Raw genomic sequence first — 72,089 nt, 5'->3', positions numbered from 1 at the left:
ACATCTGCCAATATTACCCTTATGCGCAACTGCTAGCATTATGGCATGCTCTTTCAGGTTCATCTATCAATACAATACTTAAGTGCATCTACTAGTATTAGGTCATTCTCTCTTTGGTGTATCTACCAATACTATGCTTAAGCGCATCTGCTAGCATTATGACATTCTTTAATTGGTGCATCTGCCAATATCATTCTTAATCATCCTTCATACCTCATCATTTTGTCACATACCAACTATCTCATCTACCCATGTTCTACCCAACATATTTGTAGATATAAATACTTATACAATTTAACCCATTTAAAAACTATATAAAACATCCATTCCACACTCATCTCAAATAAACAACAATATATATAAAACCATAGCACGTGTTTTATAACAAATACTTCATATTTATGCGTTAGAAGAAAGTAACTACACACTCACACATATAAACAACAATATACTTAATACACTTAAACCATACTTGTATTATTATCGTGTTTATGAAAGGTAGTATACACTCACTTGATCAGAAGATAATCGGACAGCACTACGGCTTGTAGGAGTAGTATTTCTCAGCGGATCTGGAAGATCTCTACAAAAAACCGGACTCCTCACGGGCAGAGCTTCGGCTCGGGAATCGCACTTCTCGGGATATTCGGGGCCTCAGGACTTGCTTCGGGGCTCGGGAATATTACCAGGGCTTGGGGGTGCTTCTGGCACGCAAATCGAGGTAAAACAGGAGAGAGAAGAGAGAAAAATAGCAATTGAGTCGGCTGCCCTCGCATCCTATTTATAGGAGGCTGGAGCCTCGGAGTACGCGGGGCGTACGCTTGTACGCGGGGTGTACATGTCCGAAATTGTCACTGCGTTCGTCATCTGAAGCCACTTGATGCGAGTGTCGACATCCTCGGTGTATGCGAGGCGTACACGAGTACGCGGGGCGTACTTCGGATGAGTCCGATGACTCGTCCTCGGATAATACCGGATTTTTCAATTAAATTTAAATACAAATTATTTAATAAACTTCAAAAATTCATATCTTCTTCATACAAACTCGGTTTTCGACGTTCTTTATATCCACGCGAAGGTGAGACTACGCTCTACAACTTTCGTTTAGACTTCGTTGGCTAATTTTGAATTTATTTTTATTATTTATTTTTAATAGGCCGGGACAGAAACTTTCGTTATAAATTCATAACTTCTTCGTTTGACGCCCGTTCTCGCCTAACTTTTTATCGTTTTACTACAATTAATGAGATGTTCGATTCTCATTTAGATTGTTTCGGCTAAATATCGTTCTAACGTAAATTCACTTTTTACATCGCGCTGTGTCGTGCGGGTTCTGTCGCGAAACTTTGATAGGTCATAACTTCTTCGTTATAACTCGGATTTCGGCGTTTTTTTATATGTACGGAATCCTTGTAACATATACTACAACTTAGTTAAGATTATTCATTCTAGATAATCTTTTATCAAAAAGTCATTTTTGATGCTTATCGTCTCTAAATTGATTAGCCCTGATCTACGGGCGTTACAGTGCATGCTTTGGTCGAATGGCAGTTTAGATGACATGAGTCTATGTTTTATTCATTAGTATACTTATAGGAGAAGGGGAAATAGTGTTTACTTGTCAGGAAGTCAAGTAAACAACGGAAACCCTTTTGGGCATGATTTTTGGGTTAGCAATTTGTTGAGTAGTAATGGTTGATATGTTTTGGGAACACATTCCTTAGTAAATAGCAGTGCTCCTAGTCGAAGAGACTGGGACATATACCTCAAAAAGTGAACATCATGCATAAATCATGACTTATAGGGTTTCAGACCGTTGGGCTTCCATTATTGTGAAGTTTATCGTTGGTTTTGATTTGTTGTTGTAGTAGTATTATAGTCCGAAGTGTGTTTTGTTCGGTGATTGATCAGATCGTATATGTTGAGAGTGGAAATCGTTACAATCGGAGTAAAAATAGATGAGCAAATTAGTTATAGACGTTGTCTAATTCCACAATAGTAGCACAATCCCTTTTATGGATACACTACTACAATGTGTGGTTTGGATAAGTCATAAAGTATTGCATATGCGATGTCTTTTTCAATTTGGCTGAGGAAGATTTCGAGGACGAACTCTGATTTAAGTGGGAGAGAATTGAAACATCCGATTCTGATGAATGCTTTTAGAGTACTAACATGGAGTTATTAAGTTTTGACAGTTTTTTCAGGTTAGCAACGTGGCAGATTTAGAGGTTATTGGGCGACGAAACCGTAGTGTGATCACTAATGAATCTCGCAACACAAAAGGCCTAATGGGCCAAACCCTATAATCCTTGTGATTTAGGCTTATTTAAGAACATTAACTCTAGGGTTTTGTTAATTTCAACATTAAACTTGGCCTCCCTTAAAGAGTGTGGAGCTCATCCTCTCTCCTAAATCTATTTTTGGTGTTCTTTTGTGTTTATGAGTAAAGGAAACAAAAAAGATTGATCATTGGAGCATAGCACTTGAAGTATTCATACTTTTTCTATTCAATCTGGACTATTGTAAGTTCAAACATTCAACCTTTAACTCTTTTCATCCTTAGATCTAGGATTTGTTGAGTTTTAGTCACTTTTGGTGGATTGTTCCATAGAGTTTGGAGAACTTTGGAAATTTGGTTCATGTTTGGTTGAAGATCTGATCTCATGATGGAATAAAGAGTTCATGTAAGAGCCCTCTTTCCTCCATGCATTAAGATAAATGCATCTTGGGCTCTTTTGGACTTAGGTTCCGATGGGTTTTTTCCATAAGAACATCCTATGTGCTCATGCAACCCTAATGCTTGGATCTAGGTTTCTCTATTGTACATGCTATTCATCCAAGACTTTAAACCCTAGATCTAGTATATGATAATTAATATAACATATAAATTAGGGTTTAGATCATACCTTTATTGTTATGTAGCAATAACAATCCAAAATCCTTCTTGTAATGAGTTTAGAAAGCTTAGAGTCACAAATGTCACTCCTCTAATGGTTCACAAACACCAAGAGCAAGAGGATGAATATGACAAGAGAAGGAGACACCCAAAAACCGTCCAAAACCCTAAGGAGTTACTTGCCCATGTATTTGGTGCTCTAGGGATCTTTAAATAGTGAAGCTATTAGGGTTATCAAATAAGGAAACCCTAATTTGGATGCTTAAGCCCTAAGCAACCCATGGACTCCTTCCTTAAAGGCCCTAGGACGATTTCTAATGGGTTTCCCCATATAATTCGTCCACCCCTTTAATATGGAGTCCATTAGCTCAATATTCAATTATCATACAATTGACAGTTCAAGTCCCTTAAGTTTAATTAATCTCTTTTAGCCATAAACTTAATTCTTATTAATTCTTGACTAATATTAATTAAAAAATATGATTTCTCCTTTAATATATTATTCTCAAATATATTAATAAATCATATTTAATCCTTTCTCTCCATAATTCATCCTATCAAGTTGCTTTGGTGAAGGCATCCCAAAAGGACCATGCACCATCAGGTCAGGTACATACCCATATAGTTATGGACTTAGACACTAATCCAACAGTCTCTCACTTGGATAAGTCTAATAACTATTCCGCGTATAACTTCAGATCCTGATCTGCAATCGTAGCTTTCTAAAGCCGCTGTCAACTCTGATCTTATCAGATACACGTGTCCTTTAGATAAGGGATCGTATATTCCTCCCTTCTAGATATCGTATAGACTGAGACATGGATCTAAATCATTCTCTCTGTCTATGTGCTGTTTCCCAAATTCGGATTTATGACGAATGACAACAGACTACAATTGAACACATCAATTTAGTCCCGGCTTGGCCAAGCGCTTAGGTGCCATCACTAAATCATCGAGGGGCCCACAGATATCGCTTTTATCCTACTTTGGAGAAAAGGAACAGATAAACTTTGACTCAATGCTCGCTTGCAATCACTCACCAAATCACACACAACAATATGTTTTATAACACCGAGTTACTGGTGCGTTTACATATTATCAATGTGCAACCGACTCACAAGATACAACTCACACATCTCGGTTTCAAGAATATAAGATGTTATCATCTCACCAGTCACTCGTGATAAAATCCATGAAGTGATCCAAGTGAACATGGGTTTAACCCAATGCTCAAATAATATTCATAAGCACTCATGAACATTGCAACAAACATTTGCTTATGTCTAATGCTCTTTAGACAATCCACACACCAATTCACGATAGTCTTCATTCATACCTACTTCCAACATATGAACGACTGTGGTCCGTTCAAATAATTTGACTGTTCTTAACCAATTAAATTATTCAGGAAGTCAAAACATGCAAGGTGAAACACAAGGATAATACTAATCCCATATGGCCTCAAACCTTTGAGTATAAATAAAACACCTTTTATTTATCACCATATCGATTACTCATTATTTGTCGTTTAGGGTAATCAACTTCTTACTTGAACTATAACTATACTTGTCCCATGCTCTTAGCATGCACACAATGTTTACCTATGGTCCTTACTTTGTGAAATATATCAAATGAACACATTTCCAATCATACTAATTTCACAACTCCCAATCCTTATCACAAGTGTAAGAATATCAAATTCTTGCCACTTATAGAATATGCTAGATTCTAACATTTTATGCAATGATCCTTTTGTAATGTCACTTCACTAAGGTCACAATGATTATTACCAATGAATTACAAAGCTCTCTATCGGAAATTGTTACAAGACAATTCCATAGATGTGATGTCTCTATTTCTTTGAACATCCTTTTGCATAAAAGTTTCTATTCTAGACATAGATTCTCAATATCCAACTCCAATATGGAAACCTTTCCATACTTACCATATGACAAATCATTCTCAATAGAATCTTATCTATTCATAATAATGTCGATATGGTCCATCCAATATCATGCTTCCAACTACTCACAAGCGACCAATCGTTGGTGAACTTTGGATTGTCCTTTGATAGTTGTTTAATTATCTTAGTCAAAACCGATTCTTGTCCTTTTCCCTCTTAATGCGCTAGACATTTGAAAAATTTTAGAATGGTCAAATATTATAGCATTTGCAATCGATCCTATACCTTTAGCGCATGGGACATGATGCATAATGTCTTACATGAAGATTTAATACTTACTACTTTGCAAAGTATGACTCTTGTTTTCTATAATTAATATTGCTAACTTGCAATACTTGCCTTAATAATCATACAATCATAACATTTATGCTCCCATTATCATGATGATTATTATAAACATAACACTTATGCTCCCACTAGCTTTGACATGTATTCAGAAACCAGCTTAAATTCCAGAAAACACTACTTATTGAATTTCTTAAGTTCATGTTTCTAATACCTAATGCTATGATAATCCTTTATCAAGGCTTCTTGAACTTATACACTTTTCTTTTAGATAGCTCATATGTGTGTCTAAATAATTAAGACTAATTGCCAAATCTCACAATTCAAATCATGGAAAGGGATACCGTAACCCTAATCGAATTCGAGAATACAATTTCACAATCACTATCTTCTTAAAATCTTTCTTAGTGAAAGCATTTCCTCACAGTCGTTTTCATGAAGGAGAGAATCTTATTACACTTAGATTTTAATGGTGTATGTGTTCCTATCCATGTGAATTTTTCAAAAAACAAAGTTTACGACAAATTCAAATTCATATGGACCGAACTTTCTCAATCTTGATTTCTTGCCTTATGGTAACACGGCTGCCCACCATGTCTTCCAAGTAGTTCAACAGCTCACCCTTTCCCATCAATGTACTTTTCATTGATTAAGGTCCTTTCCTTTTATGCATTCAAATAAGAACTCATAGGGCTCACATGCATAATTAACTCAATTGGAGTGGCACAGAAACAAGATAATGTCAACACGATAGGTTGTAAATCTCAAGTCGTGTGCTAGTGATGTTCGATAAGGTTTATTTTGATTTGTTCTTGAAACCTTTCAAGACCATTAGACTCCCACTGACTCCTTGACATATAAGATTCTCTTGTCAATAAAACATTTCTTGACAAACAAATATTCAAGAGTTAGTGTAGTTTTTATCAAGACAAAACACTTCACAAAATTGGTCCTAGTTGATATTTGTCTTATCCAAGACATCACAACTTTCCAATTTCAAATGTGCAAGAATAAGAAATCTTTTTCCGTATTCTACATTTGATGAGTGTTATAAACCTTCTTAGGACTTGTCACTCAATGTCACAATCTTAACTTTAAGACTTGTTTTGGAACGAAGTATGATTAACTTCTTGATTTAACCATTAATTCAATTCTCGATTCCTATTCTCAGTCATACAATTGTACTATGATTTACTTAGAGGATCAATTGATATATGGATCTTAATCATTAAGACTCATCATAAAAGGTACTCCCCCTTCTTCTTAGAATAGAGAACCTTTTATCTTTCTGCCTACTTGATTCTTCTTATTCGTTCTGCTATTGATTTAAATGTTTTCAATCAATTCAGAATTACACTTAATCTTATAAGTATAATCATATTTACTAAGCCTTTAGTAAATCATGATGAATATCTTTGTTACTCTTGCGGTGGACTTGATCAACACACAACTGTGTGTACTCGATCTCCTAGTCCTTTACTTGAGACTTTGTCAACGAATTAGTCTAATTTCCAAATATGAAAATTTTCATTCATCATGCAACCAAGTTGCATGATTCCAAGTTTCTGTCCAACTGAAACTTGGACGATGAGAAACTCTCCCTATTTGGTAAAGTCTCAACATTTCCACAATCATCATCATTAAGAATCACATCCATTCGTTGTAGAAATATGCAAACATCAATTTTTCATAACGATTTCATTGCAAGGAAATAAATAAATAAAAGAGCCAAACCAAAATTTATTTTATTCATAAAAGCAGCGGAAAACATTTGTCCTTACAATGCAAAATCAACTGAAAGACTATGTAATTGAATATTCCTAACAACTCTATCATAACTTTCTAAGATCAAAATCTAATCTTCGAATCCATGCGATCGAGATCCATTTCTTCGTGATTAGACTCATTTTGCTCTTTTATCAAACTTCCTCTCTTTTCACTGATCCTACAAAACATTCAAATGCAATCTTATCACATCATGTATTAAGAATCAACAAATAGGAACTTAACGGAGTTAGATAGTGGATTTTACCTGAAGCACAGCCATACTCTTTGACTCTCCCATCTTCTGGACTCTTCAGGCTCTTAGGGCAGAGTTGTATCCAACACCCTTTCTCTTGGCAGCAAACGCAGGTCGGTTCTCCTAGAACGTCCTCAGAAGCATGGTTGGTTGACTTTCCTAACAAATGTGCTCCATTGCTTTGCCAAACCATTTCTGATTCAGCAACAATGAGCATGTAAGTTAGGTCAATGAGATTTGCATCATGATCCATCAAATAATACTTTCTTTTGAACTCATTATATGATTCAGGGAGTAACTGTAGAACCCAACCTATAGCCAACTCATCAGGGAATGATGCACCCAACATTATCCACCTATCGATGTGTGATTTCATTCCTAGAACGTGGGCACACCCGGGTTTACCATCTTCATGTTTCATTGCTAATAGGGCTTTAGTGACATTGAACCTTTCAATTCTTCGATCTTGTGGGTTAAGGAGAACAACGGGAGGAGGAGGAGGAAGTGAAGCATGATTTCTTGTTCCTCGATCGAATCGTGGAATATCATCTTCATGTGGAATGCTTGTTCCACGGGATTTGGGAAGACCATAGTTGTCGTACTTTGACATCTACAAAATGGGAGAAAACAAATTCAAGTTAGTGGATTGATTGAGTCCTTAATAAATCACCCAAATGAGATATTAAGGCTGGACCCAACACAATATTCCACAACTCGGGAGAGGGATGCCGTAACCCTAATTGCAGAACATTTGAAGGTAAGTGAATGACGATTCACTAATTTTCCACCATGAAAAATGAAAAACTGATTAAGTCTTAAATGTATTGAAAACTCCTAGATCCTTTGAGATTCGTTGAACCTTTTCAATGGCATGTTTAAATCTCGATATGCCCCTCTAGTTTGTGACTGGCATGCCGAGGATCATAAAGCGGGTGTGATAACCATGCAAACTTACATGGTGCCCCCAATGTTACAGTCACCTATTCAATGTGCCGGTTAACCACTCACGCTCCACCGAACTATGACAAACATTGAGTCACCCTTTTCTACCTTTGCTTAGAACCATTTAGTGTGCCGGTTAACCACACACGCTCCACTAACGTCTTAGCAAGGTCACAAAGTGTAATTTCATGGAATTGCATCAATTCACTTTTGCCTAAAGTAACTAAGATTGGGAATTTTATGAAAGCATTTAGTTAATTTTATACTTCATTATATTTATAATAGAAGGTTTCTGTCCTATCCTACCCATTCGGCTAATGACCCTCCACTAGTCAAGAGTGATGGGCTTTGGCCATATGAACATTCCTATGTGCACATACAAACCCTAATGCTTGGATCTAGGTTTCTCTAATTGAACATGCATGAATCCAAGACTTCTAATGGTTATTCTATCATAATAACAAATAGAAATCAGAGTTATAAGTTTACCTTGAATCACTTGTTTGATCTTCTTGTCCTTGGAGCTTTAGAGTCACAATTTTCACTCCTCTAATGGCTTACAAACACCAACTAGCAAGAGGATGATTTGAGAGAGTGGGGAGGGACTTAGAAATCGTCCAGGGTTTCTCTAGAGATAAGAGGTGCCAATTTCCATGACCCCTAGGGTCTATTTATACTTATAAGGCTCCTAGGGTTTCACCTTTAAACCCTAATTGGATAACTTAAACCCTAAGCAATCCTAATCCCTTTCATGATAACCTTGGATGGATTTTAGGTCTATCCTAAGCCCCTAAAATCGTCCACCCCATTATCCATTAGGAATTATAGCCTAAAGTACAACTATCATACACTTGACAGTTTATGCCCTTCTATTTAATTAATCTCTTTAAGTCACCAAATTAATTCCTAATTAATTTATGACTTATATTAATCAAATAACAATATTATTATTCCTTATAATATTTCAACTCTCATTGTAAATCATCCTATCAAGTTGCTATTGTGAAGGCAACCTAAAAGGACCATGCTCAATCGGGTCAAATACTTGCTTAATATAGTTGCAACCTTAGACACTATTCCAACAGTCTCCTACTTGGATAAGTCTAGTAACTATATATACCGATTAGCAATCGTATAGTCCTCTGTATAGATATCATGCAGACAATGAAATGGAACTACTTGTCTAGCATTTGGTTTCTCGATTTCAGATTTATTTGACATAGAACATAATCGAACACATCAATTCAGTTCTGACCGGGCCCGTGTAACACCCCCCTCTGGCACGTATCATAATATTTTCTGCTTTGGGCCACTCGGCACGAGGACTTCCCAGGGGGTCACCCATCCCGGTACTTGCAGATTGGGGCATCCTTTGAAGGTAAAATCTTGTTCTTGAGCTGCTATTGTTTAGATTCTTCACTTTTGGGGATGATGAGATCACATCTTTTGGTGTTTTGTAGTCTAGAGGTTAGATCTGAGGTTGCTACCTCAGATCTGGAATGGAGAAGGGTTGGAATGCTTGAAAGTCCCTGTGATTGAGTATGTAGTGAAGTTATCTTGTCCCCAACTTTAGCCCTAATGAGTATAATGCCTAGATCTTCATGGATTCACGTAAAGTTTTCCACTTTACGTGATGGATGGGTTGTAGGAGGCTAGAACTATGTTTTGGATCAATTGCATGGCCTGGGATGTTTTTGTATGGATTCAGACCGGTGGTACTCGGCGAGTTACAAGGGTGGACTCGACGAGTTGCTTGAAGATGAGCTGGAACTCGACGAGTTGGATGAACAACTTGGCGAGTAGGTTGAAGATAGCCTTAGACTCGGCGAGTCTGTTCTTGGACTCGGCGAGTCTTATCAAAGAGTCCCAATAATTTTTGGTTGAGTCGAGAATCGGTGAGTCAAGGGATGACTCGGTGAGTTGGGTGCGAGTAGACTCAGAGTGGTTGGACTCAGCGAGTCTTAGGGTGATCGGCGAGTCAGGTCACGGATTGAGGGAAGTTCTGAACTTGGGGACTCGGCGAGTCATGGGGTTGACTCGGCGAGTAGAGTCAGTCAGGGGTTGACTTTGACCTTGTCCAAGGGTTGACCAGTTGTCTTCCAGGGGTATTTTGGTAAATAAGGGTATATATTGAATTGAGTGTTTTGGTATTCAGTGGAGGAGTTCGTGTCGGAGTTCGGAGCAGCGGGATCTTATCCTTACAGCCGGCAGCTTCGAGGTGAGTTATCCTCACTATATCAACAGGGTCTAAGGCACCAAGGCCAGCCCTTTATTGGATTGAGATTCGGACATGGTTATTATGTTATTGTTTGATACGTCTGCATCCTGGTAGCTAGGATGGTATATGTTGGAGACCTAGTTAAGGTCCGTTTCGCAATATGTAAAGTGATGCTATACTAGTGACCGGTTAGGTCGGTAACCTGGTTAGGGTGATGATATGTTATGTGATCTGCTTGCTCGGTTTGTTGACTATGACTGTTATATGATTGTATGTTATGTGCACAGGGTTGTTGGGACTGGAGATGGGTTGAGGCGGGTCCTGATTTGTGCTGTAGGCCAAGATACCCAGGGCGGACTGGTTATTCTGAAGGCCCAGCGAGCGGTCCGGATAGGCTGTAGGCCCCACGAGGGCGGATCAGACGTGCCGAGGCTCGGAGAGTGGACCAGACCGACTGAAGGCCCGATGCGGGCGGACCAGTCATGTTGTAGACTCAGAGAGTGGACCAGGTGGGTTGAAGGCCCGGTGCCGGCGGACCAACCACACTTTAGACTCGAAGGACATGATTAGACTCGGAGGATGGATCCAGTGGACTAAAGGCCGGATACGGCGGACTAGTCACACAGTAGTCCCGATATGCATGGCTGTTCTATGTTCTGTTATGTTATGTCTGTTTTATATGTTATGGGTCGGAAGGCAATATGTTTGGGACCGCAAGGTCGTAGCCTGAAAGGGCGTATATGTGGTTGGTATTTTGGGGGTATCTCACTAAGCTTTCGGGCTTACAGTTGTGGTTTAATGTTTTTCAGGTTCTTCAGGAGACTGTGGCAAGGCGAAGGCGTGATCGTACCGCTCCTCATGATTTTGTAGCAATGTGATTCTGGGAATACTCTAAATGATTTGTATTGAAAACCTTTTTGTAGACGATTTAATGAAATCGGGTTGTTTTTGAAAAATTTAAATTGATTGTATTTTTCGGTCGTTACAAGTTGGTATCAGAGCCTTGGTTTGAGCGAATTGGGGTAACACCTGTGTGAGTCCAGTCTCAAATCGAGGAGGGTTTTCAACATAGAATTTAAAATGGTTTTCAAAATAAGTAAAGGAGGATGCGTAGGTACGATCTGCCGGAGCCAGTAAGTAACCCCAAATTACCATTCATGACATTTGCTTATTCGAGCTTTAATAGAACAGCATGCTAGTGATAGGCTAGGGATCTTCAGGATTTCATGATAATGTTGCATGTTATGTGATGCCTGTTAGCCTAGGGTTCCTCTTTTGAGGGTTTCAGTGTTCCTCTAGGAGGGAGGATCGAGCGCTTGCTATGTATAAATGTTACTAAGGTGTTGTGGAACTACTTCATACAAATATGGGTAGGTGTGGAAGGTTGTATGGGCCCGTACTAATGAAAGCACAGGACCCATACGCGTATCAGGATAACCATGACCTCTAGGGATGGGTTGGGAGTTGGTTCCCGGGATAGTGGGAAGTGTCTGAGATTTTTGATGGTTTATTTTCAGTATGGAGACTTCAAGACATGCTGGGAGTGGATCCGGGTCAGGATCAGGAGCAGGAGAGGGAGTTCCGGGTGGGTCCGTACAACACGAGGTTGTTAGTCAGATGAGTACGCACGAGTTGGATGCGAGGATTCGTGAGATCCTGCATGATGAGGTTGCTGCATTGTTTTGGGCTGAGCTGCCGGAGTTGTTTGGGTCGATCAAGACCGCCATGGTGGAGTATTTTGATGAGCGCTATGAGGCTCTCACAGAGACGGCTGCCGCGGCGGCTACAACGACTGTAGCAGCGGCAGGGGGAGGAGCTGGTAGAGGTTTTCAGTATCGGGACTTCGATAATACGAAGCCTCCCACCTTTGATGGAATTCAGGATCCGATCGTTGCTATGAGGTGGTTATCAGACGTGGAGGGATGTTTCTTCACATGTTCATGCCCTACTGATCAGAGGGTGAGGTGCGCTCTGAACCTGTTAAGGCTCGGGGCAAAGGATTGGTGGAGGTTGGCCACGGGGTCATACTCGGATGCGCAGAGGGCTGCGATTTCATGGGATCAGTTCAGAGAGATGTTCAGTACTCGTTATGTTCTGCAGGTCGAGAGGGAGAGGTTGGCTCAGGAGTTCCTCGAGCTGAAGAGGGATTCGGAGTCGGTGACGGAAATCACCAGGATGTTTACTGAGAGGGAGATATTTTGCCCTGAGTTCGCTTTGGAGCAGGCTCAGATGTCCCGATATCTGAGCATGCTAAAGAGAGACTTCAGACAGTTTGTGTCCGTGCAGAGGTGCGGGACCTTGCTGGAGTTGCAGGAGGCCGCCAGGCGGCGTGAGTTAGAGATTGAGTTGCAGATGCGTGAGCTGAGGCAAGCTCCGGTTCTGTCGCAGCCGGCGACGAAACGGTCTAAGACTGTTGATTCCAGGATGGAAGATCAGGGTAGCCACGTCTGTGGAAAGTGTGGAAGGGGTCATGCCGGAGTTTGTCGGTCCGGTGGTACATGCCGCAAGTGCGGAAAGGAGGGACACTACGCGAGGGATTGTCGGCAGTCGGTGCCGGTTCGGGATTTGAGGATATGTTATCATTGTCATCAGGTTGGACACTTGAGGGTCAACTGTCCACAACTTGTTGCAGGACCGGTGCGGGCTCCAGCACCGGCCACGTTGAGGATCACAGGTGGAGGTAAGGGTGGAGCGGAGCCCCCAAGGGCTTAGGGTCATGCTTTTCGGCTTGCTGTTGCGGGTATGTTTCTTTCCTGTTGTCTTGATTATTTATGATTATTGTGGAATATCCTTTATCTGCTAGTCTCGATTGGATGGTTATAGAATTGCGTTTCGGGTTTACGTGTGGTATCCATTGTTCCGTGAGGGTTGGGCGAGTTGTGTTCGAGATTTCGTTTTGGTATCCTTTGTTCCCTGATGGATTGATATGGTTATGGATTAGTGCTTCGAGCTATCGTGGATTATCTCTGTGAGGATTAGTGGCGGATGCGGCGTTAGTTGAATGGCAGGTAGCCTCTACAGTATGAGAGATGGATATTTGAGGATTGGGTTCCTTTCGAGTGGGTTATTCAGCGTGGAAACATGGTTTTTATGAAAGTTGTTAGCGCTGGTGAGGAACATTTTGCGTGTAAGTGTTGATTTTCTGCAAGGTTGCTTTGAGAGATCGGTGATGGCGACCGGTGATTAATTGTTAGTGTCTTAAGTGGGGGAGAATTGGAAATTCTCCAGATGGTCGTTAGGCTTGAGAGGTTGCTTAGCTGCTTGGGGAATTCAGCGGTATTTCTATCGGCCGAGAGCAGGCTCGTATGGGTGAGTAACAGGCATGCGGGGCGGAATACAGACCTAGGGCATTTGATTTTGGAAGACCTGGGAGCAGGCCGGGATCGAGTATGTATGACGGAGATAGAGCTCGGAACCTCTAGAGGGCTAGAACAGTATGCATGGGAGGATTTCCCGAAGAGATTACTCGGAATGATGAAGGCTAGTGGAGCGGTCCGGATAGACTGAAAGCCGGTAGGCATACCAGTCAGGCCGAAGGCTCGGAGGACGGTCCAGCTAGAATGACTGAAGGTTCTGAGAGTGGTTCAGATTGGCTGAAGGCCTGGTGAGGCGGTCCAGTCATGCTGAAGACTCTGCGGGTATTATTGGATCAGTTCGAGGAAATGTATTGCGTATGTTGCAGTGTGATTACATTGGAAGGTCTGGCCCGGGTAGTGATCTTGAGCAGTGAAGGTAGTGCATGGGCTTGAGAGTCCCTGCGATGAGAGTCAGAGTAGTGGTGATGAATGGATCTCGGGTGCACTTTAAGGAGATGGTGTAGCGTGGGGTGAGCACCGTGGTATTTTTCATGGTGACAAGGCGGTCGAGTGGTTTCCTTGGCAAGGAAAGAGGGAGGAATGAAATCCCGAAAGGAAGTGCAAACTCACGGAAGTGAAAGCGGCAGAGTAGAGTTATGATCGGAGTGGTCCGACGGTGGTCATTGAGCAGCATGTGCGGCGGCGGTTTGGGATGACATCATGAGGGGATACCTGCCGGGGTTGCAGAAGGGATTTCCGAGGCTGTAAAGTAAAGAGACTCGAAAGGGATGCATATATTGAGTTTTGGGTTCCCAGTTTGATTTCGGGAAGGATTTGTGAATCAGTGGTTCATCCTGAGGGATGTTTTGAGGATCGTCGAGGTGATGGGTTTCCTAACCCGAGGGTGCTAGAGCTAGTTCAACATGTGCATGCGATTGCAAGAAGAGAACTCATGGGAGTTGCTCTGAAGAGTGTGTCCTTCTTTCAGCCTGGAATGGATAGAATTGGACTCGGATCGGGAATTGGGTGGTGCATGATTAACTTCTAGCTCATATGGGTCGAGTAATTGGTTGTGATTTGAAGCAGTAATGGATTATGGGTAATTCTCGGTTTTTGAGTGCGGTTATTGGAGGGTACAGCTGGTGCCCGGTTTGAGTAGGTGGTTAGGACACCGTATGAAAGGAGAAAGTGAGCTTCTGGTTTCTATGGTTGTGCCTTGAGGAACCTGGTCTGGTTAAGGTCAGGTGGCGCGTCGTGGGAAGTATCTTGAAGTTGAGATGCCGTAGGCTTCGAGGACGAAGCCTAATTTAAGTGGGGGAGAATTGTAACATCCCGGAATCGCAAGAGTAGATTTGAAGGGCTAAAAGTGTAAGTTTTGGAGGGCAACTCGGCGAGTCCATGGATGGACTCGGCGAGTCAGGTCGCGACTTTGGTCGCGTGTCAAGTGGCCTACTCGGTGAGTCCAAAGATGGACTCGGCGAGTAGGTGCTGAGTGGAGAAAAGCCTAATTCTCGGGGTTGAGCCCTATATAAAGAGCATTATGTTTCCTCCCCAGCCTCTTTATCACCCCCTTAAGTCCCAGAAACCCTAAAATCGTGGAGAAGCACCATTGTTGAGTGGATTGGAGCTTGGAGAAGTAATTGTTGAAGAAAGTTTGGAAGTTTGAAGGTGTGGAGCAAGGGGCTTTGCTTGGTTTCGAGTTCCTTGCAGATTGGGGCATCCTTTGAAGGTAAAATCTTGTTCTTGAGCTGCTATTGTCTAGATTCTTCACTTTTGGGGATGATGAGATCACATCTTTTGGTTTTTGGAGTCTAGAGGTTAGATCTGAGGTTGCTACCTCAGATCTGGAATGGAGAAGGGTTGGAATGCCTGAAAGTCCCTGTGATTGAGTATGTAGTGAAGCTATCTTGTTCCCAACTTTAGCCCTAATGAGTATAATGCCTAGATCTTCATGGATTCACGTAAAGTTTGCCACTTTACGTGATGGATGGATTGTAGGAGGCTAGATCTATGCTTTGGATCAATTGCATGGCCTGGGATGTTTCTGTATGGATTCAGACGGGTGGTACTCGGCGAGTCACAAGGGTGGACTCGACGAGTTGCTTGAAGATGAGCTGGAACTCGACGAGTTGGATGAACAACTCGGCGAGTAGGTTGAAGATAACCTTAGACTCGGCGAGTCTGTTCTTGGACTCGGCGAGTCTTGTCGAAGAGTCCCATTAATTTCTGGTTGAGTCGAGAATCGGTGAGTCAAGGGATGACTCAGTGAGTTGGGTGCGAGTAGACTCAGAGTGGTTGGACTCGTCGAGTCTCGGGGTGACTCGGCGAGTCAGGTCGCGGATTGAGGGAAGTTCTGAACTTGGGGACTCGGTGAGTCATGGGATTCACTCGGCGAGTAAAGTCAGTCAGGGGTTGACTTTGACCTTGTCCAAGGGTTGACCAGTTGTCTTCCAGGGGTATCTTGGTAAATAAGGGTATATATTGAATTGAGTGTTTTGGTGTTCAGTGGAGGAGTTCGTGTCGGAGTTCGGAGCAGCGGGATCTTATCCTTACAGTCGGCAGTTTCGAGGTGAGTTATCCTCACTATATCAACAGGGTCTAAGGCACCAAGGCCGGCCCTTTATTGGATTGAGATTCGGACATGGTTATTATGTTATTGTTTGATACGTCTGCATCCTGGTAGCTAGGATGGTATATGTTGGAGACCTAGTTAAGGTCCGTTTCGCAATATGTAAAGTGATGCTATACTAGTGACCGGTTAGGTCAGTAACCTGGTTAGGGTGATGATATGTTATGTGATCTGCTTGCTCGGTTTGTTGACTATGACTGTTATATGATTGTATGTTATGTGCACAGGGTTGTTGGGACTGTAGATGGGTTGAGGCGGGTCCTGATTTGTGCTGTAGGCCAAGATACCCAGGGCGGACTGGTTATTCTGAAGGCCCAGCGAGCGGTCCGGATAGGCTGTAGGCCCCGCGAGGTCGGACCAGACGTGCCGAGGCTCGGAGAGTGGACCAGACCGACTGAAGGCCCGATGTGGGCAGACCAGTCACGTTCTAGACTCAGAGAGTGGACCAGGTGGGTTGAAGGCCCGGTGCGGGTGGACCAACCACACTTTAGACTCGAAGGACATGATTAGACTCGGAGGATGGATCCGGTGGACTGAAGGCCGGATACGGCGGACCAGTCACACAGTAGTCCCGATATGCATGGCTGTTCTATGTTCTGTTATGTTATGTCTATTTTATATGTTATGGGCCGGAAGGCAATATGTTTGGGACCGGAAGGGCGTATATGTGGTTGGTATTTTGGGGGTATCTAACTAAGCTTTTGGGTTACAGTTGTGGTTTAATGGTTTTTAGGTTCTTTAGGAGAGTATGGCAAGGCGAAGGCGTGATCGTACTGCTCCTCATGATTTTGTAGCAATGTGATTCTGGGAATACTCTAAATGATTTGTATTGAAAACCTTTTTGTAAACGATTTAATGAAATCGGGTTGTTTTTGAAAAATTTAAATTGATTGTATTTTTCGGTCGTTACAGCCTGACACATAAGTCAAATCAAATCATCGAGCGGCCGAGATATCGCTTTTACCTTCTTAGGATAAAAGTAACAGATAAACTTCGACTTATATGCATTTACTTATTCATTAATCAACTATACACACCAATGTGTTTTATAACATCAAGTTACTAATGTGGTTTCGCGCCATCAATGTACAACCAATTAACAAATAACAAACCATATATCTAGGTTTTAAGACCATATGATATTATCGTCTTGCGATCACCCTTTTATCACATTCCATAAGGTGATTCCAGCAAGCGCGAGTTTGTTCCAATGCTCAAAACTAGTTCATAAGCACTCATGAACGTTGCAGCAAACTTTTGCTATGTCTAATACCATTTAGACAATCTACACACCAATTCATGACAATCTTCATTCATACCTACTTCCAACATATGAACAATTGTGGACAATTTGAATAATTCGATTATTCTTAATAAACTCAATTATTTTGGAAGTCAAAACATGCAAAATGAAACAATAGTTAAACAATTAACATAAGACAGTAACATTACTCATAAATAATACTCCTTTATTTAATCATCAAATGTTAATTACATTTATCTATTATACGTTTATAATACTATCTAATCTATACTAATATCATCTTTCAGCCAAATGCTCCTAGCATGCTGCAAGTGCTTAACCCTAATCAGTCCCTTCGTAAGCGGATCTGCTGGGTTATCTTATGATGATATCCTCTTCACCACGAGTTGTCCTTCTTCTACACGATGTCTTATAAAATGATATTTTCTGTCGATATGTCGAGATCTACCATGATCCCTTGGTTCCTTGGTCAACCACTCCTTCATTATCATAGAAAATCTCAATGGGCTCCTTTATGGTAGGTATAACTCCAAGATCACCAATGAAGTTCTTTAACTATATTGCCTCTTTCGATGCTTCGCTCGTTGCGATGTACTCTGATTCGCACGTTGAATCAACTACGGTTTCTTGTTTGGAACTTTTCCAAGTTACTGCTCCTCCATTCAGGGTAAAGACCCAGCAAGACTGTGAACGGTAGTTGTCCCTATCGGTCTGAAAGCTGGCGTCACTATACCCTCGCACCTTCAAGTCATCATTCCCTCCGAGGACTAAGAACCATTCCTTCGTCCTCCGAAGGTACTTAAGGATATTCTTCACTGCAATCCAATGGGCTCTGCCAGGGTTCCCTTGATATCTACTAACCATGCTCAAAGCAAAGGCTACATTAGGGCGAGTACAAGTCATAGCGTACATGATTGAGCTAACTGCGGAAGCGTATGGAACTCGGCTCATTTCAGCTAACTCGGCTTTAGTACTCGGACTTTGAGTCTTACTCAACTTGGAATTGCTTTGTATCGGTAATTCTCCCTTCTTTGAGTTTTCCATACTAAAACGTTTTAGTACTTTATATAAGTAAGTGTTCTGACTAAGTCCTATTAGTCTCTTACTTCGTTCTCTCACTATCCTTATTCCCAAAATATAGGAAGCCTCTCTGAGGTCCTTCATAGCGAAGCACTTCCCGAGCCAGGACTTAATTTCCTGCAGTGTCGGGATGTCATTTCCTATGAGCAGTATGTCATCGACATACAAAAGGAGAAAGCTAACTATACTCCCACTGGCTTTGACATATACACATGATTCATCTTCACTTCGTACAAATCCAAACTCTTTGACTTTCTCATCGAAACAAAGATTCCATCTGCGAGATGCTTGCTTAAGTCCATAAATGGACTTCTCAAGCTTACACACTCTATTTGGATGCTTCGGATCAACAAAACCCTCTGGTTGAGCCATGTAAACATCCTCAACCAACTTCCCATTTAGGAAAGCGGTTTTGACATCCATTTGCCAATTTTCATAATCATGAAATGCGACAATTTCTAGCATCTCTCTAATAGATTTTATCTTCGCAAATGGTGAGAAGGTCTCATCATAGTCAACTTCGGGAGTTTGAGTAAAACCCTTCGCAACCAATCATGCCTTATATGTGTGTACGTTTCCATCCACGCCGGTCTTCTTCTTGAAGATCCATTTGCACCAAACAGTCTTACGTCTGGGTACATAATCAACCAAATTCCAAACTTGGTTGTCATACATGGACTGGATCTCGCTGTCCATTGCCTCTTTCCACTTCGCAGACTCCGGGCCTGCCATGGCTTCCTTATAGCTATTAGGTTCATCTAGATTTATTAGTGTACTATCACTAATATACATGTCCCCTTCTGTAGTAATATGAAAACCATATAACTGGGGTTGAACTCTAACTCTTTCGAAACGTCTAAGAGGTAAGGACTCGTCAATCGGTTCAACCGAAGTTTCCTCCTCGGATTGAGGGCCAGCGGTAGAGGTTCCTTCATCTATCGACTCTTGAATCTATTCAAGCTCGATTTGCCTCCCACTGTCTCCTTGGCTTATGAGTTCTCGCTCTCGGAAAACTCCTCTCCTCGCAACAATGACAACATTATCCTTCGGTCTATAGAAGAGATATCCAAAGGATTTCTGCGGGTAGCCGATGAAAATACATCGCTCACTACGAGGTTCGAGTTTGTTGTGAGTATCTCATCTTACAAAAGCCTCGCAACCCCACACCTTGATATGTGCTAACGAGGGAGCTTTCCTTGTCCACATCATGAGGTGTTTTGGTAACCACTCGGTTAAGGATATGAGCGGCAGTCTCTAAGGCATACCCCCAGAATGAGATAGATAGTGAAGCACGACTCATCATAGAGCAAACCATGTCAAACAAGGTTCGATTACGCCTTTCTGCCACACCATTCAATTGTGGTGTCCTAGGTGGCGTCAATTGTGAAACTATTCCACACTCTTTTAGATAGTCATGCAATTCAAGACTTAGGTACTCTCCTCCTCGATCGGATCAAAGCATCTTGATTTTCTTGCCCAATTGATTCTCCACTTAATTCTTGAACTCTTTGAACTTTTCAAATGTTTCTGACTTTTGCTTGATTAAGTAGATATACCCATATCTACTATAGTCATCGGTAAACGTCACATAGAAGCGGTTCCCATCCTTTGTGGTTGATCTAAACGGTCCACATACATCGGTATGTATTAGGTCCAATAAACCCTCACCATTTTCACATGTGCTAGTGAAGGGTGACTTAGTCATCTTTCCAAGTAAACAAGATTCGCACGTGTCATCTTCCCTAAGGTTAAATGACTGCAACACTCCATCCTTTTGGAGTTGGGCTATGCGCTTCTTGTTAACATGTCCAAGACAACAATGCCACAAGGATGCTCTATCCATACTATTGGAAGAATCCATGAATAAAACATCATTTCCTAGGTTATCTACAATCATAACAGTTTCATAAATTCCATTACATGGTATTGCTTCAAAATATAAGACATCATTTAGATAAGCACAAATAGAACCATTCTCATTATTAAAAGAAAATCTAAATCCTTGTCTAAACAAACCATGAAATGAAATGATGTTTCTTGCCATTTTTGGCGAATAGAAACAATTGTTAAAGTCTAAACATAAACCATTCCTAAGCACTAGAGAATACACTCCAATATTGGTCACAGGTGATGATCTTCTGTTCCCCATGATTAGATTTATTCTTCCATGCTCCATATCCCTATTTCTTCTTAGTCCCTACAATTTAGAACAAATGTGGTAACCACACCCGGTATCAAGGACCCAAGAAATAGCATGAGATGAATCATTAGATTTAATTGTATATATACCTGCGAAAGACGGCTTGATCTTTCCTTCCTTGATAGCTTGCAGGTACTCTGGGCAACTTCTTTTCTAATGCCCTATTTTGTGGCAATGGTGGCACTCTGCCTCCTTTGGGTTAGAAGTAGGCTTAGCGGGATCAACTTTGGTCCCACAAGAGGAGGAACCATCTTGGGACTTTCCCTTGCGGTGGCTCTTAGACGGAGCCTTCCTCTTCTTGCCTCTTCCTTGCCCAATGGCCAAAACAGGAGCAGCGGGTGGATTGGTAGTGGGTGCAACAGACTTATCCTTGAGATTGCTCTCAGCAACCCTAAGGAGACCTTGGAGCTTACTTAGGGTGACCTCTTCTTTGTTCATGTGGTAGGTCATCCTAAATTGGTTGTAACACGAAGGCAATGAGTGAAGCACCATGTCGATTGCCAAGTCTTCCCCAAAGTCAACATTCAACTTGCAAAGACGATCGACATACCTTTGCATCTTTTGCAGGTGCATGGTTAGAGATTCACCATGACCCATCTTAGTGGAGATCATGTTAGTGAAAATCTCGTAACATTCTTCCCTCGTGTTTTGGTGGTATCTCTCCAACAAGTCTTGGTGCATTTCGTACTGATACATGTCCTCGTAGGACTTTTGGAATTCGGAGTTCATATTGGCTATCATGATGCAATGAACCTTCGTTGCATCACGCTCAAGAGTTTCAAAAGCGGTGATTTCAGCCGGAGTAGCGATTTTAGGATTGATTTTCTCGAGCTTTTCATCGAGGACATACTCCTTGTCCTCGTAGTGAGCAATCGTGTGAATGTATCTTATCCATTCGCTAAAGTTCGTTCCATCGAAAGTCACCTTTTGGTAAAGGCTCATCAATGTGAACGAGCTTGCAGCAACGTTGTTCGCATTCGACATCTACAAATAGAAAGGACAAAGATAGATTAGAATTTGGATCCATAATTATCACCCAATAAGAAATTTAGGGCTAGGATCCAACAATAATATTCACATATTAGAAAAGGGATGCCTTAATCTAACATGTAAACAATTTGAAGGTAAGTGAATGACGATTCACTAATTCTCCACCATGAAAACATAACTTTAAGTTCTAAATGTATTGTGAATTCCTAGGTTGGGATGAGATTCATTGAAACTTTTCAACGGCATGTTTAAATCTCGATATGCCCCTCTCATTTGTGACTGGGATACCAAGGATCACAAAGTGGGTGTGAATTACCATGCAAATTTAGATGGTGCCTTCATTGTAACAATCACCTATTCGATGTGCCGGTAAATGATTAAGGTAAGTATCAAAAGGATAAACAACAAGAAATCCCGAAATTAGCTCTTTCTGACGCTCGAACTCGCCGAGTACCACAATGGACTCGCCGAGTCCACTATGGGACTCGCCGAGTTCATCAGGTAGAAACACAAAATTCTAATTTTTCAAGCATCAAACAAGCAACCAATGCATCAATTCAATAGAAACCAATCTAGGCTCTGATACCACTGATGGGTTTTGGCCATATGAACATTCCTATGTGCACATACAAACCCTAATGCTTGGATCTAGGTTTCTCTAATTGAACACGCATGAATCCAAGACTTCTAATGGTTATTCTATCATAATAACAAAGAGAAATCAGAGTTATGAGTTTACCTTGAATCACTTGTTTGATCTTCTTGTCCTTGGAGCTTTAGAGTCACAATTGTCACTCCTCTAATGGCTTACAAACACCAACTAGCAAGAGGATGATTTGAGAGAGTGGGGAGGGACTTAGAAATCGGCCAGGGTTTCTCTAGAGACAAGAGGTGCCAATTTCCATGACCCCTAGCGTCTATTTATACTTGTAAGTCTCCTAGGGTTTCACCTTTAAACCCTAATTGGATAACTTCAACCCTAAGCAATCCTAATCCCTTTCATGATAACCTTGGATGGATTTTAGGTCTATCCTAAGCCCCTAAAATCGTCCACCCCATTATCCATAAGGAATTATAGCCTAAAGTACAACTATCATACACTTGACAGTTTATGCGCTTCTATTTAATTAATCTCTTTAAGTCACCAAATTAATTCCTAATTAATTTATGACTTGTATTAATCAAATAACAATATTATTATTCCTTATAATATTTCAACTCTCATTGTAAATCATCCTATCAAGTTGCTATGGTGAAGGCAACCCAAAAGGACCATTCTCAATCGGGTCAAATACTTGCTTAATATAGTTGCAGCCTTAGACACTATTCCAACAAAGAGTGCGGTGGGTAAGAGTGGATACCCATTCAATCACCATTTTATAGGCAATTACCCCTACTAACGGTAAGACTGACTTTTACTCATACATATATATATATATATATATATATATATATATATATATATATATATATATATATATATATATATATATATAATGTTAGAGTTTTAATGTTATATATAGTATAGGGTGTATTTTACACTTTTAAAATACTATGTGGTCAAATTTAACAATTATACTTTTAATTCAATTAAATTGTAAACCAAAACTTTATGGATTTATTAAATCTCCTTTAATTATACACCTTAATTAATTAATAAAACCATAAGGGTGTGATTTGAACTTTTCAAAACAATACTAGGGTTTTAGAATTTAGCATTCCTAAATTAAACTTTTAATCAACTTTTAAATTCCAAAACTTGATGGAAAGTCTTGAAACATTTCAAAACATTAGGGTTTAGAATTTAAATATTTCAAAATCAAACTTTTTAATCAAAATTTAAATTCCAAAACTTGAGGACAAGTTTGAGACTTTTCAAAACACTAAGGTTTCAACTATTTAAATTTCAAAACAAAAACTTGTGAGTTCAGATTTAAACTATAAAACCTAAAGGGGAAAATTGAAACTTTTCATAACACAAGGGTCAAATAACAAATAATATACATCAAACAATTAATTTCATCATTATCTATATTTGACCTAATTTCAATTTCTTGCAAAGTAAGTTATCCAATTAATACAAATAATCAAACTTTATAATATAAGGAAGTTATTATCTAATCAACTGGTAATTATCTTTTGTTTAATCAAGGATATACTCATAAATATGTATAAAATCGGATTTTAATGACCTAAAACAGATAAGACAACTATCCACGAGTAAAACAGCAAGAAATCCCGAAAATATCTCCATCTAACGCTCGAACTCGCCGAGTTGAGGCCTACTCGCCGAGTCCACATTGGAACTCGCCGAGTTCATCAGGCAGGGGCCAAAAAACCAATTTTTTAAGGCTTGAACAAATAACCAAGGCATCAATACAATAGAAACAAATCAAGGGTCTGATACCACTGATGGGTTTTTGCCATAAGAACATCCTATGTGCTCATGCAACCCTAATGCTTGGATCTAGGTTTCTCTATTGTACATGCTATTCATCCAAGACTTTAAACCCTAGATCTAGTATATGATAATTAATATAACATATGAATTAGGGTTTAGATCATACCTTGATTGTTATGTAGCAATAACAATCCCAAATCCTTCTTGTAATGACTTTAGAAAGCTTAGAGTCACAAATGTCACTCCTCTAATGGTTCACAAACACCAAGAGAAAGAGGATGAAGAATGAGAAGAGAAGAGACACCCAAAAAACGTGTAGAAACCCTAAGGATTCAGTTGCCCATATTTTTGGTGCCCAAGGGGTCCTTAAATAGTGAGGCTATTAGGGTTATCTAACAAGGAAAACCTAATTTTGATGCTTAGGCCCTAAGCAACCCATGGACTCCTTCCTTAAAGGCCTAGGACGATTTCTAATAGGTTTCCCCATAGAATTCGTCCACCCCTCTAATATGGAGTCCATTAGCCCAATATTCAACTATCACACAATTGACAGTTCTAGTTCCTTAAGTTTAATTAATGTCTTTTAGTCACAAACTTAATTCTTATTAATTCTTGACTAATATTAATTAAACAATATGATTTCTTCTTTAATATATTTTTCTCATAATATATTAATAGATCACAATTAATCCTTTATCTCCATAATTCATCCTATCAAGTTGCTTTGGTGAAGGCAACCCAAAAGGACCATGCACCATCGGGTCAAGTACATACCAATATAGTTATGGACTTAGACACTAATCCAACAGGTTTTGATATCTTACTTGATTAAGTGAATAGGATTGATAAAGTTTTAAACTTTATCAATTAAGACGTTTTGGAATTTTAGATTTGAGACATGGAGCTCCTATCTTAAACGGTTAATTGCTTAATAGGAAAGGCTATTAAGGCAATTTTCACGACGTGACTAGGTTCATGGCTTGTGGCACGAGCTTTGAGAAATTGTGGCTATTTTTCACAAAATGTTTGTGGCGTGACAAGGAGCTGGTCACGACAATATTGTTATCCATCAATCAATTGAATTCACACACACACACACACACACACACACACACATATATATATATATATATATATATATACATATATATAGGTTCATTTGAGACCACCTATATTTTGTGAGACATGGGGACCAAATCTTAGCCTTTGATCAGATTTGATCTTGTGGCTCATAAAAAAAAGGATTAACATTAATTAATCTAGCTGATTAGTTAATTAGGGGTAGATTAGTCACTAGGTTAAATTTAAGATATCAGGTTAGCTTAATTTTCACGTCATCCAGAAATCATCTCACCTGTTCATGTGTTTCTACCAATTTATACGATGAAACAACATTCATTGTTCTTCAATTCAATTTGATCGATATTATATCTCCAATCTTATATTATTTCAATCGATAATTGATTTGATTTTTGACATTGATCGAACGATGCTAAATCAGAGCTTTTAAATTCATGATTTTTGTGTTATTCGAGTTCATGTTCTTGATTCTTCTTCATCTACAATTGATAAGCTGAGTGATTTTGATCAATTTTAACTTTGTGATCATCGATTTCAGTAGAGGTTCAAGTGTTCAACGATTTCTTCTAATCCTCATCTTCAACAATTGTTTACGATCTTTCAAGCCGTGAATTTTACTCAACATCATGAAATCGTCAATTGATCAAGGTTTGAGTTTTCATTGATTTCACTTTTAGTTGCATATAACGTATTCAATTTTTAACCTAGTTCATGAATTGAATCATCAAGCTATTATCGATTTCTCCAATTTTATATTTGTATGATTTGTGATTTCAGAAATCAAACATCATCTTTTGTTGAGACATCCAATTCAGCAATCAAAGATCATTTGTTGTTGAATTTGTTTGAGCTAGAAAACAATTTAATCTATAATATGTTGTTTGACAATGCATCACCTATTTCATTGTTTGTTTTTTAACTTTTCATTTAATCATTATGTTTTTCAGCAATATGTCATCTGTTTTCTTTTGATTAACATCATCTATTTGCTTTTCATTAACATCATCTTAGTGATAAGTTCATGATAAGTTCATGAGACTCCATGTTATTCTTATAGAATATTTTACATACATTGATATATCAATAATGATAACAGTTATGGATGATTTGGATATGCATGACATCGAAAACAATCATCTTGATGAAGAAAATCATTAGTTCGGTTATATTGATTCAGAGTTTCTTCATAACGAGGAAAATCAATCGGAAACCCAAGGTAATCATTGTTTTCATTGTTACTTGCATATAACATATTCAATTTTTAATGTAGTAACAATTATGTATGATTTAGATATGAATGACATCGGAAATGATCATTACGATGAAGAAAATCATCAATTCAGATCTGGTGATTCAGAGATTCCGGATAATGATGGAAATCAATTGGAAATCCAAGGTAATTCTGTTACTGATATCGGTTATTCTTTATAGAATGATGTTGGTGATAAGTTCATGTTACTGCATATTATGCTTATAGAATAATGCACATATAAGATTGTGGTTTTTTATGATTACATTCATATGAATGCAAATTATTATGATTATATGTTAACATGGTAGTATATTCTTTTTTATAGTTCAAAGTGACAATGTTGCAGCACAATATGGCTCTTGCAAACAATTAATTGGAGCTGATGGTTCTTTATTTTGGATTCCAGAGGTTGAACCTGGTTGGATACCTACTTTGGGTTCAATTTTTAAAGATATCAAAGATGCTATTAAGTGGTATAAAGGATATGCATTAAGATCTGGTTTTTATATTAGAAAATCAACAAAGAGGAAAAAGAGTGGAATCACAACTTCGAAATATTTTATATGCAATAGAGGGGGATTGCCAAAAACTTTTACCTTAGACACAATTAGTGATGATCATAATAAGCAATTGAGAAATAGTAATTGTAAACGCACAAATTGCAAAGCTTTTGTTGCATTCAAAGCTATACCACATTCTTCAGAAGTTTACCTGTGGCGCTTTGAACAACAACACAACCACAAATTGATCAATCAAGATTGTATGCATCTTTCAAGAGCTAAACGTCAGTTGAATGTTGTTGATCAAGCTTTTATACATAAGCTTTCGAGTGCAAAGGTGGGGGAAACTACAACATATAGACTAATGTGCGTTATAAAAGGAGGATGTGAATTTGTTGATGGAATAGAGATAGATTGGAAAATTTTTAAAAGGGATATAAATTGTCACATCGGGGGCACTGATGCAAATTTGTTGATTACAAAGCTTCAGAATCGTAAAGAGAATGTTACAAATTTTACATACGAATACAGATGTGACAAGAAGCAGTTAAATGCTCTCTTTTGGGCTGATGACACTTCAAAACAAAACTTTGAGTTATTTGGGGACGTTGTTTCGTTTGACGCAACATATCGTACAAACAGGTATTTATTCTGGAAATATAAACATTTTTAGTTATATATTCTAATGGTATTTTTTGTGTTTTTTTAGGTATTGTATGGTATTTGTACCTTTTACTGGCATTGATAATCACAAAAGGTGCGTCACTTTTGGAGCTGGTTTGTTGTGTAGAGAAGATACAAATTCCTATATTTGGTTACTTCAGTCATTCTTGAAGTGGTTTGGAAAAGCACCAATCATGGTCGTGACCGATCAAGATCTAGCAATGAAAAAAGCTATTGAGATAGTATTTCCATACACAAAACATAGATTTTGTATGTGGCATATCACAAGTAAACTTCCATTGAAGGTACTAACATTATTGTTATATTCTTATCAGAATATTAAATGAAATATTTTTTGTAATTAGGATAATAGATTAAATGAAATGCCTTTTTATACTATATTATATTCTAACAGAATAATATATGAATTGTTTTTGAAGGTAAGCTGGGAAACAATGAATGAATCAGATTTTAAGGCGGACTTCAATAGTATAGTATAGGACTCCAAAATTGCTGTCAATGATTTTGAAATGAGATGGGATGCATTAATGGTAAAATATAAGTTGCAAGACAATAAATAGATGAAAGATATGTTTGATTTGAGAAGCAGTTGGATTCCAGCCTATTTTAAAGATGTACCGATGTCAGGTCTAATGAGAACAACTTCTCGGTCAGAAAGTGAGAATTCAACATTCAATAGGGTATCGCATTATGGTTATACGTTAAACAATTTTATGAATGCTTTTGAGTCTGTTATGGAAAGGCAAAGGAATAATCAGATCAAAATTGATTTTGATACATCTACTATAATTCCAATCATCAAAACACCTCTTGAAGATATGGAGAAACATGCATCTATGGTATACACCAGGACTATTTTTCTCATGGTGCAGAGGGAGATTCTTCATTCACTTGTTTCTTGTTCACAGAAGAGTGTTACATCAGGCGTTGTTTCTGACATATGCATTGTCAAACATAAAAGGACAAATATATCAAAGAAGAAGGTAGTAGTTGAGAAAAAAGAAAAAGTTGACATCGATTTTGAATGGAATTTTAACACAAGTGAAGGTGATTTTGATGTAATGTTGACATTTTAGAATATACTTAATATTCTAATAATTTTGAAAAAATATTCTAATTTTTCTTTTTTGAATATGCTTATTATGCTAATACTTTTTGAAACAGGTTGAATTCAACAGAGAAGATCTAACGGTGAAATGTTCATGCATGCTTTTTGAGCGGTTTGGAATTTTTTGTAGACACATCTTCTGTATTCTAAAGATTTATGACATACAAGAGATTCCGTCAAGATACATTCTTAAGAGATGGAGAAGAGATATTATCCCCACCACAGTTTTGAAAAGGACGTTTAGATATAGTGATTCGTCTGGAAATGTTGAGAAGGTTGCATACAAAGCTTTTTCCATGCTTGATCAATGCTTGTCTTCATTAAGTAATGATGACAAGAAGTTAGAAGAGTTCATGCAGAAGCTTGAAGTTTTCATGACTGATATTGGTGAACAAGGTTCAGACAAATTACCAGTTACAAAAGAAGCTCATATTGATAAACTTTATGGAGCTACTACGAATCCTGAAGTTGTTGATGTTAAAAATCCACCTATGGTGAAGAATAAAGGTTCTGGTACAGGAAAACGTTTAAAAAGTGCTTTGGAGAAGGCTACTATTCAAGGTAACAAGCAATCAAGATCATGCAAAACATGTGGGGTTAAAGGGCATAATTCAAGGAAATGTTTGACATTGTTGAATAACTCCAAGGTACAAAGTGCATAGTTGTGTCTAGAAATATATTTTGATTTTTTTTGTATTTTAATAAAGTTCAATAATACCATATAGATAAAAGTTTGAATTTTTTAGTTTGGATTTTTTTCTATTGTTTTGGTTTGTGATGATGTATGAGACATTTGGGTTGTGATGATGTGTTATACATTTGAGAACATATTGATTCTTCTAATATTTTCAATCTTTAATTTTTTGAAGTATATACGAATGATTGCAGTATAATGCTTTGTTATCAAAATATTATAATACAAGATTATGCATGTAAGAATGTTATATAGATATATGCAACATCTAATATTATTCTAATAGAATACTGATGCCATTATACATTATTCTATTAGAATATTCTACCATGGTCATTAAGAAGTGATCATAATACCTACTATACATTAAGCATTAATCACCTAATAAACCATATCATTAAGAAGTGATCATAATACCTACTATACATTAAGCATTAATCACCTAATAAACCATATCAAGTTTCTTACATAATACTAGGCATCGTTTTTTTTGTCTAATTTGTTCAAAATAATACAGATATTAGAAAAGGAATTGTTGTTAAGTCACCATAACCACATTTATAAAATTCCAAACTTCTATCAAATTCTATTTACTACCCATTTCCAATTCATCCATCCTTTGGATACCTTCCTCTAACATCTTTTTTCTAGTCGCATGATCAAATTTTCCAAATTCGATTGCCTCTTTGATAAATCTATCCTTGTGGTTGTTGATTTCATGTGTAGCAATCTTAACAGCATATAAGGCACGTAATTTTACAAATTGAACATCTTGCACATCACTGCCTTTTTCCATTTCCACATTCCACTTTCCTTGCTTTTCTCCACAATATTTTTCCATATGTCTCATTAAAAGTGCTCCATTCTCTGTTGTCAACTCCTTTGTGTTCCAGTCAATTTTCATCATCTTCACTGTTGTTGATCGCAAACCTTTGATTTTATTGATGATAAATGTAGTTTTCTCCAAATATCGTATAAAGTACAATTTCTGCAATGTATATTAACAAAATTACATTATTAAATATATTATATTGTAACTTTAATACAATTAATAAAAGTAAATGAAAACTTACTAATGATGTTGGTGTCATTCCATAAGTTTTTTCTAACGATTTTGTTTGTATGCTGTCTATAATATGAACTTGTGGATATGTTAGGTTGAAAACAACAGCATACATCTAATCACCGTTATGTATTGGGAAAACCACCTGCAATTCCAACAAATTCATCAAAAAGTTAACATAATTCCTATCTTTTAATAATGTAATATTTTAATTAATAAAATATTCTTACGAGTTTAAGATCATTGAAATCTACATTTGCCTTGAAATTAGATAGAAACTTATCAACACGAGTCTCAAAAGTTAAAAAACGCTCGTCAAAAGATTTAGTTTCATCTAACAACTCAGAACTCTGTAAACATAGAAAAACAGAAAAATTAGAATATCTTGTTACAATTTACGACTAAAATATAGAAGTTCCAATTGTAAAAGAATTTACCATAATTTTGGTATTGAAGAACAGGCGGTATGGTTTACTTTTTGATTTTTGTTCCTTGTAATTTAGAACAGCAGCCCAAGAATCAATCACACGATGATGTATAACATGTTTAGGCCGCATGCTCTCAAAATCCTGTCTATGCATAATCTCTCCCGTATTTGTTTCAAAAAGTACCTCCCTTAATTTTAAACATGAACAAAAAATATGCCATCAACATTAGAATAAATATACACATGTATTATACCAAGAGTTAGTGACTTACATTCTATTTTTCTCCTGTGCATATCTTATTAGAACCTGAATCAAAAGAACATTCTGCAAATCGATTCTATCAAATAAATTCACAGCTTTATCCATATATGGTGATTTGTAAGAACTTATATAATTCTCCCATGTGTCACCATTTTGAGATTCAACCCTTTCATGTGATCCCTTTTTTTGTTTTCATTGTTTTGATTATCAGCACTTGAAAAAATAGGATCTGAAAATAACTTAATGAACTTCTCTTTCAATTCATTTGTTATATTGACATCTCGGAACTTTGATATACAATCAAAAACAATTCCATACATGTCCTCTTTTATTGATGAAACATTATTGAACATCTTATCAAAGTTAACTTTATATTCCTGAAAAATAATAAAATAATATAATTATGAGCATGTAATATTTTATCATCTCAGAATATCTAGAATATTTACTATGAACCATAAGCATGTAATATAAGAATATCCAGATTTTTATAAAATCATACTTTAACCTAATATAAAAAGACATTAGAATATTTTTCTTATATTAAGTTACGATATAATTAAAATACATTCTAAAACATAATTTAATAATATATTCTACTTAGAATATACCTCAATACGCGTGTCCTGATTCTCATTCACCTGATTTTCATTATTCTCAAGTTCTAAATTTGAACTTTGTTCAATTAGATTCCTAACCCCAAATCCACCAGCTTCAATCTCAAAAGATTGTCTTTCCTTCAACTTATCTGCTGTCCACATCGTAACTAATGGTGTTTTACGTTCTATTTTTTGGAGCTTGCATTCAATTTCATCACAGTAAATTAGCTGCATTATTTCAACATCATATTAGATATCCATTTTTAAGAAAAAAAATAAGTATATGAAAAAACATACCAATAGCAACAACATCGGGCCTTTATAAAAACACTTGGGGTTGTCTGGACGCCATCTCCCTTTTGAATTTTTCACACAGTACAACAAATATGCACACCAATCGATTTTAGAAATGTCATCTACTTCAACAAGTGCTCTAACTGGAACTAAGTTGTTTGTCCCCATAGGAAAGGATTCTACAAACGTATTAACGAATAAAGCTATGAAACCCAGCTTGAAATTCATATCCACTTGTTCGGATTTTTGAATAATCTTCTTGTAGTTTGTTGCATTTGCCTTTCCATCTTCAAGTTCCTTCATCCATCCATCAAACACTTGATGATCTTCACTAACCTTGTCCAAATCAAATAAGCTTTTTCCAGTTTTGGGTAAACCAAACACTTTATGAATTTTTTCCTTTGTGATCTTTATTCTTTTTCCTTTAATCAGAATACTGTTTGTGCCTTCATCATAATGATTAAGCACAAAATGGCAAAGTTTTAAGGGAATACTCTTAATGTTGATCTTCAAAAAGGCTTTAAATCCCATCCATTTCACCCAATCTTTTTGTTCTGATGTCAAAGAACTTACAACATCTGTCATCAATCCAGGTGTCGATCTAGTGTTTATTGAAGGCAACTCCTTCAATATATCTTTCACAGTCTTTTGCTCTTTCACGGTTTTTTGTTTCTTTATTGCTGCACGGTTGTCCCCACTATTCGTCTTCCGTTTTCCTTCTTTAATCTTTGTCACTACAAAGTAATATTCCAAACAGAATATTATACATATACACTTATTATATCAGAATATTCTATGAAATTTAATCCAAAAATACTATATCATCTAAGTAAAATGTAGATATTTATTCAAAATATATTTTTTATAAAAATTTAAACTCAAATGTTGCAAAATCCTATATCAGCTAAGTAAAACAACAAAAAAATCAAGTATAACATGATTTATGATATAATAATATATAGAATGTGTAATATGAACCATAAATATTTCATATCATAGAAACATACTTTCACATCAATAAACAATAGAAAAATACTTTCACATCAAAATACCAAGAATTTTCAGTTATGATCCATAAGCAATTGATGTCAAACATAATATTGTTCCATAATATTGGAATTGTAAAGTATAAAATCATAATGATGTAAAATGCTTATGCTAACTCTAATTGTAAATGCATAATCAATAATAACAAATATGAATTTTATCTATATATGACATTCTTGCTATTAGAATAACATTAATACACAAGATATTATAGTACAAATACAATAATTGATGATATACCTTTTTTTTTCTTTGGCTTTTGCTGTTGTATTGGCTGATTCGTCAATAAGCTTCAATGATTTTCTTCTTTCAATTAGTCGTTCGGCTATTGAAGTCTTTTCATGAGTTTTATCCATATACAACATTCTTGCTGTTTATTGTCATTTTCATAATCAAATTAGGAAATAATAATTGATTTATCATATCCAAATATCTAGAGTAACATTTAAAATATTCTACTAGAATAAGATTAATAGAACATAGAAAAACATTAATAGAATATTTTATATCATATTTGTAATATATAGAATAGTTTATTAAAGTATATAGAATAACATAAACAAATTAGATTAACAATTAAAAATATTCTATTAGAATAAAATTAATAGAATATAGAAAAACAATAATAGAATATAGAATATTTTATTATAATACATAGAATAACAGAAATAAATGAGGTAAATATTTTTATTAGAATAGAATAATTGATGATATACCTTTTTTTATTTTTCTTTTGATGTTGTAGTTGTTAATTGATGGATCGACTTCGATGATTTTCTTTTTTGAACCAACTGTTTGCCTGTTGAAATTTCAACTTCACTACTTCTACCCAGTGTCATCATTTTTATTTTTGATTTTGTCATTCTTGTTATAATATTATCTGCATGAAAATAATTAATGTTAAATACAATTTAAATATAATCTGTAATAGAAAAACACTTACATTTATTTCAAAATTATATTCTAACTCATCATAATACATACACACAAAGAAAACAACATATAAAGATACACATAATAAATTTAAAGCAAATTGACCAATATGACCCTGCACTGTTTCTTTATGAGATTAAAATTACTCGAATTTTATATAAACACAGTTACATACATACGCATTAAAAACAGAAGCAAATTGATGAATATGTCCCTGTACATAGTATTTTTTCCATCCACTTACCCTAGTGATGCTTGACTTAACCATGCATAAAGTTTATATAATAATTAAAGTTTTGTGTAAAAGAACAGTTAGAAGTTGAATCACATAGTAAGATGTCAAAAGTGGAATGATAACTCTCTATTTTATCAGAAAATGCAGAAAACACATATAATAACTTGATTGTTAATTACACAATTTTGTTTTTGTTTATGTGATGAGTTCCATACTAATTTAGATCAAGTTCTGAATTATAAGAGGACATAATATACAATTGTTTAATGGAAAAACTTTATTATTCTTATTCAGACGAAGACCACCAGGACCAATACCATGAGAATGTTTCTTTTCATATCTGCCTTGAAAGCAATTGTGTATATTTCCCTTTTCACATACACACAAAATCTCAAAAGTAATAAATAAATGTGTTTGGTTGAAATCAAAACTGAATGTCCTTGCAAATAGATGAAAGGCTAAAGCTTTATTTATCATTAATCCAAAGAATCCCATATAAGAATGTATTAAATGTAATATAAGTAGGGGCATATTTTTGTTATAAATACATACTCAAACAACACAAAAACGCTCATATTCACTAAGAAACAAGAGCCCGATGCCCTAATTATTAGTATGTAGATATGGAGACTGGAGGAACAATAGAAGGTCAATTCTCAAAGATATATCACCGTTTTCAAACGAACTCAAGGATATAAATGATAATTAACAGAACTAAATTACCTGGAATTTCTTGAGAAGTTTTGGTAATAATGACATTTAGGTGATCTGATGGTGTAGATTCTGAAGCACGCGTTGATGTAGCCATTTTCGTTGATAAAAAATACTCGATAAGAATGAAATTAAGTTTAGGGTTTTATCGATGTTATCAAGTGAAAATCGGATTCACAACATCGAAAATTGAAATTGATACAGGCAGAAATCGAAGATGACGAGTTCAAGAGCACAAGAAGTTAGGGTTTTGATGGAGTGTTTAAAACCAAAAATGATAAGAAGTTTTGGAAGAGGGTTTTGAGAACACAGATGAAGAAATTGAGTTTTTTTATTTTAATGTTCTTCCATCGTGCATAAGTATAAAATCTCAAAGTTATCACGTTTATCCCTTTTTCGTCTCTGGAAAATAAGTCCTAGTATTTTTAGTCCCTTTTAATTTAAAAACTTACAGTTTGGTTCAAATATTATTTTAATTGTAAAATAAAATTACTTAATTACAAATATTCTAAAATAAATATTTTCATTTATTCTAAAATTTTACTTATACTAATAGAGACAATGTATTTTTTTTTCTAAAGTATACTAAAATTTTTATTATCGTAATTTTTTATTATTGTAACATGATACTAAATATAAGTTCATTTATTGTTTTTATTAAAATATTGTAAAACAAAATTACATATTATATTAAAACGTTTTATTATTAAGTATTTTAATGAAAACAGAATAATAAGAATAATTCACATAAAACAAATTAGAATAAGCTTAATACAATATTAACAATATGTGTTTTAATCATTTATCATTTTACCAAACAATTTTTTAAGCAAATAAATAGGCATCATCAAACAAAAAGTTTAAACGCAATATATCATTTACTATTAAGCAGTAAATATTTTATCAAGATACCAACTAACTGGTTTAAGCATATCATTTAGCAAAATATCAATGGTTTATGTATATCCTCAAACATAAGCATTTTAAAAAAAAACAAAATAGAAAATAAAATGTCTGTATGTAATAAGCCAATATAAAAATTTTTCAAACTTTCTTCATTTCCAAATTGTCTCTTGCTTCACTGCCTTCTTTCACCAACATACACCTAGTTTTCTTATCAAGTTTTGAAAATTCCAATGTTTCTGTAACATTCAATTTTCTCTGCTTGTTGATTTGATGGTTTGTTAGCTTAGAAACATAAAATGTACGTAACTTTGCAATCTTTTTAGATGTCCTAATACTTTCTTCTCCCAGTTCCACATCCCATTTTTCTTCTTTCTCGCCCATGTATTTTTCCATATGCATCATCAAAAATATACCATCATCATTTGTCTTAGTTTTTGTTTGCCATGCCATTTTCATTTTCTTTGGCTTCATAGATTTAAACAAAGAAACCTTATCCCGCCGATTGTTATCCAAAAACTTTGAAAAGTACATTTGCGGCAATGCATATTAATAAAATACCATTATTTTTCTAAAATGATAACTATATTAAGTAAATAAATCTTATAAGAATATAAATATTATATTTTATATTCTAATCAGAATTTATTTACTAATACAGAGTGGTTTTTTAAAGTAAACAATTATGATTAAAATAAGGTTTTTAGATTTATGGAAGAAACATTTACCACAAGTTTAGGAATCTTTCCATAGACATCTTCTACTTTTTTAGTGTATCTTATGTTGTCAATGATTATATGTTCTGGATTTGTAAGGTTGAAAAGAATACAATAAAAATAACCACGGTTGTGTATTGGAAAAAACACCTGTAGTTCAAACATAAATACAAATGAATTTTTATAAATTTTAATATGAATATGTTATCTTGTAATCAAAAATACATACCAGATTAATAGAATTGAAATCCACTTTTCTTTTGATATCATATAAGTAATTGTTTACAGCCTCATCAAAAAGTCGGGATCTTTCAACAAAAGGTATTGAAGAATCCAATAATTTTTCTGTCTGTACATATAGAACAATAGAAATATTATAATACATTGTTTTAAATTATAATTAGAATATAGAAAATAAATTTAAAAATTAAGTACCATAATTTGAGTGTTGAAGAAGACACGTGGTGGTGATTTTTTGTTTCTCGGGTTTTCTTATTCAAAATTAAGAACAACAGCCCAACAATCAATAACGAAAGGATGTATCTTATGATTTGGACGCATACCCTCAAAATGCACCCTATCCATTATGTCTCCAGACTCAGTTTCAAACAACATTTCCCTTCAAAACAAAAATATTGAATTGTGGTTAAAATATTCAAATAGGAATATTACGCAATTATGAATTTACTTACATTGGATCTTTGTCTGCAACGCATCTAAACATGATTTGCGCCATTATCTCTTGCTCAGTACTGACTTTTTCACTTAAGTCAATTACCCTATTCACAAAAGGTGATCTAAAAATATCTGGATTAGTCACCTTCCTTTTCCCTCTTTCATTCACATTCTGACCCTTTTTCCCTTTCTCATCTAAAATATGCTCTTCATTCCCTTCTAATTCTCCATCTTCATCATTACCCTCAGAATTATCACCAGTTTCTGCATTGTTTATTAGTTGGGTTATTTGAAGATCAAAGGAGGAAAATTCTGAATTTTCAAATGTTAGCTTTTTTGGAACAGGAGATCTGACAACTGGATTTTGAATTGTATTTGAATCTGGATTTCTGTTTGAGAATATTCTAAGAAAATCCTCATCCATTTTTTCTATGAATGAATCAGACCAAGGGGAAAAATCAATAGATATACCTTTTGGATTGTGTTTTGGTGTAACAATTGAGCTCTCACCTATGTTGTCTCCAACCACCTTCTCTACAATATTCCCCTCCCTAATATTCTCCCCACCAATAATTTCACCACCTTTAACAAGATTTTTGCTCTCAACATTGTCTTCTAAATTCTTTTTTTCAATAGTCTCGTCTATATTATTCACCTCTAAATCCAAATTTATTTTGTCATCAAGATTTATGCCTTCAAATTCTATTTGTCTTTCTGGATTATGCGGATGTCTAATCGTTTCCTCGCCAATATTATTCTTAAAACCCTAATTTATTCGGTCATCAACATTCATATCTTGATCTTCTTCTTGTGTTTCTTCATTCTATGGAAACTTCTGTTGTAATGGTTAAACAGCTAAAAATGCAACCAACTTTGTATTCATTCCTTCATCTTTATCATCATCAGAATCAGAAATGTTTGTTTTATTAAGCTCTTCATCTCTATCTGATTTGACTTCAGTTCTCTCCTTAATAGTTTCTGATTTCTCTCGACTAGAAAAAAGTGTAGTTGAAAATATGTCTCTAAACTTTCTTATCATCTCCTTCGTTTTATTGTCTTCAGGGAACTTCGATAGACAATGAAAAATAATATCTTCCATATCATTCTTTTCAGTTGAGACATTGTTGAAAATTTTTTCATACTTTTCTTCATACTCCTGGGAAAAAAAGACATTAGAATATTTTTCTTATATTAAGTTAGGATATAATTAAAATATATTCTAAAACATAATTTAATAATATATTCTACTTAGAATATACCTCAATACGCATGTCCTGATTCTCATTCACATGATTTTCAGTCTTCTCAAGTTCTAAATTTGAACTTTGTTCAATTAGATTCCCAACCACAAATCCACCAGCTTCAATCTCAAAAGATTTTCTTTCCTTCAACTTATCTGCTGTCCACATCGTAACTAATGGTGTTTTACGTTCTATTTTTTGGAGCTTGCATTCAATTTCATCACAGTAAATTAGCTGCATTATTTCAACATCATATTAGATATCCATTTTTAAGAAAAAAAAAAATAAGTATATGAAAAAACATACCAATAGCAACAACAATGGGCCTATATAATAACACTTGGGGTTGTCTGGATGCCATCTCCCTTTTGAATTTTTCACACAGTACAACAAATATGCACACCAATCGATTTTAGAAATGTCATCTACTTCAACAAGTGCTCTAACTGGAACTAAGTTGTTTGTCCCCATAAGAATGGATTCTGCAAACGTATTAACAAATAAAGCTATGAAACCCAGCTTGAAATTCATATCCACTTGTTCGGATTTTTGAATAATCTTCTTGTAGTTTGTTGCATTTGCCTTTCCGTCTTCAAGTTCCTTCATCCATCCATCAAACACTTGATGATCTTCACTAACCTTGTGCAAATCAAATAAGCTTTTTCCAGTTTTGGGTAAACCAAACACTTTATGAATTTTTTCCTTTGTAATCTTTAGTCTTTTTCCTTTAATCAGAATACTATTTGTGCCTTCATCGTAATGCTTAAGCACAAAATGGCAAAGTTTTAAGGGAATACTCTTAATGTTGATCTTCAAAAAGGCTTTAAATCCCATCCGTTTCACCCAATCTTTTTGTTATGATGTCAAAGGACTTACAGCATCTGTCATCAATCCAGGTGTTGATCTAGTGTTTATTGAAGGTAACTCCTTCAATATATCTTTCACAGTCTTTTGCTCTTTCACGGTTTTTTGTTTTTTTTTATTGCTGCACGATTGTCCCTACTATTCCTCTTCCTTTTTGCTTCTTTAATCTTTGTCACTCCTTCAACATATTTTCTATCACTGCTTCTCTTTTTTACATAGATTTTTTCATCAGATTCATCATCTAATTCATTACATCAGTCATAGATGTTAGTAACCCCACAAAAATCCAAAAATCATATTTCATTTAATTACAAAGTAATATTCGAAACATAATATTATACATATACACTTATTATATCAGAATATTCTACGGAATTTAATCCAAAAATACTATATCATCTAAGTAAAATGTAGATATTTATTGAAATTATATTATTTATAAAAAATTAAACTCAAATGTTTGCAAAATCCTATATCAGCTAAGTAAAACAACAAAAAAATCAAGTATAACATGATTTATGATATAACAATATATAAAATGTGTAATATCATAGAAACATACTTTCACATCAATAAACAATAGAAAAATACTTTCACATCAAAATACCAAGAATTTTCAATTATGATCCATAAGTAATTCATGTCAAACATAGTCTATGAAAAATATTCTTCGAAACACTCTAATATTTATATTGTTCCATAATATTGGAATTGTAAAGTATAAAATCATATTTCACGAAAAAAAAGTTTAGATTATTTTACCCGTTGAATGTGTGTATGATTCTGTCTCTGATTCTGTTGAAGAATCAGAAACATGTTTTTTCTTTTTGTGCTTCACATCGTTATGGATTAATTTCTTGTGGCGTTTGAAATGTTTTTTGACTTTTCTTTTTTTCTTTTTATTTACTTTATCTGCATCAATAATTATTCTATTAGAAAAATATAATATACTTTTATTGGATGTCAACATATATATTATAAAAGACAACATATTTTACCATATTCATTACTCTCTGTTGTGGATGTCTCTGACTGTAAAGATGAAGAATCTGAAACATAGTGTCTTTTTTTATTTTCAAGTATTTTCTTCTTTTTTGTATTTTTAGCTGTATGAAGAAATTTAAAAATTGAAATAAATTAGAATATTTATTTTAATCAACTTGAATGTTCATAATAATCAACCGAAAAAAATAAATCCAAAAAATTTATGTTGTTAAGTGTTTTAAAGAATGATTGTTGATACCTTTTTTAATTCTTTTTCTATGATGTGAGGATGAATCAGAAGAAGAATCGGAGTCGCTTTTAGAAGTAACAACGTTTTTTTTTTTTTTTTTTTTAATTTTTTTCTTTGATTTTCCTTCATCTGCCTTCTTTTTCTTTTGATTTACAATTTGCAAATCTTTTATCATGAAATTTAAGAATTAAAATCAATTAGAATATATGATAAAACAAAATTAGAAAAATAAATCCAGACATTTGTTTTTTTTTTTTTTTTTATGAATTATTTGAAAGAAAGTGTGTTCATACCTTTTTTAACCCTATCTTGACTCGCTGAATCTGTATGAAGAAAATTATCAAATAAAAACAATTAGAATATTTATTAAAAACATTTAGAGGTTAATAAAAGCAATTATAATATTTAATCTAAAAGTAATCACAATTTATACCTATATCGATATAGATTTCTTTCCTTGTTTTTCTTACAGTTGCATTTGTTTGCACGTTTTTAGCTACATCAACAACATCAAATTCCATTAGAATTTGCAAATCTTTTGTCATGAAATTTAACAATTAAAATCAATTAGAATACATGATAAAACAAAATTAGAATATTCAGAATAACTAACTTAGAAAAATAAATCAATTAGAATATATTAGTTTATGATATATAATATGGTCAAAGTTCTATAAATACATAACAACAAATTTCTATTTATCAATCAACATAAGGTTTGTCTTTTTTTTTTTTTTTTTTTTTTTTTTTTTTTTTTTTGATTTACAATTAAAATCAATTAGAAAAATAAATCCAAACATTTGTTTTTTTATGAATTATTTGAAAGAAAGGATGTTCATACATTTTTTAACCCTATCTTGACTTGCTGAATCTGTATGAAGAAAATTATCAAATAAAAACAATTAGAATATTTATTAAAAGCATTTAGAGGTTAATAAAAGCAATTATAATATATAATCTAAAAGTAATCACAATTTATACCTATATCGATATAAATTTCTTTCCCTGTTTTTCTTACAGTTGCATTTGTTTGCACTTTTTTAGCTGCATCAATAACATCAAATTCCATTGAAATTCATATTAGTTTATGATATATAATCTGGTCACAGTTCTATAAATACATAACAACAAATTTCTATTTATCAATCAACATAAAATTCACTAGAATACAAAGATTTTTTTTGGCTAAACAATATACTACAATCATAATAAGAGATTTGTGTTACCAAAATCTATAGTATTAGACAATTTATGGATCTAAATCTAATTAAATGATGAACAATTAGTTAGAATAACATAACATCTTTGCTGATTTTGATTAAGAATATTTAGATCAAATGAAATGGGGGAATAATTAGAACACTCTGTACAGTTAACATTTAGATACATAGACTCTATATAAATCACACACTGAGATTTAGGTTTAGATTGTATGCTTTATAATGCTATATTCCTTTACATACTGACTTCGACATATAAATCGTTAGTGAACTATCTCGATTATTACACATTTATTGAATACATACAACGATTTAAAGTGAAAAAACTTTCTATAATAAGAACAGATAGGTTTATTGTGTAAGAACAAGAGGTTTGTAGTATTATACTTACTTGGAACAGCTGTTGATACAAAATCAGAATCAAAATCTGTAGAATGAGCCATTTGATTCGATATCAAATTCAAAATCGAAATGTTTTTAATGTTCTAGTTGATTATCGAGTGGTTTTCGTGTAATAATCGGAAGATGAATTTCAGGTATAATCAGAATTAGAGTCTGAAACAATGATCGAGATTTGGAAGTAGAACGATGATCGAGATTTGGATCAAATGGGTTTTAGGGTTCGTACCGGGTGTTTGTTTTTGTGTGTTGAAAGAAAAAGAATGCAAAATTCCATTAATACCCCTCCGTTTCTTGATCTAATCCCAAAGTTCCATTAATTTACAAAATTGCCACCGCCTATTTTATGGTTTAATCTGAATTAATATTAGCCTTTGATTATTTAGGATGAGTGGTCAAGATTTGGTCTTCCCGTCTCACAAAATCAAGTGGTCTCACATGATATATATATATATATATATATATATATATATATATATATATATATATATATATATATATATATATATATATATATATATATATATATATATATATTTTGCTGTTTCTAAAAAAAATAAAATCTACGGACGTGATATCCCCCACAATTAATGGCTGTCTTCAAAAATTCAATTGATTGATGCATAACTATCGGAACATTAAGGTTAGTTGGGGATCCTCAGAGAAACCTTAAACCGAACACGCAATTGAATGGTGGATCAACCAAAAAAAAATCTATTTTAGGTGACCATGTCTATCCACAATTCCAAAACTATCTCCAACCTAGCTAAAAGGTCCTAATGAATCTTTCTTATTTTGGAACGCATAGGGGAGTCACTTATTGGATAGACCTACCACCAGGCTCCAAGATACACCCACGTTGCATGTATCTCTTTTACCACCATTGGCGAACACCTGGTTTCCAGCATCCCTTTTGATTACATTGATACCTTCGATAAAACCTATCCAATACGTGACAGCATACTGAGCATCAAAGAAAATACAACATGCGATCACCAGCTTCTGATAAAATGAGACATTCAAGACGTAACAAAAGCCATATGTGTATTACTCCACGACATGATGAACTATTTGGATTATGGTAGTACATGACCAGAGTCGGAAGACCTTGAGGAGAAGTCCATTGTTCAGTAGGAAGAGCGGATATGAATCCTTAACCACCCACACACCAACCTGCAGCAAGGCCCAAATGAGAGTTGCTTCCATGGACTTGGTCAACCCAACTATCTCCATTATTTCCTTTTATGTTTTGCAAGTGATTACCTTCTCTTCAATCGTATGGAAAATCTCCTAAAAATTAGATGTATTAGATGAATTTTTTTTCTTCATTATTTAAGCATTGCATTGTTCTTTGGATGATTATGCAGAAAATTGTACCAAAACGTGCTTTCTTCTTATTATTTTATGGGAGTTCTCTGGAATACGTTGTGTCACTTATGCAACCTTAATTTCTTTTGTGATTTTCCATGTTGGTTGTGTGTGGCTAGTTTGGTTTTACTAATATATGCCTTTTCTAAAAAGAACTTAGTACTCGATCACTTATGAAATAGCTTTCGGCTATTGGCATTACATTATCAAGGTATGTGAGAAAAGTGTTACTCCCATGTGGTTAAGGATTTGAGTCTTGTCATATAAAGATGTAATATAAAGATGTAGAATTAGGATTAGATTTATAGAACGTTTTTGCGGTAAAAAAACAATTTTTTTTACATATACATACTTAACATATTCTGGTTAGTTAAAGAAATATATTTAAATTGAAACTAATGGTAAAAAAACTGATAAGAAATTCAGTTAATTGCTTATTTTGGGAAAAATATACTTCTTTATGCAAAACGTCATTAACCTTCCGATTCACTAAAATTTTATTTATTAATTAATGTTGCCTGTAATTGAGGAGTTGCCCAATAATACATTTAAGCCGTTTAAATAAATAAACAGATGACTTTACGTGAGTTCATCTATAAGGTCAACCCTAGAGGTTAACCCCTAATTAACACAAAAGCCACGTATTAATTATCTGAATAGGAAGTGATCAATCCCAATCACGTTCACGTTGCACCATTGACTTAGGAATATTGTGAATCAACGATTGCCTGTTCGAATTAGATTATCATTTATATATTCTCCATTTTTTTTATTAAAAATATAATAAATAAATAAAAACATACTTTGTGGAACTCCCACGTAAAAATGAGGATAGATCGCTGATCAAAATCGACATTTTCAGGTTTGAATCTTCAAACTTCTACACTTCATTCAACGATTACACTACTCATTGTGGTCACGCATAGTGATGCATCTACCAAAATACTAACTTCTAAAAATTTCATTTTCCACAAAAGAATTCATATTTCTTTGCAAATTAGGTCACGATTGCCATACCTTGGTAGGAGTGAACATTAGGACCCGACCAGCCGGGCCAAACCGGAACCGGTTCGGAACTAGGTTTGGGAGGATTCTACGGACCATGGCCTGAACCGGCTGTGGCATACCGGTGTTGATGCCAATTGTTCTAGTTGCTGGACCGATACAATGACATTGTGTACGGTATATTCATTGTGTTGTGTCGGTATAATATTCATTGCGTACTGTGCATCATTCATTATGTATCGTATAACTTGTAATCCAAACCGGTAGTCCTGGTTTTCAAACAAAAATGTAGCTTTAATATTAATTTTTTATAAAATTATGTAGAGAGAGTTTATTGACCTTTCTAAAGTGTTTCAAATATATTTTATTAATTATAAAAAATCTCATTCATCTACATGCATTTTTATATCATTTACATATTTTAGTTAAGTTCAATTATTTAGTTTATCAAACCACTATTTTTTATAAGATAGCGATTAGTTTTTCAGCTATCACCTAACTGTCAAATATAATTGACAGTGCTAGTTTGATTACCATATAAGTTAATAAATTATTTTCTTTAATGAATTTCATTGGGATGCTATAGTTAAATAATAATAAGAAATTAAATTGTCTTCTACTTTTTATATCTACAAATATTACTACTTATTATCATTATAACACGTATCATCATTCCATATTTACTTAATTATCTCAGTAATAGTATATTTGGAATATATAAAATTAAATTAAATGAAATGGTGGAATGATGACATGTGTCATAAAGTTAGTGGATAGAAATATTTGTAGCTATAAATGGTAGGAAACAATTTATTTTCTCATAAATAATTGATACATTCCTCGAACTAAAAGTAGAGATAAAAAAATGATTAATTAACTCTCGTTTTCCTTTTTATCAATTAGGTATTCATTTTGTAAACATATTACATGATAGAATCAATTTAACTTTCAGTTTTAATTTGGAGTCTGAGAAACACATTTCAGTGAAGGATAAGATGGATCGTGAGTTGGTCCCTTTCGGCGATCTGTGAGCTCTTCGTGGCTGCGCCGCGTAGTTATATTAGTAAAAAGATGGTACCGGTCTCTATTTCTCCTATGAGGTGGATCAGGAGGAAGATGTATATAAACATTAATGTTTTTGCTTGGCGTTTAGATCAAGATAAAGCCACTTAATTTCTAGACTTCTCTTGGATAATAAAGTTTTGGATTTATCGTTCGTGTTTGTCTGATTTGTGACGTAGGTCTTGAGTCTATGACACATCTATTTTTGTCTTTTGGTTATATGTATCAAGTTAGTAGGTGGTGGGGTATCTCGTTTCCCGTGTATTTCTTCGTATGATTGGTTGGCTTCAATTATGGCTCTTCTTTTACAATGTGTTGTTAATAGAGATTTAGAAGATTTTTTGTATGTCTCTTGGTGGCACATTTGAGACTTCAGGAATGTTCAATTGTTTGGAGTGAGTCAATTGAGAGTAGTAATCATTTTTGATAACATAGTGACAAAGTATTTCTTTTGTTGTAATGTTTGATTTAAGAAGACATTAATTGGGTTGGGTAGCTTCAAAATCCTCAACTAGCTATTATGCATTGTTTTTTCTTTACTCTAGCAAATTTATTGTTAGTCCGGTCATTTAAAAAAAAATAACATCTTTGTAAAAAACATACAAGTTATAAAAATAATAATAATAAATAAGTATAATTCATAATGGGGTGTTTAATAACTCTTTTAAGATACACTTTATATAATAAGCAAATTCATACAAATATTATTATAAATTTTAAGAGGAAGTAGAATTCCAACAAAATTGAATTTTGAAGCAAATATCACTACAAGAAATCAACGCAATATGTTACATCCTAAAAATCATAACAAATTTAAACTTTTAAAAATAACCTATAATCATAAAATGTTTACAAAATCATTGTTTCCATTTAGTTTATCCATAACAGACTATCCCAAAATCATAAAGCCATAAACATAGGATATGTACGGTCACGTCTTCACCTTCTCAAGATCATCAGAAGTATCTGAAACAACAATTAAAAACCGTAAGCCAAAGCTTAGTAAGTTCCCCTAAAGTATCACCACATACATCGTATCTAACAACAACATGCATAACCGAGCCTTCAGCTTATTTGGACTGCCTTGCAGGGCCTATAGCCTATCTGGACCGTTCCCGAGCCTTTGGCTTGACTGGACCTCCTCACAAGGCCTACAACCTATATGGACCACTCATCGGGCCTTCGTCCTGACTGCACCGCCTTGTAGGGCCTACGGTCTATCCGGACCGCCCTAGGTATGTTGGCATTCAGCATAAAACAGTACCGCCTCAACCCAACCAACCACAACACGTCGACATACACATACCAAATAAACATATAAACAAACACATAAAACAGGCAAATCTACAGATCAGTACCACATGCTAACATCTCATATATTATGATACAAATCTAACAAATCACTACAACATAAAAACATCTTATATACTACAATAAATATCTAACAAATCACTACAGCATAACAACATACGATAAACCAGGATATCAATCTAAAGGTCTGCCTTGGTGCCTTCGATCCGTAAGTATAGTGAGGAAAACTTACCTCACAGTTTGAACAATAGTTGATGAGGTCCCGACTCCAAATCTTAGTTCTAACTGACAATATTCATCAAAACAAAGAATTCACAAGCACCATTCAAATTACCAAAAATAGCCCATGGTCAGACTTGATTAAATTCAAAGTTAAACTAGTCAAATTCCACAGAGTCAACACAGCCGAGTCAACTATGCTGAGTCAACACAACATGCGTACGTGATGCGTACTCTAAAGGTACGCTGGGTGTACTCAGGCCTTGATCGTAGTCGGGATGGTGGAACTCTAAGGCTCTGTGTACACCAGGTATGCAGGGCGTACACTCAGACCTCTTAAATCTGCATTAAGAGCTTAATAGCTTAAGCTCTCACGCCCATCTTTAAGATCCATGGCTAAAATACTGCAAGGAGTCATAAAGTTTCCAATTTATTACTTTGCATGTCCATGAGGTGTTTAACAAAACATCTTGATGTATTAAGACCTTCTAAGGGATGCATGGAGTGAAACTAACCCCCAATACTACATTATTTTGACTTAAGTTGTAACATCCCGAAATGAGGTATAATTATCATTCTTAAATCTTTCCTTAATATGTCAAAATTAGTTCCCTAAAGAGAAAAGTTGGCTTAAGAAGTACGTAGGGTGTAAACATGAGAACGCGTAGTCTACTCATGTACCATGTTGGATCGCGGAGGCCATCTAGTACGTTGAGTGTACCCAGGTTTACACTGGACGTACTAGGGTCAGATGCAAAACCCTAATATTTGATGTGCCGCTATATAAAGAGAACTATAGTATCATTTCTAGCCACCATTATCAGCCTGCAACCCTCTCTTAAACCTAAATCTCTTATGTGTGGCTTGTGTGTGTGATTTTCCAAGTATTGAGTGATTCTTGGCTCCTATAGTTGATGAAGAAGGTTATAGAAGAAGAAGAGGGTGCCATCAAGCTTAGAGATCCAGAAACTTCCCTCCTTTGTACATCATTTTCAGGTATAAAGGTTATACCTTCGCTAGTGTTCTTCAAGATCTCTTTAGTGTAAGATTTATGAGCTTAAGTCCCCATGTTTGGACCTTTTTGAGTTTAAGACTCTCTAGAGAGTTTAACCTATCATTTCATGTATCTTAACACATGTAGATTGATAAAAGTGTTTGCTTGATCTTTCCTTTGACCTCATGCATGAGTAATGTACTTTGGAATGGATAAAATGATATTTTTGCCTCTCCTAGCCATGAAAAGGCTTAAAGTTCATGAAATTAAGGATTAAGAGGTATTAAATTAGTCAGATCTAAGGATGGAATGGTTGTCTTAACGGATTGAGACCAAAAAAGTAAGGAAATGGACGTTTGCAGAGTACATTGTGCATACTCCCAGTTATGTGCAGCGTAGTCTGGTAATACCCCGTCACATAATTAGCCATATTGTCCTTCCAGCATACTCGCTAGGTGTTGTCTTTATATTGACTTTTGTTGACTTTGACTTTTGGTCAAAGTTTGGGGTTTTGGACCTAAGTAAGGGCAAAATGGTCCTTTCTGTGCTTAATAGGTTTAATCGTGGACTTTGGACTCATGAGTGGTTTGGACTTTAATTTTAATTAAGGTTAATATTTCGTTAACTAGGCGGAGTTCAGATCCGACACCTTGGGTGCTAGGTTTTCGTGTCATTAGTATCATGTGATTCTCTTCACTTACTCTTACCTGTATGGTAGGTTAGATATAATACCATCACCAGCTGGGTCTAACTGTTATGTTATGTTATCTGATGATATGATAATTGTTTGTGATTGGGGCTATTGATAGCTAACCAGGGGTTGCAGATAACCTTACGAGCATGCTGTTAGCTCACCAGGACTGCTGATAGTCCTAGGGTTACAGATAATCCATAGTTTCTTACTTATGTTGTGTTATATGTGGTATCTTGGGTAACTTACTATGCTTTGTGCTTACAATTTTTGATTTATATGTGGCAGGTACTTTGTAGGACCACAAGAAGGAGAAGGTCTGATTGTACACATGTACTGGGAATTTACTACTGGGATATGATCTTTTATTTTCTCTGATAACTATGATAATTGTGTTTTTGATATGACTTGTAATTGATATGGTTATGAAACTATGTTTCTGGAAGTTTAAAAAGGAAAATTTTGGTCTAAATTTTGAGGTGTTACATAAGGGCCCTCCAAAGGTCTGAAAGGACGACTTATTGGGTCAAGAACATACTATGCTCAAGAAACACCACATTTGGGACAAAAAGAACCTAAAATCAAGTCCAAAAGAAAATCTAAATGAATCCTCACCACGTTCAAAACTTTATACCTCCAGGTGATGCCAAATGATGGTGTGTTTCTGGATCTAGAGAGCTTCACTCCTCCAAGTCGGTCTCTACTTCCTTCCGTCTTCTTCAAAGACCCAAAACAAACATATACACACAAGCTTAGAAATGATTCACAAGGTGGATTAGGGTTGCAAGGATGTTTGAAAGGGTGGATGCTAATGTAAGGAACCACGGTTGGGAGTTAATGCCGAATAAATAGGGTCCAAACCCTAAATATTATGGTTTGGGAATTCACCGCATACGCCTAGGGTACATAAAGCATCCACCTAGCGTACGTGGCTCCACTCCCACAATAAAAAATTGGCAAAAACATCCCTTCCCATCCACAAGTCTCACATTGTAAGGACCAAAATGAAATTAATGTCAATAGAAGGGTAAAAAATAAAAGTGCCTCAAAAAACAATGTTACACAATAGCGGCGACGCCATTAGCAACGACATGTAATTTTTGCATTACATGTATCTGCTAATAGCGTCATCGCTAAAGGAAGAAAAATATGATATGCATCAAAAGAAATTGGTTAACCTTATCCATTGATCTATACCTAGTCGAACGAATGAAAAAGAAGATCCTTAAACTATTCGTGCCAACATCAATGATGATGACAACTTCAATGCTAATGCTCCATAAAAATGCAATATATTTTCCATCTAGACAATGTCGTTGCTAAAACTCTAGTATCGCTGCTAAAGCCTACTGTTGCCGCTCATAGTTGTCACCATTAATGGCCTGTGCATAGATACCCCCTTTCTGCATCACTTTCTTTATTCTATCATCATTTCCAACTCCTCATCGAAGTTAATCATTCTACAATACCGAAATTAATCCAAAATGTTGCAACCTCTGTCATCAGCGACTGAAGCAGCAACACCAAAGATAACCATTAGCTTCCTGATTTTCTATTTTTCTCCTCTCTAGTGACTATCTAAGTGATTATCTACTAATTTTGGTGTTTGAATTTGTGTATTAAGCTTTGTTGACCTTTAATTTCGATTTCTCATCACCACTACCATATTTTTTTGCCACCATAACACCTCTACAGCACCACTACCATTCAGATTTCGTTCCACCATAGGTTCTATTCCATTTCATGAAGTATTCTTATATAGTTCCTCATATTGTATGTGTGTAATGTGTATGATGTAATAATAGAATGCATACATGTATGCAATATGTGTATATTGGTATGTAGTATGTATATATATGTATGGAAAAAAATGAAAAAAAGTGTAGGATGCTCTAATGGAAAAAAATAGAAAAAAAGTATGATGCTATAATGAATATGTAATATGTGCAAGAAGCATTTTAAAGTGTATTTTTATCTATAATGTGTGTATTTATGTATGTAATGTGTGTATATATGTATCAATGGCTTTTTTAGAAAGTATAACGCTATAATGGAAAAAAATGAAAACATATAGGATGCTATAATGGATATGTAATATGTATAAGATGTATGTTAAAGGGTATTTGTTTATATTATAATGTGTATGATGCATGGGAAATGTGTGGTATTGGTGTGTAATGTGTGTATATTGGTATGTAATGTGTGTGTATATGTATTGAAAAAATGATAAAAAAAAGAAGGATGCTATAATGGAAATATTGAAAAAGAAGTATGATGCTATAATTAATATATGTGTATGAAGCATGTTTAAGTGTATTTGTATATATAGTGTGTGAATTTATGTATATATATATATATATATATATATATATATATATATATATATATATGTCAAGGGCTTTTTTGAAAAAGTAAGATGTTATAATGGAAAAAATGAAAAAAATAGTTATGCAATTTGGGAAGTAGAATGATATAATGGAAAAAAATGAAAAAACATTATTATGCCATTTGGAAAGTACACTGTTATAATTAAAAAAATTCTAAAAAAAAGTTTGTGTATTTATATGCAACTTGGAAAGTACAATGCTACAATGGAAAAAATGAAAAAAAAAAAAAATTAAGTTTCTACTTTACAAACTATTTTTTTTTTCATTTTTTTCCATTATAGAATTGTACTTTCCTAATTGCATACAAATACAAAAGCTATTTATTTCATAAGAGCATTGTACTTTACAATGCTATAATAGGATAGAAACAGGAGAAAAAAATTAGTTTGTGTATTTGTATGGATTGATTAGAACATCTCTTAAATTTTAAGGGCATATATGGAAAGTACAATGCTATATTAGAAAAATGAAAAAAAGTAGGATGCTATATGGAAAAAACAAAAACAAATTCCATAAATAACAAAAATATTATAAAGTACAATGATAGGATAAAATATGATACTATATATAGAAAAATATATGCAGAAGTACAATGCTCAAATTGAAAAAAAACAATATAATTTTTAAAGTGCAATGTTATTATAGAAAACATAAAACAAAAACAAATGTCACAATTAAAAAAATATTGTAAAGTACAATGCTATAATAGGAGAAACTATGATATTATAAATAAAAATATATATTCAAAAGTAGAAAGCTTAAATAGAATAAACAATATAGTATATAAACTACAATCCTATTGTAGAAAACTAAAAACAAAATCAAATGATATAAATAACAAAAATATACAAAAGTAAGTTGCTATATATGACAAAAAATTGTCTTCAAAATTCAATTCGTTTGCGTGTCTTCTTTGTAATCACCATGAGCCTAGAAATACCCGCCAGAAATTGATTTAGAAATTAATTTTGGGATGTCCCCGTTTTGGGATTGTTTTTTTAAGTACTTTATCTCAATTAGGTGGTGAACATGTATCACATGATTATGCTTTTAAGAAAGATGATTTGTCATTTGCTCTTTCTTCATGATATATATATATATATATATATATATATATATATATATATATATATATATATATATATATATATATATATATAAGAAGTAGGTTCGTATGAAAAGTTAAATAATTTTTGAAAATGAAAAACCAGATTGTATCTATAACGCTCATATCCGAATTGACTTCTAGTTTGAGGTTGTGGCTTGAGGGTCGATCATTATAAGGATTATAGCTTTGGGGAAGGTAAGACCTATACCCATTTGGGTGTGGGTGATGTATTAGAAGTGATTCGGGCATTCGGTTCGTGTTTTGGAGCCTAGGGGTATTTCGGTAAAGTGTCAGTTCGGGCTTTAGTGGAACATGGATTTTTTCGGAAGGTCTTAAGAAAGGTTTGAGTTGTTAGAAGTCTAGAGCTTCTCTTCAACTTTCTGTGGATATAAGTGATGGGTTTTGAGCAAGACATCATTCCTATGGTGTACATGCAAATCCTAATAGCTTTTGGATCTAGTTTGTCTAATGAACATGCAATTGAATATTCAAAGCTATAAACCCTAGATCTAGCATACATTTAATCATATTAACGTAAAATAGGGTTTAGATCTAACCATTGATTGTTCTATAGAAATAATAATCAATCCTTGTCTTCATAAAGCTTAGTGCCTCAAGTGCTGCACCTCTAATGGAGTCACAAACACCACTAAGCAACTTGGATGAAGAGGGAGGAGAGGGGAGGCATAAAAAACGGTTGGAAACCCTAAAGGAAGTGTTAGCCACGTTTTTGGTGCCTAAGGGTTCCTTATATACTTAGGCAATTAGGGTTATCAAACAAGGAAACCCAAATTTGACCGGTTAAGCCCTAAGCAGCCCATGGACTCCTTTAACATATCCCTTGGACGAATTCCTTATGGGCTTACCATAGAATTCATCCAACCTATATATTATTAGGTAATCCATAACCCAATTGTAATTATCTTATAATTACAACTCTAGTCCCCTATGTTTAATTAATCTCTTTTAACCACAAAATTAACTCTTAATTAATTCTTGACTAATATTAATTAAACATTATGATTTCTCCATTAATATATTATTCTTATTATATATTAATAAATCATAATTAAACCTTTCTCTCCTTGATTCATCCTACATATTGCTATGGTGAAGGCAACCCAAAAGGACCATGCTCATAATCGAGTCAAGTACTTACCAAAATAGTTATGGACTTAGACATTAATCCAACAGTCTCCCACTTGGATAAGTCCACTAACTATTTTCTATATGAGTTAAGAACCTGATCAGCAATCGTAGCTTTCATAATCCGCTATCAACTCTGATCTTATTAGATACGTGTGCCCTTTAGATAAGGGATCATATATTCCTCCATTCTCAAGATATCGTATAGACACAAGACATGAATTTTGATCATTCTCTCTATATTGTTTCCCGACTTACGATTTATGATGACTAACAACAGACTACAATTGAACACATCAACTTACTCCCGGCTTGGCCAAGTTCTTAGGTGTCATCACTAAATCATCGAGGGGCCCACATATATCGCTTTTATCCCGCTTTGGGTAAAAGGAATGGAAAAACTTCGACTCAAATGCTCGCTAGCATTTACTGATCGAATCACACACAACAATAAGTTTTATAACAGCAAGTTACTGGTGCGTTTACTTATTATCAATGTGCAACCGACCAATAAATAACCACTCACACGTCTCGGTTTCAAGAATATACAATGTTATCGACTCACAATCACTCTTGATGAAATCCATGAAGTGATTCTTATGAGTGTGGGTTTAATCCAATACTCTAATCTTATTAAAGCACTTATGAACTCTGCAACAAACTTGTGTTATGTCTAAACTTTTTAGACAATCTACGAACTCTTCATGACAGTCTTCCTTCATACCTACTTCCAACATATGACCGACTGTGGAGGTTCGAATAACCCAGTTATTCTGGAAGTCAAAACATGCAAACTGAAACACAACAATAATACTTAATCCTATATGGCCCTAAACTTGTGCGAGTAAATAAAGCACTTTTGTTTAAATACCATATTGATTACTCATTATTCATCGTTTACTATTCCAGAAAATCAACTTATTACTCAAATTACAACAATAGCTGTCCCATGCACAAAGCATGCAAACTATGTTTCCTATGGTCCTTAGTTTGTGAAATAGATCAATTGAAAAACTTTTTCCAATGATGCTCATTTCACAATTACCAATCCTTATCATTAGTGTTAGAACACAAGGTTCTTGCCACTACTAAAATCTGCTAGATTCTAACATTTTATGCAACGATCCTTTCGCAAAGTCATAGCACAAAAGTCACCAAGACCTGGCCAATGAAAATTTCAAAGTACTCTATCAGAAATTGTTACAAGACAATTCCATAGATGTGAAGTCTCACATTCAAAGTACATTCCTTTGAACATCCTTCTTGCATAAAATTTTCTAATCTAGACATAGACTCTCAATATCCAACTCCCAATATGGAAACATTTCCATATATGCCATATGACAACTCATTCTTAATAGAATCTTATCTATTCATAATAATGTCGATATGGTCCATCCAATACCATACTTCCAACTACTCACAAGCGACCAATCCTCAACGAACTTTAGATTGTCCTTTGATAGTTGTTTAATTATTATAGTAAAAAGCGATTCTAGTCCTTTTACCCTCTTAATGGCTAGACAATTGGAAAATTTTAGAATGGTCAAATATTATAGCATTGCAATTGATCCTATACCCAAAGCGTATGGGACACGATGCATAATGTCTTACATAAAGATATGATACTTTATCAATCTTCTGCCATAATATTTTATGTGTCATGTTCTCACAATTCGAACTATGAAGAGGGATGCCATAATCATAACCGAAATTTGAGAACACACTATGTATCCTTTGACTAAATTTATTAACATTTCTGTCACAACCCAAAACCAAGAACGACAGAAATGTTCTGGGGCGGAGGACGTCATGTATAGTATCACAACACAGTATAATAGTAAACAAGCAAACAACATCATCCATTGCATTAAATATATAATTTTAATACAAGCGTGTTCCATACAGTTATAGACACCAAAAATGTAAATCAAAATAATAAGATGAGTCTTGAATGCGCTCCATCTTCTCAAAAGCTGGTCTCGGTACCTGTCTACTGATGACCTGAGAATACAAGTTATTTTGAAAGAGTTTATCAACATTAAGCTGGTGAGTTCATAAGTATTTTAGTGTCGGTGGTTGTATCAAAATGTTTGAACGTAGTTATAAGTATGAGTTTGTAAACGTTTGTAAGTGTTTGTAAATGTTTGAATCTTCTAGAAAAACCTATATTTTCTATTAAAAGTACCCTTCTACCAAGGCGTAACTGTTTTGTATGTTCGTTTACTGTAAAAATGTGTAATTTTCCCAAGTGTAACTATCATTCTCAAAATATAGTTTGTACATAAATATTTAAGTGAAATGATAACTAAATATGTAAAGGGTAAATTAATGTAGCATTGTAGTGTTGTATTAAAGGAACTACTGCTGTACTAACTACCTTAAACCGGATTTATATTAAGGTATCATGTGATTAATTGTACCATACTATCGACTGGATAAACAACGACAAAGGTAGGTCGTAAAATGAAATGACGTTTGGCACCCGTAGACCTACAGGTCCGGCTGTAGCTAGTAGCAAGATTTAGCATATTCAATCCAGTATAGATCTATACGTAAACTCACGCTCTCCCTTCAAGAGACCCTGGCTACAACACGGGCCATGACATTGAAGTCATGCTCCAATACGGATGACAATGGTTAATGTATTCATGTATATGTAAGGTAATGTTACTCGTACTAGTATCGTTGTATATGTTCTCTTTCTAGTATAGTTGTATATGTTCTCCTTCTAGTATAGTTGTATATGTTCTCTTTTTAGTGTAGTTGTATATGTTCTCCTTCTAGTATAGATGTATATGTTCTCTTTCTAGTATAGTTGTATATGTTATCCTTCTAGTATAGTTGTATATGTTCTCTTTCTAGTATAGTTGTATGTGTTCTCTTTCTAGTATAGTTGTATATGTTCTCACAGTAATAAGTATTGACTCATGAATGAACTGACTCATTGATCTAACAATAGTATAAGTATGATCCTGTGCTACCCCGATGGTAACTTACAAATGATGTAACTAGTATGTATGAACATGGAAGAACTTTTATGACTATATATGTACACATGATATATAATTAATAGTTAAACGAACTTCGGACGGCTACTCGATATCCCACCAGACCACATCCAAATCGAGGAAAAGGAAATAGGGCGTACGGCCTTCCTAAGACTTTTAAACATTTCTTATATAACTATACATATAGGGGCATGCAATTTATAATAAGTATAACAAAGGTTAAGTAAAAGCATTGGATAAGTAAAAGATTTTGTAAAACAGTTTGAAGTAAAACAGCTTTGATAAACAGTTTGAATAGTAGTAAAATCATTGGTTTTATAGTTATTAATCACATCTGATTGATGTAATAACTATAAGTATTCAACTTGTATTCCCCCCATAAAATCATTTAAAACATTTAAAAGTATTTCAAAGGTTAATTTAATGGGTATGAGCTCACTTGTGGTGAGTGGATTGGATTGAAGTGTCGGGTACGGTGCTAGGTGACAAATGAAGACTTGTACACACGCACGAGCCTAGTTATCATATAATGAACATATATATAACTAATTAGCCAATTTATAATTAATAAATTAAGTTGGGACACCCTAGAACATGAAAACACTTTGTTTCAAGTTTTAAAGATCACAAGGATTGCATCCAAGTGTTGGTAAGGCAAGGCTAGGGTGTTTGGAGTTCAAGGGTAAACTCCCTTGGAGTTTACGGTTTTGATGGTCTAGACTTAGGGAGTTTATGGCAGTAAACTCTAGAGTTTATGGTCGTAAGATCTAGTCTTAATGTCCAAGTGTTGTTTTGTGGTTTAGCAAGCCTATTGAAGCATTTCTACTAAGTGGTTTGGCCTTTGGAATGGACTAGGGAAGCAAAACACTTCCTTTGAGGTGTTTACAGCCTCATGGCATTTTCATTTGGGTTTAAAACCGTAAACCCATATGGAGGAGTGTATAGCCATGTTTTGAAGTCCTTAACACGATTAGGTAAGTGTATGTGCTAGTTTCTAAGCCTAAGGAAGGAAAATAACCCATATTGACACACTTTAGGGTTTTTACGGTTTAGGGAGATCCCTAAACCGTAAACACCTATAATTGTTGGTATTTGATGTTTTTCAAGGCTTAAACACAATAACGGAAGGTTTAAACATGTCAAGGATGGTTTATACATCAAACTAGGGCTTGGATAAGGACTTAGGCACACTTTGGTGCACTTTATGGTGTTTACGGCCCAAGCATCTCCTTGGACCTTGAACACCTCTAGTCTTGTGTTCTTGACATATTTTCTTGGTGTTTAAATGTAATATTAGCTTAAAATCACTCAAGGATGGAAGCACTTACTATTCTAAGGCTTGATTTGAGCTAAAAGGCCAAGAACACTTAGTGTGTGTTCTTGGTGTTTTGGAAAATCTGAACAAAATACATAAATGAATGGATGAATAGATGCACAAACACTAGATTAAGTGTTTTACTAACTTTAAATGGTTAGAACACTCACAAGATTGAATATTTGGAATTAAATCTTGGATGATACTTGAGAGAGTTTTTGGAGTTTACTCTTTTGACTTTTGGGGAGTAAACACAAATGACTAGCTTTTGGGGAGTAAACTCATACATATGTATGAGTTCACGGTTTTTTGGGTGAATTCTAAACCCAAAACATAAAAGTTTGGTCGGGTGTTTCTAATACACGAAGTGTTTCCGGTTTTCAAAAATCAAAACCCGAGACGACACTTTCTTTCACCCGTTCGTTTAAAAATAATATTAAAATAATCAAACAAACTTTATATTTCTTAAAAATAAGAAATAATGAGATTAATTTATGATATGAAGTGGTTGAATTTTAGGGCTTGACCAAATGGAAATTTCGGGTTGTCTCATCATCCCCCTGTTAAGGGAATTTCGTCCTGAAATTAAAGTCTAAGCAAATAAGGTAGTTACAACTTACAAATAACTAAGCAAAGAGATGAGGGTATTTCAGTTTCATTTGATCCTCACGCTCCGAAGTGAATTCCGGTCCTCGTTTGGCGTTCCAGCGAACATTCACAATCGGGATACGACTTTGCTTTGTCTGCTTGACTTCTCGGTCCATGACCTCTACTGGTTCTTCCACGAATTTGAGGCTCTCGTTGATCTCGATCTCGTCGAGTGGGATTACAAGAGTCTCGTCGGACAGACACTTTTTCAAGTTAGATACGTGGAATGTAGAATGTATGTTACGAAGTTCGTCTGGTAGATTGAGTTTGTATGCTATAGGGCCGATTCTTGCGAGAATCTCTAAGGGCCCTATGTATCTTGGATTAAGCTTTCCATACTTACCGAAGCGTATCAAGCGCTTCCAAGGTGAGGCTTTGAGAAGGACTCGGTCTCCCACTTGGAATTCCAAAGGTTTCCTTCGTTTATCAGCGTAGCTCTTCTGTCGGTCTCTAGAGGCTTTCAATCGTTCACGGGTCTGAACGATCTTCTCTGTCGTTTCCCGAATGATTTCCGGGTCGGTGAGAGTAATGTCAGAAGCTTGCCCCTAGCTAATTGGGTATCCCCCACTTCAACCCAGCACAGAGGGGATCTACACTTTCGGCCATAGAGGGCTTCGAATGGAGCAACCTTGATGCTCGTGTGATAACTGTTATTGTAGGAAAACTCGACAAGGGGTAAATGAGTATCCCATGCCTTTCAAAAGTCAATCACGCAGGCTCTCAAAATATCTTCCAGTGTTTGAATGGTCCTCTCGCTATGTCCGTGTGTCTGTAGATGGTAGGCCGTACTTATGTCCAGCCTAGTTCCTAGGGAACTTTGTAACGACTGCCAAAACCTCGAAGTGAATCTACTCTCTCTGTCTGAGATTTAGATAATGGAACACAATGCAGTCTTACAATCTCCCTAATGTAAGTTCTTGTAAGTTTCTCCATCTTGTCAGTTTCTTTGATAGGCAGGAAGTGTGCAGACTTGGTCAATCTATCGACGATGACCCATATGGTATCAAGTCTACTCGTTGTCTTGGGCAAGTTGGTTATGAAATCCATAGTGATCCGCTCCCACTTCCATTCTGGAATCTCTGGTTGTTGTAATAAAGCGGAGGGCTTCTGGTATTCGACCTTAACCTTTGTGCAAGTAAGGCATTTACTTACGAAGGTAGCAATCTCTGCTTTCATATTAGGCGACCAATATAGCTTTTTGAGATCCAGATGCATCTTATCTGAACCTGGGTGGACAGAATACCGAGTATTGTGTGCCTCGGTCATGATCAAGTCTCGGAAACCACCGTGTTTCGGTGTCCAGATCTGGTCCATGAGATAATAAGCTCTGCCACCCTTAACCTCTAAGTTCTTATCCATTCCTCTCAGGGATTCACCTGCCACGTTTTCAGGTTTCAAAGCGTTGAGCTGTGAAGCCTTAATTTGTGTGAACAAGTGTGAATGGATAGTCATAGTCAAAGATTTGACTCTTCGAACAGAATATTCTTTACGACTTAGGGCGTCAGATACTACATTGGCTTTACCCGGATGATAACAAATTTCGCATTCGTAGTCACTGAGTAGCTCGAACCACTGTTGTTGTCTCATTTTGAGCTCCTTCTGGTCGAAAATATGTTGCAGACTTTTGTGGTCTGTAAAGATAGTGCTCTTCGTACTGTAGAGGTAATGTCTCCAGATCTTCAGAGCAAACACAACTGGTCCTAGTTCAAGATCGTGGGTCGTGTAGTTGACCTCATGTGTCTTCAGCTATCTTGAGGCATACGTGATGACTTTACCTCGTTGCATCAGAACACACCCAAGCCCTTGGTTTGATGCATCGCAATAGACTACGAAGTCTTCTATCCCTTCGGGGAGGGATAGTACTGGTGCGGTGCACAAGGATCGTTTGAGCGTTTGGAAAGCTCTCTCCTGTTTCTCTTCCCAGTTAAAGGCCAAACCTTTTTGGGTCAATGTTGTAAGAGGTTTCGCAATTTGGGAGAAGTTCTGTATGAACCTGCGGTAGTAGCCAGCAAGACCTAGAAATTGACGAATTTCTGTAGGCGTCTTTGGTGCTGACTAGTTCTCAATGACCTTAATTTTGGATAGGTCCACGTGGATTCCTTCTTCGCTTACCACATGTCCTAAGAATTCGACTCTTCGGATCCAAAATTCGCATTTAGAGAACTTCACATAGAGCTTCTCCGTTCGTAAAGTTCCTATAACCTGTCGCAGGTAATCACCATGCTCTTCCTTACTTCGGGAGTAGATCAGGATGTCATCTATGAAGACAATGACGAACTGATCCAAGTAAGGTCGACATACTCTATTCATCAGATCCATGAAAACTACGGGCGCATTGGTCAATCCGAACGGCATCACCACGAACTCGTAGTGTTTGTAACAAGTTCAAAAGACTGTGTTTAGGACATCCTCCTCTAGCACTCGTAAATGGTGATATCCGGATCTTAGATCAATTTTGGAAAAGTAGTTCGCCCCTTGTAGTTGGTCAAATAGATCGTCTATGCGAGGCAGAGGGTAACAATTCTTGACCGTCAGTTTGTTGAGTTCTCTGTAGTCAATACACATACGAAATGATCCATCTTTCTTCTTAACGAATAAGACCGGTGCTCCCCAAGGCGAGAAACTTGGTCTTATAAATCCCTTGCTGAGCAGTTCGTTAAGTTGACCAGATAGTTCATGTATCTCTGCTGGTGCTAATCGGTAGGGCAACTTGGCTACTGGGGTAGCTCCTAGGACTAAGTCGATTCTGAACTTGACTTGTCGTTGCGGAGGTAATCCTGGTAGCTCTTTTGGGAAGATGTCGGGAAAGTCGCTCACTACTGGAATGTTCTTTAATTCTTTCATTTCGAGGCTTGTATCGACAACGTGAGCAAGGAATGCATGGTATTCTTTACGTAGATACTTCTGTGCTTGGATACTTGATATAATACGAAGACTCGCACCGGGTTTGTCACCGTAGACGACAAGGGTTACGTTAGACGGGAGGTTTAGACGGACTGCTTTCTCGTAGCACATGATGTCGGCGCGATGAAGACTCAACCAATCCATGCCGATGATAATGTCGAAGCTTTTAATCGAGACCAGCATAAGGTCGATTGGAAATGAATGGTTATCTAGAGTTAGGGTACATCCTAAGTAGATGCTATTTGTACTTTTGGTTTTTCTATTAGCCATTTCTACTGTGAATAGTTCCTTAAGTGCGTGTGGTTGTTGTTTAAGCATGCAAGAAAATTTATGGTTCACGAAGCTTCGCTCCGCTCCACTATCGAACATAATGCATGCATAGGAGTTATCGAGGAGGAACGTACCAGTCACCACTATCGGGTCAACAACTTCTTCCCCATGGCCTATTGCTAGTACCCTCCCTGCTCCACCTACATTCTTTTCTTTGGGGTAGTCCCTCTTATAGTGGCCCGCCTCGCCACATCCATAACAGGTTTGGCTCACGCCAGAGCCGGGGACTTGGGTGATCGGTCTCGCTGGAGATTTACAGAAAGGGACTGTGTGTCATTTCCTGTTGCAGTTAGTGCACTGCATTTCACGACAGGGGCTGTTGTGGTGGTAGTTGCATTTGCCGCATTTAGGCAAATTTCCAACATACTCCCCACCGGAGCAGTAGCAGCAGCAGGGGATGTTGCGGCATGCACTGCCACAATTTGCTGATTTTTGGCAGTTCGCTATTTCTTCTTCTCCTCCCAGAACTTCTTCTTAGTTTCGGTGGGTTTGGAGGGTTCCGAGATGGATAGGGTTGTTGTTGTTTCAGGGTTTTTGACTCCATGGTCAATGAGTTGCTGTTCCAGTCGCTTGGCACTCTCGAAGGTAGCGGGGTTTGATGATAAGACATTCCCCTGATACGGAGGCACTAGCCCCCATATGTACCTTTCGATCTTTTTCCCTTCAGTGGGAACCATATTAGGGCAGAGGGCCACCAGTTCACTAAATCTGGTGGTATATGCGACTATGTTGGAGCCCTTCATGGTTAGGCTCCAAAGCTCCTGCTCCAATTTCTGGATCTCGCCCCTCGGGCAGTATTCCTCAATCATGAGGACTTTCATGGTTTCCCATCCCATGTCATTCACCACCACGAGAGTTAGTGCCTTAACATGGCCGTTCCACCACGTCAGGGCTTTTCCTTCAAATGTGCATGCGGCATATTTGACTTTGCTCGCAGCAGGGCATGAACAAATTTCGAAGACTGATTCAGTCTTCTCGAACCATTGCGAGAGGGCAATGACTCTGCCGATTCCCTGGAAGGACTTCGACTTACAGTTGGTGAAATACTTGTAGGAGCACTCTCTCTCGAGCGCATAGGGATTTCAACAGGAATAGAGTTAACAGGGGTTCCACCTCTGCTGGCATAAGTAGAGTGATACTGAGCCATGGCAGTTGCCACTGCTGCAGCTACAACAGCATTCAGGGCTGCAGTATCGATGACTAGAGGAGGAGGTGGTGAAGGTGCAGGGTTATTCCTGGGAGATTTGCGAGGAGGCATCTTTCAGCTATAAGTTTATAAGGATAAAAAAAATGGTAAGAATTAATTGTAAGTGGGGTAAGAGTGACACATGGACTAACTAACCATAGCCCAACAATTGAATGAGTGTTTGAGATCACAACCAGGAAGATTAGTAGGAAAACAAAAGCATACAGATTTTTCCCACAGATTAGATAACTGTCTACAATACTAGTATTATCGATGTAATAAGTTTAAGGAAAATCGACCTAACAGTAGGTCTTACATCATACCATACGGAAAGTTTAATAGTTCCTAGGTTCCTAGTTAGAGTACTGAAGGTTAGGAATATTTTACAAACAAGTGCTACTTAGAGCACAGATACTAAAGGCTAATCCTTAACCCAAAAGATAACGATGTACTAGACATCTCCTAACGGCGATGGGAATTCCTCGGGCGAACCCTGAGGTCTCCCACTTGACGGACCACCTCTTGAATGTGTCGTTCATGAGCCCTCTGACGGTCTCGAACTTCCATGACTTCGGCTTGAGAGGCAGCCAGCTGTTGCTGCAGGGTTTCATTGGTTCTCCTGGTCCATTCCATTTCTTCCTCAAGACGGTGGATGCGGACTGTGTTGACACCAGAATTGGCATCAATCTCCATGACTCGGTCGATGGCTGCTCGACCTTGTTCATCATTACGGGCTATTCTGCGGTTGATGACGAGCAGAGCTCGATCCGCAAAGCCACCTTTGCCGAGGTTGTAAAAGCTTCGGTCCCCAAAGTAAGGTAAGGGTTGACCCTGTTCATCGCTCGAGTGATTCAAGTTGGTTGCCCACAAGGGTGTAGGACCTGGGAAAACTAGTCGAGGGTTGTTGTTTGGGGCTTGACCTACTAGCGGTAGCTTGTTGACTTCAAGCTCAGAGTCAGATCCATCAGAAAAGCCTTCTACTTGATGATCATCCAAAGGGATTTGATGTTCATCATCGGACTCTGCCTCAAGCCATCCAACATTTCCATTGGGTGGAAAGTATAGGTCGCCATGATGGAATCCAACCATTTAAATCTACGCGAGAAGAGAGGTATAAGAACCTAGGGTATAAATAGCTTGTAGTAGCACAAAATACTCCTATAGTATTTTAAGTTTAATGTTATGTTCTAGTGTTCTCATTGTGGTATTGTTGGTAAGATTTTAGACTTGTTGCAACCACACAACTACACTTAGGCACATGCTAGTGAACCCTCGGATAATATAGTTGATCAGGCTATATCTTCCCAGTTTTGACTATATGTCTCTAAGTCCACCTGTGTTGTTTAACAATCGTAATTCTTTTGTACTGTCCTAGTTACACTGATTTTAGTATGAATGCAGACTTGTATACTTAATTAAATATTTTAGTATTTAAGGTATAGACTCTTGGTCAAAGTGTTTTAATCCCAAATGGGTTTATAGTTAGTATATCTTTTATGGGTTGATATACTCAATTCACTATAAACAATGCTCTGATACCAATCTGTCACACCCCAAAACCAAGAACGGTGGAAATGTTCTGGGGCGGAGGACGTCATGTATAGTATCACAACACAGTATAATAGTAAACAAGCAAACAACATCATCCATTGCATTAAATATATAATTTTAATACAAGTGTGTTCCATACAGTTATAGACACCAACAATGTAAATCAAAATAATAAGATGAGTCTTGAATGCGCTCCATCTTCTCAAAAGCTGGTCTCGGTACCTGTCTACTGATGACCTGAGAATACAAGTTATTTTCAAAAGAGTTTATCAGCATTAAGCCGGTGAGTTCATAAGTATTTTAGTGTCGGTGGTTATATCAAAATGTTTGAACGTAGTTATAAGTATGAGTTTGTAAATGTTTGTAAGTGTTTGTAAATGTTTGAATCTCCTAGAAAAACCTATATTTTCTATTAAAAGTAGCCTTCTACCAAGGCGTAACTATTTTGCATTTTCGTTTACTATAAAACTGTGTAATTTTCCCCATTGTAAATATCATTCTCAAAATATAGTTTGTACATTAATGTTTAAGTGAAAAGATCACTAAATATGCAAAGGGTAAATTAATGTAGTATTGTAGTGTTGTATTATAGGAACTACTGCTGTACTAACTACCTTAAACCGGATTTATATTAAGGTATCATGTGATTAATTGTACCATACTATCGACTGGATAAACAACAACAAATGTAGGTTGTAAAATGAAATGACGTTTGGCACCCGCAGGCCTACAGGTCCGGCGGTAGCTAGCAGCAAGGTGTAGCATAGTCAATCTAGTATAGATCTATACACAAACTCACGCTCTCCCTTCAAGAGACTCTGGCTACAACACGGGCCATGACATTGAAGTCATGCTCCGATACGGATCACAATGGTTAATGTATTCATGTATATGTAAGGTAATGTTACTCGTACTTGTATCTTTGTATATGTTCTCTTTCTAATATAGTTGTATATGTTCTCCTTCTAGTATAGTTGTATACGTTCTCTTTCTAGGATAGTTGTATATGTTCTCCTTCTAGTATAGTTGTATATGTTCTCTTTCTAGTATAGTTGTATATGTTCTCCTTCTAGTATAGTTGTATATGTTCTCTTTCTAGTATAGTTGTATGTGTTCTCTTTCTAGTATAGTTGTATATGTTCTCACAGTAATAAGTATTGACTCACGAATGAAATGACTCATTGATCTAACAATAGTATAAGTATGATCCTGCGCTACCCTGATGGTAACTTACAAATGATGTAACTAGTATGTATGAACATGGAAGAAATTTTATGACTATATATGTACACATGATATCTAATTAATAGTTAAACGAACTTCGGACGGCTACCCGATATCCCACCAGACCACATCCAAATTGAGGAAAAAGAAATAGGGCGTGCGGCCTTCCTAAGCCTTTTAAACATTTCTTATATAACTATACATATGCGAGCATGGAATTTATAATAAGTATAACAAAGGTTAAGTAAGAGCATTGGATAAGTAAAAGAGTTTGTAAAACAGTTTGAAGTAAAACAGCTTTGATAAACAGTTTGAATAGTAGTAAAATCATTGGTTTTGTAGTTATTAATCCCATGTGATTGATGTAATAACTATAAGTATTCAACTTGTATTCCCCCCATAAAAGCATTTAAAACATTTAAAATTATTTCAAAGGTTAATTTAATGGGTATGAACTCACTTGTGGTGAGTGGAATGGATTGAAGTGTCGGGTACGGTGCTAGGTGACAAATGAAGACTTGTACACACGCACGAGCCTAGTTATCATATAATGAACATATATATATATATATATATATAACTAATTAGCCAATTTATAATTAATAAATTAAGTTGGAACACCCTAGAACATGAAAACACTTTGTTTCAAGTGTTAAAGATCACAAGGATTGCATCCAAGTGTTGGTAAGGCAAGGCTAGGGTGTTTGGAGTTCAAGGGTAAACTCCCTTGGAGTTTACGGTTTTGATGGTCAAGAATTAGGGAGTTTACGGCAGTAAACTCTAGAGTTTATGGTCGTAAGCTCTATTCTTAATGTCCAAGTGTTGTTTTGTGGTTTAGCAAGCCTATTGAAGCATTTCTACTAAGTGGTTTGGCCTTTGGAATGGACTAGGGAAGCAAAACACTTCCTTTGAGGTGTTTACGGCCTCATGGCATTTTCATTTGGGTTTAAAACCGTAAACCCATTTGGAGGAGTGTATAGCGATGTTTTCAAGTCCTTAACACAATTAGGTAAGTGTATGTGCTAGTTTCTAAGCCTAAGGAAGGAAAATAACCCATATTGACACACTTTAGGGTTTTTACGGTTTAGGGATCTCCCTAAACCGTAAACACCTATAATTGTTGGTATTTGATGTTTTTCAAGGCTTAAACACAATAACGGAAGGTTTAAACATGTCAAGGATGGTTTATACATCAAACTAGGGCTTGGATAAGGACTTAGGCACACTTTGGTGCACTTTATGGTGTTTACGGCCCAAGCATCTCCTTGGACCTTGAACACCTCTAGTCTTGTGTTCTTGACATATTTTCTTGGTGTTTAAATGTAATATTAGCTTAAAATCACTCAAGGATGGAAGCACTTACTATTAGAAGGCTTGATTTGAGCTAAAAGGCCAAGAACACTTAGTGTGTGTTCTTGGTGTTTTGGAAAATCTAAACAAAATACATAAATGAATGGATGAATAGATGCACAAACAATAGATTAAGTGTTTTACTAACATAAATGAATGGAGTTTACTCTTTTGACTTTTGGGGAGTAAACACAAATGACTAGATTTTGGGGAGTAAACTCATACATATGTATGAGTTCACGGTTTTTGGGTGAATTCTAAACCCAAAACATAAAAGTTTGGTCAGTTGTTTGTAATACGCGAAGTGTTTGCGGTTTTCAAAAATCAAAACACGAGACGACACTTTCTTTCACCCGTTCGTTGAAAAATAATATTAAAATAATCAAACGAACTTTATATTTCTTAAAAATAAGAAATAATGAGATTAATTTATGATACAAAGTGGTTGACTTTTAGGGTTTGACCAAATGGAAATTTCGGGTTGTCACAATTTATCAATATAAGCTTTAGATTTTGAAACGAAGTATAATATTCTCTCCCTTAATTATAGGAAAAACAACTTTTCAACCCATGCAACTTTGCAAATTGAATCTTTGTTTTTTTCTATAATTACTATTTCTAACTTGCAATACTTGCCATAATAATCATACAAGCATAACACTTATTCTCCCACTATCATGATGATTATTATTATATAAGCATAACACTTACGCTCCCACTAGCTTTGACATGTATTAAGAAAACAGTTGAACTTCCAGAAAACAATGTCTATTGAATTTCTAAAGTTCATATTGCTAATACCAGATGATTTGATAAGCCTTGATCTAAGCTTCTTAAACTTATACACCTTTGCCTTAGATAACTTATATGTGTGTCTAAACAATTCAGAACTTATATCAGTAAGTCCTATATGTTAGACTAATTGCCAAATCTCACAATTCAAACTATGGAAAGGGATGTCGTAACCATAATCGAATTTGAGAATACAATTTTCACAATTGCTATCTTCTTAAAATCTCTCTTAGTGAAAGTGTTTCCTCACAGTCATTTTCATGAACGAGGGAGTCTTTTGGCACTTAGATTTTATGGTGTATGAGTTCCTATCCATGTGAATTTGCCAAAACCAAGTTTGCGACAAATCCAAACTCATATGGATTGAACTTTCTTGATTTCTAGCCTTATGGTAACATGAGTGCCTACCACGTCTTCTAAGTAGTTCAACAACTTAACCTTACATATCAATGTACATTCCATCGATCAAGGCTCTTTGTCTTTATGCATTCAAATGAGAACTCATGGAACTCACATACATAATTAACTTAATTGGAATGGCACAGAAACAAAATAATGTCAACACGATAGGTTGTAAACCTCAAGTCATGTGCTAGTGATGATCAACTAGGTTTATTCTCGAATTTGTTCTTGAAACCTTTCAAGACCATTAAGGCTCCTACTTACTCTTTGACATATAAGCTTCTCTTGTCAAGAAACTTTTCTTGATAAAGAAATATTCAAGATTTGGTGTAGATTTTATCAAGACAAAACACTTCACAAAATTGGTACTAGTTGGTCTTTGTCTTATCCAAAACATCACAACTTTCCAATTTCAAATGTGCGAGAACTAGAAAACCTTTCCAAATTCCACATTTGATGAGTGTTATAAACCTACGTAAGACGTTTCACTCAAGACACAATCTTGACTCTAAGACTTGATATTGGAATGAAGTATGATTGACTTCTTGATTTAACCAGTTATAGAATTCTCGATTCCTCTTCTTAGACATGCATTTGCACTAAGACTCACGTAGAGGATCAATTAAGACTTGGTTCTTAATCATTAAGACCTATCCTAAAACAAAATAAAAGTTATTCTCCCTTCTTCTTAGAATAAAGAAACTTTTATCTTTCTGCCTTCTTGATTCTTCTTATTCGTTCAGCCATTCATTGAAACCTTTTCAATTAACTCAGAGTCACACTTAATCTTATAAGTATAATCATATTTACTAAACTTTAGTAAATCATGACAAATATCTTTATCACTCTTGTGGTGGACTTGATTGATGCACAACATTGTGAACTCAATCTCCTAGTCCTTCAATTGACTCTTTGTTAAATGAATTGGTTTTGAATTTCCGATTATAAAGTTTCTCATTCATCACACAACCAAGTTGTATGATTCCAAGTTTTTGTCCAATTAAAACTTGGGCGATGAGAAACTCTCTCTATTTGGAAAATTCTCGACATTTCCACAAATAACATAATTAAGAATCAAATTCATTATTGCTAATAATAGAAACCTTCTAACAGCAATTTTTCATACACGACATTGTAAGGATAAATAAGTAAGAAAAAATATAAGTTAATTTTTTTTGCGGAAAAAATTTTGTCCTTACAATGCAATTCAATTGAAAAACTATGTTATTACATATTTCTTGGCAATCTATTTTAACTACAAGTATTAGCTCAAGAATCCAATATTCAAGCAATGCGATTGAAATCCATTTCTTCACGATTAGATTCAGCTCACTTCTTCCCTTAAGCTTCCTCTCTTTTCTTTGATCCTACAAAACATCAAAATGTAATCTTATCACATCATGTATTAGGAATCTAGAATAGGAACTTAAAATAGTTAGATAATGGATTTTACCTAAGGTAGAGCCATACGTCTTAACTCTCCCATCTCTTAGATGTATCAGGTAAACAGGGCAGCTTTGTCTCCAATGTCCCTTCTCTTGGCAATAAAAGCAAATGGATTTCCTTGGCACATTACATGGCATAATCTCATGCTCAATCCTTTCTGGACTTTCAATGTTGCCAGCGTCCAATGAAGTATAGGAGTTTGATCGACCAATCAGGTTTGCTTGACCATTGAGCCAAATCATCGCTGATTTAGCAACAATACGCAAATAGGTCAAATCAATGGGGGTCAAGTGGTGAACCATCGTATAGTACTCTCTTATGATCTCACTATACGAATCAGGAAGTGACTGACGAACCCAGTCAACAACCAACATCTCTGAGATATCGACACCCAACATCCTTAACCTATCAATGTGTGACTTCATCTCTAAGACGTATGCACACACAAGTTTCCCATCTTCATGTTTACTTGCCAAAAGGGCTTGAGTGAGCTTGAACTTTTCAAGCCTTCGACCTTGTGGGTCAGGGAGAACAATTGAAGGAGGTGGAGGAAGTGAAGCATGACTCTCATTTCCTTGATCGTATCTCAGAATGTCATCTTCATTTGGAAAGCTTGTTCCAAAGGATTTGGGAAGACCATTGTAAGATTCAGACATCTACAATCGGGAGAAAATTCAAGTTAGGTTGATCGAGTCCTTAATAAAACACCCAACCGAGTTATTAAGGCTAGGATCCAACACAATATTCTACAACCTAGAAAAGGGATGCCATAATCTAGTTGCAGAATATTTGAAGGTAGGTAAATGACGTTTTACCAATTTCCACCATGAAAAACGAAAAGGAAGTTTAAGTTTTAAATGAATTGAAACTAGCAGATCTTTTGAGATTCATTGAACTTTTCAATGGCATGTTTAAATCTCGATTATGCCCTTCTATTTTTGATTGGGATGCCGAGGATCACAAATAAGGTGTGAATAACCATACGAATCACGTGGTGCACTCAATACTACTATCACCTAATCAATGTTCCGGTTAGCCACACACGCTCCATTGATCTATGACAAACATCGAGCCACCCTTCGCTACTAATGTCATCCCCAAATTAATGTGCCGGTTAACCACACACACTCCATTAACGTTTGACAAGGGTACGAAGTGTAATTCCATGGATTAGCATACAATTTCACATTTAACTATGATTTGGGAATTCATGAAAGTATTTAGTTACTTTGTATAGTTCATTATACTTAAAACGAAGGTTTCGTCCTATCCTACCTGTTCGGCTAACGACCCTCCACTAGTTATGAGTGCGGTGGGTAAGAGTGGATACCCATTCAATCGCCATTTTATAGGCAATTTCCTTAAACACCCCTTATAGACCAGCTTCATGAATGAGGCCTACTAACGGTAAGACTGACTTTTACTCATATATATAATATTAGACTTTTATTGTTACATGTATATAGTGTAGGGTGTATTTTACACTTTTAAAATACTAGGTGGTCTAATTTAATAAATTACACTTTTAATTTAATTAAATGTAAACCAAAACTTCATGTTTTTATTAAATCTCTCTTAATTATACACTTTAATTAATTAATAAAAAACACAAGGGTGTAATTTGAACTTTTCAAAATACTAGGGTTTTAGAATTTAACATTTCAAAATTAAACTTTTGATTAAATTTTAAATTCCAAAACTTCAGGGCAAGTTTTCAACATTCCAAAACATTGTGGTTCAACTATTTAAATTTCAAAACTAAAACTACTAAGCTCAATTTTAAACTATGAAACCTAAAGGGTTAATTTGAAACTTTTGCAAACTTTATCAAGAACATTCTAGATCACAAAATTCAAATAAGGCAATTATCTAATTTTGACCTAGTCCAATTTCTTGCAAGATTATTCACCAAATATTTCAAATAATTAAATTTTATCATATAAGGAAATAACTATTTAATTAATATGAAGTTATCTTTAATTTTGGAAAAGATAATCCTCCAATATCATAAAAATATGATTTATATCAACAAAAAATGTTTTGGTAAGTATCCCACAACCAAAGGAGCACAAAATCCCAAAATTACCTTTTTCTGACCAGCTTAATCGTCGAGTCAAGCATGGACTCATCGAGTTCACCATGGCCTCGACGAGTTCAACCATGGACTCGGTGAGGTAACCCCCCAGAAACCCTAATTTTCGATTTTAAAGCATGAATAATCAACTATAGCATCAAATACATTAAAGAAACAACCCTAGGCTCTGATACCACTGATGGGTTTTGAGCAAAACATCATTGCTATGGTGTACAT

General features: G+C 35.6%; 1 protein-coding gene across 1 annotated transcript; it reads left to right on the top strand.

Moving 5' to 3' along the window:
• The first annotated feature begins 28,263 nt into the window (after positions 1 to 28,263).
• On the top strand, positions 28,264 to 29,473 carry LOC145012901 (protein FAR1-RELATED SEQUENCE 5-like). The gene is made up of 2 exons (XM_078971697.1): positions 28,264 to 28,761; positions 28,868 to 29,473. The coding sequence occupies exons 1-2, from the start codon at positions 28,264 to 28,266 to the stop codon at positions 29,471 to 29,473; spliced, it is 1,104 nt and encodes a 367-aa protein (XP_078827823.1).
• Positions 29,474 to 72,089: the final 42,616 nt, after the last annotated feature.

The sequence above is a fragment of the Lactuca saligna genome, chromosome 1 (genome assembly GCF_052625555.1).
Source record: "Lactuca saligna cultivar CGN05327 chromosome 1, ASM5262555v1, whole genome shotgun sequence".
NCBI lineage: Eukaryota > Viridiplantae > Streptophyta > Magnoliopsida > Asterales > Asteraceae > Lactuca > Lactuca saligna.
This window is presented reverse-complemented; position numbering and strand designations above follow the sequence as displayed.

Bases quoted from the DNA above. Each gene is read 5' to 3' on its own strand.
- LOC145012901 (XM_078971697.1), top strand. From the start codon at position 28,264: ATGAAAGATATGTTTGATTTGAGAAGCAGTTGGATTCCAGCCTATTTT. The intron at 28,762-28,867 runs GTAATGTTGACA...TTTTTGAAACAG, and splicing joins CAAGTGAAGGTGATTTTGAT to GTTGAATTCAACAGAGAAGA.